This window comes from Mytilus californianus, unplaced genomic scaffold (assembly GCF_021869535.1).
Source record: "Mytilus californianus isolate M0D057914Y unplaced genomic scaffold, xbMytCali1.0.p SCAF_15, whole genome shotgun sequence".
NCBI lineage: Eukaryota > Metazoa > Mollusca > Bivalvia > Mytilida > Mytilidae > Mytilus > Mytilus californianus.
The window spans coordinates 4003647-4064594 of NW_026262637.1; the positions used below are offsets into that span (position 1 = coordinate 4003647).

Here is a 60948-nt window from a genome sequence, read left to right on the forward strand (position 1 = left end):
ATTTTGTCTACATATATTTGTGTTGCATAATAGTATTAAAATTGTAAGATTTTTATATTTTGTCGAATGAATAATGGTGTAAATCCGTATAAAAAAAATAATTTAAATTATATCTCACCGATTTGATTGGTCGAGGAAAATCGTAGAACATCATTCTTTCTGTCATTCATAATAAGATTTCTGGTAGCAACATGTATCATAGTGTTGTGTGTAAATGGATTGAGTTGGCATTCATTAAACGTTATAGTCTGGTCCATAGTGAAATTGGACATAAATCCATTACTTTGAAATTTTCTTGTAGAACACGATTTTATAACGCCTATGAAATTAGAGAATACAACATTAGAAGTCATTACATAAACTATATAGATATAGGTCTTCATCAATATTTTCGAGGGGTAATCACTTGGTATCACTGTTTTTACGCTAAGAGAAAGGAAACATTATAATAAAAAAAATGCAATTATTCCATTCTTGCAATAAATTCATTGCATTCTATCATAATGTCTAAAAACCCAGATTAGTCGATGTGATCTACATTTAATGCATTTATACTGAAATACTTAACTTAAATATTTGTACATTCTTTTAATGATTGGATGTCATTGTAAAGTCAACTCACTATCATACAGAAGGTTTGGTTTCCTTGATTGTGACATTTCTTAACTGTGGTCTCGAGTATTATGCAATAATTGTAATTTTCTTGTGTATACAATTAATATAGGAGTATTTCCAGGATGAAAGTTGATCACAATTATATTATGTATTTAATTAAATTGAAATACCTCTGGAAACGCGTCTGTACTGTTCCGTGAAGTCATTAAATAATATACTATCCACTGGATCTGGAACTGTCCCTTTTATAAATGTCTGAACTTTAAACTCTGACGAAATGGTAGAGAACTGTTGTGTAATTAACACAGTCTCGCCACTCTGATACTTGATTAAAGCTGTTCTGTTCAGCTCTCCACCTAAAATAATAACTTGGTTATCAATTCATCATTATGTATTTATTTTTCTTGCTTGTATTTTGTGTATGATATACATCAATTACTAAATGCCAAAGATCTGTTAGATCTGATAGAGTTAAAAAAACAAAATTACCGAGTTGCAAGGAAAATTCAAAACGGAAAGACCCTTAACAAATGGCAAAATCAAAAGCTCAAACACATCAAACGAATGGTAAACAATTGTCATATTCCTGACTTGGTACAGGCATTTCCTTATGTAGAAAATGGGGGATTAAATCTTGTGTTATAGCCACCTAAACCTCTCACTTTTATGACAGTCGCATAATATTCCATTATATTGACAATAATGTGTGAGCAAAACAAACAGACATAATAGGTAAAAATGTCAAAAATTGGGATACAGCAGTCAACCTAGTGTCATTATCTTAATGACTATAAAACAAACAAATTAAACAAGAAGGCATGTAGACACTCTATAGACAAAGCACATATTAAGCATAAATGAAAGACAAGAATATAAAAAATGACCATAGCACATAAACACAATGGCAAGATGTATAAATACCGAGCCACGCCAAAAGGATATTACCAAAAATGAATTAAACAGTCAAGGGTAAAAAATATACAAAGACAAATAAAACACAATATCACGTAATTAAAATGATAAAGAACATCAGTACTTAGAATCTATACTTCAAAACCATCATGTATTATTTGTGAAGTTGATACTGAATATTTATCAATAAGGTCTTAGTATCTCCTGATGAACTTTTTTTTAGAAAGAGGACGAGCAATCTTAGTCTCTTTTCTTTTGCATTATTATGAAAACATTTGACCTCTCTATCTTTTTTTTTACCCTAAACACTAGTATTCATCATTTCTCAGGTACTGATAACCCTTCCGGGGCACATAAGATCCCGACGGTTTATGGTAGGGTTCGTGTTAGTCAGTCTTTTGTTTTCTATGTAGTGTTGTGTAGACTGTTGTTAGTCTTTGCGTCGTTTGTCATATGTTTTATATGTTTTTGTCGGTCTCTCTTTTCCCTATGGTATCTTCAGTTTTTTTTTTTTTTTTTGGTCACACTGGTATTTAATTCTCTTGGGGGGAGGGGGTCTGTATAAAATTTTTAAACTGAAATAAATAACATTAGAATATTCATATGTTAGACATAGGAAATAAAAAAAACCCGCATTATCTAAAAAGGCTTCAATACTCAAAATTAGCTCAGATATCAAAACTCAAACAAGTTTCAATTGTTATACTGACTAAAACAAAAGTTTGCAATCCTAAAATTAAGGGAGATAATTCAATAGAAAATAAAGGATATGTTTGAATTACTTCCCTTTAAGTGTTGAAATTAAGGTTAGTGGGTATGTTCCGGACAATATGAGTATTTCGACCATACGCGTATGGTCATGACAATATAGGTATATACTCAAATCGTCCGGGTATTCAATACGATGGACGTTGCAAATAGTTGTCATAAATTAACAGTTTCTAAAATGAAATTGTGACTTATTTAATTATCAAATAAAATGGTAATCATTGTTTCATGATTAATGAAATAAGTGAATTTTGTTCACAATTTTAGATGAAGTAAAAGCGTTTTTTCATGTTCCTTACGAAACACCACATGTCGACATCGGAGTGGGTATGTAACTAAAAGAAATATCTAGTGAACCGTCAAACAATAAGTCAACTGTTTAACGCTCATTACACTCTCTCTCTCTCTCTTTCTCTATTTTTGTGTTTTAATTTGTTTTTACTTAACTAAAATGTCTTAAATATTTCAAATATTTTTTTAGTTATTTAATCTGTTAATGTTGGAACTAATACATAATATATTAATCCCAGGTTCATGCTCCTATATCCTTACGATTTTACATTGACATGTTGTCAGCACTTGAGATCGTTTGAATAGGAGCAAGAACACATCAATTAAGTAAAATAAAGTAGAAATTAGAATAAATCGAATCAAATAAAATAATCTTAACACTGGAGAAAGAAGAAACAAGTTCGTTCTCCAAATGCCGGTGGTTTCACTTGCGGACAAAAACAAGTCGACGGGACAAAGGTGCTTAAATTGACTCTAGCGAAGGCATGATAATAGATACTCAAATATTCAGACAACAGGAATTCACTTGAAAACTTGTGTCAATTTTGGTTCGGAGAACGAGTTGTCTGTTTCAGCGAAGTAGAATAACTATATGGTCTGAATACTCATATGGTCCGGTCCGTTAATAATCAAACGAGTAAATACTCATTTGGTCCGACCATGTGCGTATGATCGGACCATATTGGTATACGCATATGGTCATGACCATACGCGTTTGGTCCAAATACTCATATGGTCCGGAACAGGTATATATTTGTTCGGTTTTCCCCCCTTACCCTTTTCGTTGGAAATAGGTAATCCAAAATTTGTTTTTAATTGTACAAAAATAAAACATTTCATTATATTACCATCATGACTTTTGTTACTCTTACTTTTTTTTATTTTATTACAATTCTTGTTTGCATAGTGTTTAACCAAGGTTTCTTTATGCATGAAGGTAGATTTATACATCATCTTCTGTAGTAGAGAATTGATAAGAAGTAGTGGATTCGTAAACGATAATCAACGAGCGACTTTAGTCGCAAGTTGATTATCGTTTACGAATCCACTACTTCTTATCAATTCTCTAGCTTAACCCATTTCTAGTAAAAAGACTGTCTGTTTTATGTTTTGACAATGAATCAACGGAATTTCATAAAAATGATTTCGTATTTTGTCTTTTTTATTCTATAATAGCTGGAAATGATTATATCCACACGGTTCACGTCTATATTTAAGTTAACATAAGTTTGATATAACTTAAATGGGTTGTTAGCTCCCCTTTTTATTACCAGATTTAATACTTGTATATTTATATTTCATTTAATGTTTTATCATTACAAAGTATTTAAATTATATAGATTTTGGTATTTATGATTTATTCAAAAAGACATATGTAAATATACAGAATTTTTTAATCTTTTTTTGAATAGTTAAAAAAATCTAATCACCAAAATTTAGAAACCTTTCAAATTTACATATATAGTATTTAGCAATCTATGATTCTTTACCGACCGTACAAGGGCTGTATAGCCAGTCAAGGTCGTTAAAAACTTCCATTTGTTGTTGATTCTTTACAGCTGATTAAGGATTGCCTTCAATTTAACCGTATTAAGTCAAATACATGTTTTTAGCGTAGTTGCCATAATACTACAATTTTATGATGCTCCAGTAAATGATGCCTTCCGAAATAAATAAAATAATTGCTGAAGGTCTTTTTTGAAAATTATACATGTATTTTGTTTAAACTGTTTCCTTTTCATTAAGTTTAGATTATTTTAACGTTATTACATTTGACATCCATCGTAAACCAGTCAATAAACTAGTATTTTCTGTGGTACGCATTCTAAATCTCCAGCAGAATTGCTCGTGCTACAGATGTACAAAGTATAATTATGTCAATTTTTTACTATTACATTCAAGCTGGTCATAGCCGTGATCGTCTAGTCGTTGGTATCAAAAGACACAACTGTAATATTATTAGTGCCAAGTTCAAACCTTGTACCCGAATTGAAATTTTTCATTGCAATTTTTTTCTCGACAAAAATATTGTTTTAATCTTAGAGGTATTATATACTTCATATTCATTTCGCTGAAGGCGATGATTTTGTTTCTAGTTTTACAGTCAAGGAAGTAGTTTTACGGTCGTAGCTTATATATCACACTTTATTCAAATTAGAGTACGTTCAATGTTGACGTGATGTATATTTGGACCATTTATAATCAAACAAAGAAGAAAATATTGATAGTTCGATATCATTATAAGACTAAAACCTTAAGTAAGCATTTGCTATGATGAAAAGGAAAAGTCCTTGTACGTTAAAAGTGACATGTGTAATGGGCATATGGTTGTTTATTTTATCAAGGAACTGTACTAATATATACAATTCCTCTATTCTCTAGTGTTTAGAACTAGTGTGTAATAGCCAAAATCGTATAAAGACCCATCGGTTCATTATAACGATGTTGAAAATCGACCAATGTTCAAACCTGACATCGTGAATAAACTCTTTTTTAAGATATTTCCATACTGCTATATAACTATACTCAGGAACGTTCAAACGTAGAACATAATCTTCCTTAAAAAATAACGCATAAAACAATTTACATAAATTTGAAAAAAACATGAACAAATCCAGACATAGTATAAATATTTTATTAGATAACAAAAGCGAATTATCTCTGAGATAGAAATACAGTTTATTGACATGTATTGACAGTTGTGCGCTTTAAGAGTGTTATTTAAATATTGATTTATGTCAGCACTCGTGGTATAGTGGTATCATGCATAGACTGAAGACTCTACTGATTATGAAGAAAATACGCGCGAGTTCGAACCCTTCATATGCCTCTCGTTTTTGAAAGGATAAAAAATCGTAAGTTAAAAGTTTAAAGTTATAAAATAAGTTATCTTAAGTTAACGAAGTGGTCAGTGGATTCTTGAAAAATAATCTACTGTAAGAACAATAGACTGACGTCAGAGAAATGGGTTAATTATACAGGTACAATATTACAGCTTTGTGTTTCCATATACAATTGTATGAGTCAAAGTGTAATCAGAATTTATTATTGGCTGATTAATGATTTATTAGTTGAATGTTGAATTTCGTGACTTTTGATAACTTTAAAAATGTATACAATATCAAAATCAATTTCCTTACATATCAAGGCTTCATTTCTGCAATACAAAAGTATTCAGAAGAACATAACATATGTCCAAATGATTTGGTGAGAGGAAACAGTCCAGTTTTGCCTTCAGTTATAAAAATTTTATATAAATCCCCGAGAGGTTCAAATGATATGTATAATATTTGAAATAGTGAAACGTCAAACCTAAAACAAATATGTGAAAAAAAATGGTTCTTACTTAATACAAACTACAATTGGTAAATATCCATGTATACCCTTTCATGTTACCAAGAATTCAAAACTGCAGTGGTTTTAATACATAATAATACATCGACCTTCATGCACGAATGAACTTCTTTTCAAATAAAAGTGAAAGATACAAAAAAGTGCAGTTTTGGGCTTTGAGGGGCCGAAACAACAGAATATATATTCTGGAATTGTCCGTATATATCACGATTGTGGAAAAACCTTAATCCTGGATATTTGAAAAATTAGAAATAGAACTAAGTTTTTTGGTTTTATTTGGTATTCTTACGAAAACCGATAAAAGTGACATAAGAAACTTGATAATTGTGTTAACATAATTCTATACTTATAGAAGCAACTTATCATTGGAATAAACCAATATTATTGCGCTTAACAATTTTTTAAAAGAAAAATTATTTAAAGAAAAATGTGTATTTTATAAAAATAAAAGACTTAGTAGAACGGAGGGTTGTTGGAACCCCTGGACTCATTTATTGTTATAACAACAAAGATAAACAAGAGACACCATATGTTGTATGAATTAAAAATATGTAAAATATATCAAAGCAACCTTTGTCTTGCAATTATATTCTGCAATGTATCAAACTATTTTAGTAGTATTTACTTATTATTACTTTCTTAAATTAATCAACCGACGGTTGTCCATCAAACCGTTGTATATATTTTGTCATGTATTATATCATACATAAAATGTGTAACTTACTTTTATGTTCCTGTGCAAATGAAACAAATATGTAGATATTCGTTATAAAAAATAATCTGGCTCTGATCTTCTCTTACATTTTTCTATGATGTCTCAGTTTAAAAAATATTTATAAAATTTCTTTAAAAACAGATCTTGAATGAAAATAGATGGGAGACACAGAAAGAGACAACCATCAATGTAAATCAAATGATAGACAGCACCGTATGCAGAGAAAACAAAACTGCAGTCATTTGAACATTTCACAGAAAAACAATGATTGAGCAAAGAAACTATAACTTGAACTGAGAATGAACTTATATGCATACCAAAGTCAACAGTTTCTAGTCCAATGTCGGTGGCGTTGTATTGCCGTTGCAATACAAACAAACAAACACATTCTGATATGACGAATTGCAATAAATTCCGATACAATAAACCGCATACCTGTCACAATGAAACCATTTTTTGCATCTTTATCCTGTGGAAAAGCAAACATCCATCCAATGATGTCACCGATAGGTTGCATGGTTATCATGAATTCATCGACAGTTTTGTGTGTTCTTCTTCGTAAATGTGTTTCTATAAATCCAGTTGTTGCAGATACAAAAGCAAGTAATTCCAAATTGTCCAGGGCTTGTTTGTTTAACTCTCCATGTACTTTACCTCTCAGTATTAGCCTCTTCCCTATTCATGTAAAGACAAAATGTTTTATTCCATTGTTAGTCACGTAGCTTGACGTTGTATAATAATCAGAGTGCTTATAAGGATATTTCTTTTTTAATTCTCGTCATTCCTCTTGGATAAAAAATGCACCAAAAATACCATGATTTTCAAAATAAGTGGACAAATATTTGACCAATTTTAATTCTATTCAATATATTGTAAACATATTATACAAAATTATGAATAACATATTAAATGGCAGTACTTACATTAAGAGAGTTAAGAACTTTACACTGTTCATTGTGGAAACAAGTCGTTTGGGAATTTTGAAAACACTTTAGATTTTCACAAATTAGATCTGACAATAGTTTATTAATATTTGAATACGGAGATAAAAAATGTCATCTTTGATTTGCTATACTGTTATACACTTTTTCAATACACAAACCTGTTTTCAAACATCGAATTCCATTCCCGTAGAACGGCGTTATACATTCGCAACAGGCGGCTTTGTCAAAGTAGACATACTTGGCGTTCACATGACAAGTGTCAGCTTCTTCTACACATGCAGCAACACTCATAGAAACCCCAGATGTTGTGTCTGAAATATATCAAGTACACACTTTGTTCATATAAAAGTTTAGAAAGGAATGTAACTCTTAGCATGGAAATATGGATTTATCTCATAATCATTTGATGTCTAATTCAGTGAAAGTTTCAAAGGCTATATTAGACATTTTTATTTAAGTATCTGTACAGTATATGAAATTGTCGTGACATAGGGGAATGAACGAAAAAGTCACTGTATTATAGTCTCTATAATTCGATAGTCAAAAAGTACTATAAATTCATAAGAGAACTTACTTTAGAAGATATTGTCTGTTAGAATTATGATTTCCCGGACGAATAAAGGTTATACAAAATTGAATGTCGTAAATATTATTATTATTGACCACGCCATCAACTCATCGCCATTACCTCAACAAAATATATAATAAAATCCTTGTTTCTGAATTTAAGAATTTTAACACGTTAACAGATCTTGTGCTGCAAATTCCTAGACAAACTAAATATTTTCATTGGGCTATCATTCTAAACAAGAAATAAAGGCAACAGTAGTATACCGCTGTTCAATAATCATAATTCGATTAAGCATAACCACAACCTGGTAACAAACTGAGACCGAGGGAAAAACATCAACTATAAGAGGAAAACAACGGAACAACAGAAACACTGAACTACAACAAAAGCAAACGCCAAAATACATATAAACGGACTATCTTATAACAACTGCCATATTTCTGAATTGGTACAAGACATTTTAAGAAAAAATGGTGGGTTGAACCTGTTTTTATGGCTAACCAAACCTCCCGCTTATATGGCAATGTTAAAATTACAGATAAAATGACAACACTACGTGACAGGAATGCAGTACAAACAAACGAAAGAACACTCAGCTCGGAAAAATACATACCTGTAGAAAACATATTTCAAACGGGAAAGCACATCCTCATTTTTCGGAGATGTTGTTTACCGAATCCGGAAATTTAGAAACGATCCTGGTAAACTTATCGATACTTTAAATATACTTATTCTAAAAGGTTACCAATTCAACACTGTAATAATATATTAGAATATTGTCTTCTTTGGTATTAATATTGATTTTGTTATCAGAAAATTAAAATCAAACTAAATGTTATTGTTATATACATATACACATTCATGGCTCTACAATCTGTCAATACCTGTATCTTGGCATTGCACAAGGTCATGTTTTTCTCTGACTGTTTATGACGTCTTTACACTAAGTCCATTAGATGTTGGATGTGTACTGATTGATGATTTAGTCTTAGATGCATGCTTTTTTTATTAGTTGTTATTGGCTTTGAATTAGCTGTCAGTAACTGCAAGTAATCTCAGATTTATACTAAGTGTCTTTTTGTTGAAGGGATGTATAAGTACCCGTCCACGTCCACTCTATGTTTTTGTTAGATGTATTTCTATTTGTATCCAACTGATTTTTATAGTTTGTTCTTATGTTGTACTGTTACACCATTGTCCCACGTTAGGGGAGGGTTGGCGCCTTCAAATAGTTTAACCCCGCCACATTCAGTATGTGTCTATCCCAAGTCAGGAGCCTGTAGTTCAGTGATTGCCGTTTGTTGCTGTGTTACATATTTGTTTTTTGTTCATTATTTTGTACATAAATTATGTCGTTAGTTTTCTCGTTGAATTGTTTTACATTTTTTATTTCGGGGTCTGTTATAGCTGACTATGCGGTATGGGCTTTGCTCATTGTTGAAGGCCGTACGGTGACCTATAGTTGTTAATGTCTGTGTCCTTTGGTCTCTTGCGAAGAGTTGTCTCATTAGTAATCATACCACTTCTTCTTTATATAAATAAATAATATAATAGTACATTACATACTGCAGAATAACAACGGACACCGCCCATGAATTTACGACAGAACACCAGGACACCACTAACGAAATATAAACTGCGCGCCACATGTATGAAACGACGTCACAAAAAGTGATTATCTTTTGTGACGTTTATATTGTCATAGATAAATTTCTAAACATAAGATTTGTTTTAGGAACACTTTATAGTAAGGTTCTCGCCAAGGCTTTAGTGAAAACGACATAACAACATCGGTCGAGATAACTTTAACAATAACCTACAGGCTCTTAAGGACCTAGGACTATACATCTTCAACAATAGACACTCTCAAACATGGTAGATCTCTTTTATTGCTGATCATTTTCTCTGTGTACAGCTTCTCTCTATATAGTTTATCTTCAATAAATTTTGCCAAAACACAAAATAGGGTAAAAATTGTCATTCAAGAGCCATTGCTCCTGTAGGAAAACAACTGACAATTTCGTATATCATAGATTAATAAAATTAAAGATGTGAGGTATGATTGCCAATGAGACAACGATCCACCAATGTTCAAATAAAGTGGATGTAAGCAATTATAGGCAACCGTCTTTTAAGGACACCAACTCCTATAAAGCGTTGACCAACGATTTCAGCAATTCGACTTTTTTGTAGATCTTGTCTTGTGGATCATTTTTGCTATTTTAAATTTCTCTCTATCCGTTATAGTTTCAAAATAATAAGCATTCACACCAAACATTAATATATAAATTGTCATTTAAGGGCAACTACTCCTATATGGAGTCGACTGAATATTTCAGCCATGTTGACTTATTTTTATATCTTGTACGGTTAATATATTTTGAGTTTCTAGTTGTTTATTATAGCTAAGGAGGAACACTCTGTACTATTCGTGATCTTTCACGGGCCATCAATGAGATTTCTGTGCACCTTAGTTCCTAAAGACATGAAATTGAGAGCTGATTAGTCTTTTAAACCTAGCTCCTATTGTATATGGTATTTTTGGTATTTTATATTTTATGACGACCCCAATAGCGTCTCTAAAAAAGGTCTGTGACTATTTTCTAGACGTTTTGCTTATTGCTGTTTCAAGGAATTGAATAATAATTCTTATCAATATAAATGATTAGGACCTAATTAAATTTGACAAATCCCTCAAATCATAATTTTTGTACTTTCGAAATGCTATTTTATGTATAGATGCATTAACAAAAATACAGAACTCCAATGAAAATTCAAAAAGGGGGAAGTCCATAAAAACTGACAAAATCAAACGTTAAACTTGATCAAACAACGGATCGAAAGGAAACAACTGTCATATTCCTGATTTTGTACAAAAATAAAAATGTATCGTAAATTTTTAAAGAAAGGATATATGTGGTTGATGAAGATGGTGATATGTTTCATTTTTGTACGTTTTTGATTTCTGACGAATAGCGTTGCGAATTAAAAAAAAATATATACGCTTTGAAATATTGGCTTTTTAGTTCTAGTACATGTATTGAAAGGCATAACTCACTACTCACGATTTCTGCATTTGGTTTTTCCGATAACTCTACCACACTTTTTAGTCTGTCTGTTTTCCCTTTTATTCTCCTGGCAACATTTGTCGACTTCGCTTCTGTCTTCTCCGATTTTCAAATGCGTTTTTAAACAATTACAGTTAATGTAGATGGCATTTTTAACATCAACATAGGGGCTTTTACCAAGGTAAACATCATTTGATCCTCGAACATTCCCCCTCACTTCCATTACAGAATACATTCTATGAATATGTTCATCTATTAGCACTTTTACTGAAAGATACTTTCCTCCATCTAAAATCCGTTCTACTGTCAACTTATGCCAGCGGTTGTCATTCCACTTGTTGACCACTTCTGTGTCATCATAGGGTATTATAGAAGATTTTTTTTTATTATTCACACCATAAGTGAATATCAAATCACCATCTTCAATAGTTACCATAAATTGATGCTGTTTGCTATTGTAGGAATCTAAATGCACTAACAGGCCGCTGCTCCTAAAATCAAGTCGAATCATAAATTCAAAGCTAAATATATCTTCAATGCAAACATCTTGTATACTATGAAATTCGGTCTGGATTGGTAAAATGAAACAATCTGTTTGTAGAGTCAAAATAAAAATACTGTACAACTTTAAAACAAGCCCATTCATTTTTGTGGCATTTCGTTGGAAAGATCCTACGCGAAGAGACACGCACATGCATTTATTGTAATTTGCATTAACATTTATATTGTTTGTAAAGTGCGCATTTCAGGTTATCTGTTTATGAGATCAATCAAGCAGGATATGATGGTACAACATGAATAATAATTCCCTGGTGAAGATGACATTTTCTTGTAGACTTGATAATAAAGAGCATAAGTATTAATATTTCTGAAACAATACAAATATCACTTTATGATGTTTATAGTTGAATATTCAAAGTTAGATATGTTTTGTTTTAATATTTCACAAAAATTCACCAAATTGTACATTTTTATTTTTGAATTTTTACACTGATTTGACACTTCTTTGTATAATATAATTGATATAAATATTAAATGGAGATATGAGATATTTGTCAATCAAAAGTTAGCAATAACCGACCACCATATAGATGGCATTATACAGTACTGAACAATCAATCAAAAGCTAGCAATAACCGACCATTATTTAGATGGCATCATACAGTATTGAACAATAGATATGTCGCTATATAGTATGTCAAGCTTTAGATGGCATCATACAGTATTGAACAATAGACATGTCGCTATATAGCATGTCAAGCTTTAGATGGCATCATATAGTATTGAACAATAGACATGTCGCTATATAGTATGTCAAGCTTTAGATGGCATCATACAGTATTGAACAATAGACATGTCGCTATATAGCATGTCAAGCTTTAGATGGCATCATACAGTATTGAACAATAGACATGTCGCTATATAGTATGTCAAGCTTTAGATGGCATCATACAGTATTGAACAATAGACATGTCGCTATATAGCATGTCAAGCTTTAGATGGCATCATACAGTATTAAACAATAGACATGTCGCTATATAGTATGTCAAGCTTTAGATGGCATCATACAGTATTGAACAATAGACATGTCGCTATATAGTATGTCAAGCTTTAGATGGCATCATACAGTATTGAACAATAGACATGTCGCTATATAGTATGTCAAGCTCGTACTCGTCTCCAGTCAAAGCATGTTGTAAAAAAATTAAAAACCTGGGCTATTTTATAGCTGACTATAACGTATGGGTTTTGCTAATTGTTAAAAGTCGTGCTTAAACCTATCATTATTCACAGCTTTGTCCTTTGGTCTGTCTTAATAAATCTATCATTGGCAATAGTGCCCTATGTCTTTATTTTTTAGACGTCAATCCACTTGATTAATGAGAGGAAATAAACAGTTACTGAAACATAAAAGGTTCGACATATACATATATTCTCAGATTTGTTAGCTCTTGGTTCATACGGACAGAACAAATATATTTTCATTTAATAAACTAGTGGGCGCTTTGTGCGTATGTATATTAATAAATAATATCAAAGTTGGCACTTAACCCATTGTCTGACCAATGATATCGATAATGTCGATAAATTTCAAAAAGAAGTGATGTTCATATATTTTAAAAGTTAGTTCATCAAGTCATGGAGGCATTCAAGATTTCAAAGTGTGTGGCACCCAATGGTTTGTCGTTGTCTCCAAACTTTTGAAATTCATCGACTCCAAGATATTACAAAAATTAACATTTTTTTAATGACATACACGCAATGAATGAATTGCGGAAACTAATTCATATATAAGGTGGTGCACATAGAAAATGATCTAGTTAAAAGCAGGGCATGATATATGCAATCGACAATATATTTCCTGCTGAACAACCGCTAATTATATAAATAGAATTGCACAAGGAATGTATTGAAAAAATTGTTTATGCAGTAAATGTATAATGAAAATCAGGAAATATGCAAAAGCCAATGAGGTTCATAACCAATTGAAGAAGACGTAATAGGTAAATGAGTGAAAGCAACTGACCATGTTTTGTGGCGTATTAAATTATAATCCTGGTACCTTTGATAACTATTTACACCACTGGGTCGATGCCGCTGCTTGTGGACGTTTAGTCCCCGAGGGTATCACTAGCACTACTGTAACAACAGCCCATGAAAAGGCCGTGAAATGTCTGTGAAATATCACAGGGCCGTAAAAACCCCGTGACTTTTGTAAAAAAAATATATCTAAAGGCCATGAAAAATATTTGATGTTAGAAAAAGACCGTGAAATTTCAATATCCCGTAAAAAGGCCGTGATAATTTGTCCTTTCATGCTTAATAAAAAATATCACGGCCTTTTCACTGGTATCCGGATTCGTGTTTCTTTTAGAGTAATTGTAACATTTCCGCAAGGTTGAATTGGAAATTTGAAAGACGCCGAAGGTCGATTCATATTTACTTTATAGATGCAAGACGAGTGACAGCAAGTTTGAGGTAAGTTAAGTTATTAATATTTTATTTTCTTATGCATCATATCACCAAAATGTTGATGACGTTTGTGAGCATTTCCATTGAACTGATTTTCACTGAATTTGCAGAAACCGCGCAAACATGCATGTGATATATTCACTTATATTTGAGTCTGTTGCCTTGATTCCTTTAATCATTTCGGTTAATGTTTTCTAAGACTTACCGGATCCTTTAAATACGATAACGGTTTTGTTTTGTTTATGTATTTGGGGAAAAAAGGGGGTGTCCTTTTTCCCCACACTGGCCACATGAAAAAAATGACATTTATGTACAGTACACTACGTAGACATAGACAAACATAATTGGAAATGATTATAATAGCAATAAGTATCTCTGAAATGGAGTTCACTCTGATAATCAGAGGCGTAACCCCCTTTGAATGTGTTGGGAGCTATTTAAGTATTTTCTGACTTGGCCGTCGGGACACAGAGTTCAAAAGGTATTAATCAGAGGCGTAGCAGGGAAAGTATTTAATATTTGTACAGCAAAATATCCTTTCTAGAAGGGTTTGTGTCATATCATAAGAATAATTGGTATGGCAATGAGGTGCTTAAAAATAATTGGTATGGCGAATGTGCCTGCAGTAAAAGTTTGCTACGCCCCTGGCCCCCTGTAAAATAAATAGCTGTGACTCATTACGGCCACTTAGTCTTGACAAGTTTGGCTTTAGCCATACATATTATTACTTCAAAGAAACATTTAAATTTAATAGTCTGTCTTAAAAGTGTCGTTTTTTTAATAAAATCTAAAAAAAATAATATAAGTTGACAATACAGAACTTCGTTAACTAATGATGCCATATTGGATAGGGGGCAGATTTTCTGGAAAATGGTATGAAAATATGGGAAAACCTATGCATGTATCCAAGTGGCTGTTCTGTTTCAATCATGTTTTTTAGTATTTTTCATACCATTTTCACCTCCAGTATGAAAATCTGCCCCCTATTCAATATGGGGTCATTAACCGTGAAGTCCTGTATTGCATGGAATAATATTGTAGCTGTTTTAAGTACATGTATGTACATAAATGTCAAAAATTAATTTGAATATATAAATAGTTTTTTTATATACATGTATAATATATGTAATATTTCTTTATTTATTCTAGGAATGAAGAGCAAAAGTCTTTATATAAAATAGTTCAGGAATCCAGTTGGAAAGAAGAGCTTTTCAGTTAAAAGTATTTCCTGGGAATTAACAGGAACTTCTATAAATGTTTTTCTGGAATAGTTATTCAAAAGGGCAGTGAAGTGAAGGATTACATTAGACAAATATTGCTGAAGTGGTAAAATCAGACCCAAGAGATGTAAAAAATTTCTACAATACATGTTACAGCTGACTTTAGCTACTTAATCACATTGACATTTGTGTGCTTTTATGCTTTCTTTACATAATTACTACAGTTCTATTAAAATTAATATTTTTATTCTTTGTCACAGTTATAATTAAAAAAAAATAGAGCATTTTAATATGGTTTTTCAGTCTCACTTGCATTGTACTTAAATAAGTTTACACTAGGTTTTCAGGCATTTAACTTCACTGGATTGAAACAGCATTTAAATTTTTTGTTAAATTATGGCCTGAAAAATACATTTAACATTTTACAGGAGTTTTCACAATCAGTGAATGGCTGTTTATCACAGTAGTACATGAAAATTTCACGGTCTTTTCACAATGGGCACATTATTTATCACGACTTTTTCACGGTGTGCTTTTTTGTTTTTTCACAGGGTTTCTACGGTCTCTTTACCCAAGTTTTCAGTTGGCGCCTCAATTTTCACGGCCTTTTCACGACAAATAAAGGCATATACTGTACTATATCTACTTTTCAAAATGGCACATAATGCATTATTACGACTTTTTCACGGTGTACATTTTTTTTTCACAGGGTTTCTACGGTCTTTTCACCCAAGTTTTCAGGTGGCACCTCTTCACGGCCTTTTCACAAACTTTTCACAGACTTTTCACGACAGTCATTCCACGGCATTGTCACGGATAAGTTTCACGGCCCACCGTAAATTAACCGTGACAAACACTGTAAAAATCACCAGCATTTTTACGGACATTTTCACGGCCAATCTACGGGGCATTGTTCCAGTAGTGCAGCCCAGTAGTCAGCACTTCGGTGTTGACATGAATATCAATTATATGGTCATTTTTTATAAATTTCCTGTTACAAAACTTAGATTACCTTAGCCGTATTTGGTACAACTTTTTGGAATTTTGGGTCCTCAATGCTCTTCAACTTTGTACTTGTTTGGCTTTATAACTATCTTGATCTGAACGTCACTGATGGGTCTTATGTAGACGAAACGCGCGTCTGGCGTATTAAATTATAATCCTGGTACCTTTGATAACTATTTGTCTCTTTTTATCTTCGATGGCTATCTTCTCATGTTTGTTTTTAAAGTTTGCCATTTAGTGTGTTTTTTTATCAAATACTCATGTTCTCTTCTTGCATAATCTTGACAAAACATGCAAATTTTCTACAACATGTAGCCTAAAACAAGAACGATAACCTATACTGTTTATCATAAATTTGGAAAAACAAAACTACATTTGACTAAAATGGAAATAATAACAAATACCTTACTCACAGCTGTTGTATCAGGTATTACTTATCCCAACTATAAAAGCCTTTCGTAGAAATGTCGCTTATAAACTTAAATAAAAACCAATAATGCTGCATCTTTCTGTAATCATGCAAAGCAATATAAATGTATAGAAATGTTGAATTAGAGTATATTTCTCATTATTATGTTACGTTGTGTATAAGAACTGGATAAACATGTCTCATTCGGTAATTCTCCTCAATTGAAAGAGTTGATGAGACAAAACAACCAGAGTAAATTTTCAAGTAAGTTAAGAAAGCGCATTATTGGATTTTTTTCTCGCAGCAAAATGGGGTACTTTTTTCATATTTAAAATTGTCTGATAACTTAAGAAAAATCAGACCCTATCATCCCTTCGAAAAATTTTACGGCTGCCATTCAGAGTTGGGTGACCGTTATGGAATGTCATTTTTTTTTCCAATTTAACATTTCCCAACCAATTGTGAAACAGATGTTCACCTCACCAATGAAATACCTCTTATCGGGAAATAATTGGTCGAAAATTCAATTATGACGTCAAAGTTTCTTGATTTTTTTCTGAATTTCCTATTGTGACATCATGAAAAAAAGCGACCATGACTGACGACGTCACATATAAAGAACACAACTTTCTGCAAATCTTTGAAAAGGAAGATAAATGTGTGTACATGTAGATATCGTCTTAAAATCACCAGAGTAACAAATTCCACACTATATCTCGTGTATTACGATATTTCTCCACTCTCAAGTTAAATTTTAAATTTTCAAAAAGCTCTGCAAGCCTCGCGTTTTAAATTCCAAATTTAACTGTCTCGACTGGAGAAATATTGTTATACACTAGATGCAGTGGTGGAATCTGTATTTCACAGATGACGACGGATATGTACCAATTGTCGCAATAATTAGCCCGTCCGCTTTCCTTATAATCAGACTCATCATTAGGTTTGTACTTAAATTGGCAACATGACGGATGCCACATGTGGAACAGGATCTGCTTACTCCCAAGAGACTCTGAGATCACCCGCAGTTTTTAGTGGTTTTTGTGTTGCTCAGTTTTCTATCTTGTGTTTTGTATTCTGTTTGTCTTTTGGTCGTTTTTCATTTTTTGCCATGGCATTGTCATTTTGTTTTCGTCCAATGAGTTGAATATCCCTTTGGTATCTTTCGGCCTTCTTTTATTGTATTTGAAAGTAAATTTTACTGTCACGTCAGGGACTATATCCCATCAAGAACTTTGGTATTTAAGAAGGTAAAGTTTCCGACTGGGTTCATGTACCAAGTCAGGAATATGGCAGTTATTATCAAATAGTCCGTTTCTATGTATGTTGGCGCTTGTTTTTGTTGCAGTTCACTGTTTCTGTTGTTCCGTTGTTTTCCTCTTATAGTAGATGTGTTTCCCTCGGTTTTAGTTTGTAACCCGGATTTGTTTTCTCTTAATCGATTTATGACTTTTGAACTAAGTATACTATTGTTGCCATTATTCATGCTTTTCCGAGTGATTTGATCGGGATGTTTTTCTATGTATTTTCCCTTTAAAATTTAGATGAATTATACAAAAACAGACTTCCTTTCGGTAAGACGTGAAACCGAAGCTTGAAGTAAATATATGATGTAAATGTGTATTTATGTTAAAAAGTTATTACTAACCATATATTTGTTTTAGTAATGAAATGAAATAAACTCCTGAAATATTTTATTTTAATTTCCAGTATAAAATACGAAGCCCATTTTATACACATACGAAGCCTGCATGAAACCTCTTTCCAAATTATTCTATCATCAATCAAGACAGGACTTCAGAGTTCATGTGTAACCCTGTGTTTTACCACGAAAACTAAACCCAAAGAATTTCCAAAGCTTGTGTACAGGCTTTCAGAAGAAATTCTTATCCACAACTCTGTTCTGTTCGTTCCGTATAAGAAAAAAGGGTACGAAAGTAAAAACAAAATTGTATTCGAATTTTCGTACCTAGTCGTAAGAATCTACTTTGGAAATTAAAAAAAAAACTATTTCTTATTCGAGCGGCAAATCTAAATTAAAACAAACCACATCAAAACATCTGACATATTTTTTGTGTTGATGGTTGTCTGTTTAAATTGATTCATGAAATAGCATTTAATGCGACGTGATGATATTATTTTTTATCTTTCTTAACATGTACTTTATTTCATTTTCACAACATTACTGTCTAGGCGATGTTTAATGATAAGAATTATTTTGATACCATTTTTACGGGAGGTTTGGCTAGCCACAAAACCAAGTTCAACCCACCATTTTTGTCTTAAAATGTCCTGTACTAAGTCAGGAAAATGGCCATTGTTAACTTATAGTTAGTTTCTGTGTGTGTTACATTTTAATGTTGTGTTTCTGTTGTGTCGTAGTTCTCCTCTTATATTTGATGTGTTTCCCTCAGTTTTAGTTTGTAACCCGGATTTGTTTTCTTTCTAAATCGATTTATGAATTTCGAACAGCGGTATACTACTGTTGCCTTTATTTATCATTTTTCAGAAACATTCAACAATATACTTTAAATTTAAAATCAGCAAGTGTTCTATAACCAATAAATGACGAGTATCAAAGTAATACCTACAATATATAAAACTGAATTTTTGAATAAATAGACTTTGTATTTTAAAGGAAAAGAATCAAACGTTTTTAGAAAGTCATAACCCCTTTGTGATAAGGACGTTTATCCTTGACAAAGATATTTTGTGTCAAAATATTCGGCTCATGTTTTTTTCTGTTTGAGCTATCATTGTTTCATGTATTTTGTAAGTATCGGTGTTTTATCTTTTGTGTTAAGGGGACCATTTTGTTTTTAATTTCTGAACTTTATATTTGTAACCACTTTGCAATATCAATTTTGTTGACATCTAGATAAAGATTTTATCTCAGAAACATTTATTATAAAACTTCTGTCGATAAATCAAATGAATGTCATCGTAAACACTTTGACGATTGTTATTAATTATTGAAATTGTTTCTGTTTCCATATCGATGTGTAATGTATATACGGAACAGATAACTTCAACCTTAAGGTTGTTAATTGTTTAGTTAAGATTTGCTATCCGATTTCAATGGATTCCTTTATCCGCTTTAACTTCTTTGCGCAGTCTGATCGACTTAATTTCCCGTTCTTCTAAATAAGTTTTGTCATTACACCTAATAATTGTAGGTTTGGTGAATATGTTTAACGCATGTTTCCCATGGAAACTGAAATAAGGGATACCACTGATATAGATAAGTCAGTCTCATATATATGGTAAGAGTTTACGTAAACGTTCAGAAGATTTGTTACGCCATATTCAAATTCCAGAAGAGATTGCATTCTCTCAATTTCACGCACTTTATCTCTTTTAGAACAGAGACAGTTGTTAGGGATTCCGTAGGGTTTCAAATACAATCAGCCATTTTTTTTATATATCTTCAGACCAGTGAGGGTGACAGTTGTGATCGTTTTTTTTTATATTTTTTTTGATATGTGAAATGTTGATGGAGCCTTGTCCTGTCTTTTCGTAAGTTTCGTTTCATAGTTTTTCTAGGTTTTCTTCATTTCACTCTTTGTAGGCTTTTCTGGCTTTCTAGATAAGAGAAAGGGGAAAGTGGCGGTGATGGTTGTGGTGGATAATAAAAGGTTAACGAGTGTACCTACTGACTGTTATTCCAGGAACGAGTGTCATGTAGACGCAAATCAGTATCATAGTCTGCGAATGACGTCATAAAAGGTTAACTGAAGAATATTCCAGAAACACGTGTCATAAACACACAAATCGGCAACCCAGTTTGCCAATGACGTCATAAAAGGTTCACGAGCGTACCTGCTGAAGTTTACTATAACAATACGTGTTGAACATACAGAAATCAGTATCTTAGTCTGCTAATGACGTCATAAAAGATTAACGAGCGTACCTACTGACTGTTATTCCAGGAACGCGTGTCATATAGACCGGAATTCAGTATCATGATTTGCCAAGGACGTCATAAAAGGTTCACCAGCGTACCTGCTAAAGGTTATTCCAGAAACACGTGTCGTACACACGGAAATCGGTGTCATAGTCTGCCAATGGCGTCATAAAAGGTTCACGATCGCACCTGCAAAAGGTTATTCCTGATACACGCGTAATACACACGGAAATCAGTATCATAGTCTGCCAATGATGTCATAAAAAGTTCACGAGCGTACTTGCTAAAACTTATTCCAGATACACGTGTCGTTCACACGGAAATCAGTATTAGTGTCTGCCAATGACGACATAAAAAGTTAAAGAGCGTACCTGCTAAAGAACATTCTAGAAACAGGTGTCGTACACATGGAAATCAGTATCGCAGTCTACTAATGACGTCATATAAGGTTTACGAGCATACATGGTAAAGGTTATTGCAGATACACGTGTCGTTGACACTCATATTAGTATCATAAATTGCCAAGGACATCATAAAAGGTTCACGATCGCACACGCTAAATGTTATTCCAGATACATTTGTCGTACACACAGATATCAGTATCATAGTCTGCCAATGACGTCATAAAAGATTAACGAGCGTACCTACTAAACGTTATTCCAGATACACGTGTCGTACACATAGAAATCAGTACGTACTGTAGTCTGCCAATCACGTCATAAACAATTCATGCGCGTACCTACTAAAGGTTATTTAAGAAACACGTATCGTGCACACAGCAATCAGTATCATAGTCTGCAAATGACGTCATAAAATGTCACGAGCGTACCTGTTGAAGGTTATTCGGCCAGATTCACGTATCGTTCACACGAAAATCTGTATCATTGTCTGCCAATGACGTCATAAAAAGTTCACAAGCGTACCTGCTAAAGATTATTCCAGATACACGTGTCGTACACATAAAAATCAGTATCATAGTCTATCAATTACGTCAAACAAAGTTTACGAGCGTACCTGCTGCGGGTTATGCCATAAACACGTGTCGTTCACACAGAAAATTAATATCACAATCTGTAAATGACGTGATAAAAGGTTCACGAGCGTACTTCTGCAGTTTATTCCAGAAATATGTGTCGTACACATAGAAATCGGTATCGTTGTCAGCAAATGACGTCATAGAAGGTTTACGAGCGTACCTGCTGAAGGTTATACGTCATACAATTTTCGTTCACACGGTTATTAGTATCAGAGTCTAATAATGACGTCTTAAAAAATTCACGAGCGTACCTGCTAAAGGTTATTCCAGATACACGTGTCATACATGGAAAGAAGTATCATAGTCTGCCAATATGCTATTTCGTGAATCATGTCTTTCATCGGAATAGATCGTCAATTATGCACGCCTGTATGACGTCACTTACAAGATAGAAGGCACACCTGTATCCCTGCACTAAAATTCCAATCGTTTTGAGGATCGTCAATCTGCAGGGTAGTCTAGAAAGAATTTATATTCCGTAAGTACGTAATTTCAATTCCTGTATGACTTAGGGAGGGTGACTAACTAATAAGATTTTCATTTCCCGAATATTTTTATGCAGTATAGCATCAAACATTTTCATCCGTTCGTTCAACGTGTGTTTGAAGTGACGGTGCCTACATTTTGGTTATAATGACGCCATAAAAGGTTAACGAGCGTACCTGCTAACGGCTATTCCAGATACACGTGTCGTTCACACGGAAATCCGTATCATAGTCTGTCAATGATGTCAAAAAAGGTTCACGAGCGTACCTGCTAAAGATTATTCCAGATACACGTATCGTTCACACAAATATCTGTATCATTGTTTGCCAATGACATCATAAAAGATTCACGAGCGTACCTGCTAAAGATCATTCCAGAAACACGTGTCGTTTACACGGAAATCAGTACCATAGTCTGGAAATAACGTCATAAATGGTTAACGATTTGGTCATGAGCTGACCTGTTAAAGGTTATTATCCAAAAATACCTGCTGGAATTGTCAATCCATTTTTTTTTTTTTTTAATTTTTATGTTTTTTTGTGCCGTCTGATTATCGAAAACAACACATCTTCCTTACTTCTTGCCACTATCAAGGGAATATTAAAACTTCTGTTTTAGTTTCTACTAACGCAAACAGCATATAACAGACTTTAAATCACGTGTCTCAACAAGTTATTTATATATAAGAGAACCCAACATCAAAATTCAATGGCAAAAGACTATTAAGCGATACACATAATATTCTCTTTTTAAATTTAAGCGAAAAAAAAAAAGAGGAAAACTCTAACTTAGAACAGGCAAATATATATAGGGCATGTAAAATCGGTTTTATTATCATTCAATTATTCAATATTTTGTGTTCTGTTCTTTCTAACTTTGATCGACATCATTGCATTCTATTCCTTTCGTTACATTGAACCGGAAAGGTTATCCGTTATAACGTTGAAACGTAAGATTTAAACCTCAAATCCTCCAAACAGTCATCACCTCCAACAAATTTTACAAATGACAAATGAGCGATAATATCATTTGTTACTACTAGTATCTATAGTATAACATCTAACTCCGATGCTAAACATGAATGAATGGCATTTAACCAAAAAAAGACACCTAAGTGTAAATTCAAAGCGATATTTAGTTATGTTTTACAGGTGTCATTTTGCCAACCCTCCTCCCCGCTAAGGAAAAAAACCCAGTGGTCTCGTATTTTTTCATCATGAATCTGTATAAGATTGTTATACAGATCCCCGATGTGTATAATACAGTGAAATACAGTATTACATTAGGGATTTTATATCGGACAGTTGGACTACTGTACTGTCGTGATTCGGGGTGTCTAATTAGCCGTACGCTTCCGAAAATTTCTAGTAAACTATTTTATTACCTTTCGAAAACCTTTCTAATATATATATTTATATATATATATATATATATATATAATTATATGTGTAAAATTTTATAATTTATGCACAGAGCAATCTACCGAGGAAAGGGCAAATCAAGTTTCAACCGAAATTACTGTATACGTCGAACAAAGAAAGGAAGGTGAATATATACTTAAAGTTGAGGCATACTGACAAGAAGAAATAGTAATTTTCTCTGGGATTTGTCCATGGATACAGCTGCTTGTAAAACATTTAACGTTTTCCGCAAGAACTGGCATCAAAGAATAAAATAATTTAAAAGCTTAATAAAATATGAAAGCGACGTCCCAATTAACCAAATATCAAACTAAGTGTTAACAGTGGTATACTACTGTTGCCTTCATTTAACATCATCAGTACGAGCAACAGCTGATTAGCAATATCGATCGAAAATTAAATTCGCGTAGTAATTCCACTTAAGTAAAGAAAACTTCCTTATATACACAAGTATACAATAAGGTGTTACAGTCAATCATACATGAGTTCCCCCTTTTATTTAGTTTTGAACAGTCCTTTCTCCTCTGTTAACAATAATTTTGTCGTAGTTGTGTGTTGTCTGATTGTCTGTCAATTTTGCAGCATAAAAATAGTCGTTATGAATTAAAAGTTCGTCTCTTCATATTGGGTTGATTTGCTTACAATCAGGGGATAAGCTACGTTAAAAGTACATTTAGCCTCGGGGTAGGTTTCATTGTTATTGACTAAAGAAATGTGTTATGCTTCTAGGTAAAACAAGGCAGATGCACTGTCGTGATCGGATTCTTTTTTATAGATTGATTTAAGTTTTTTCATCGTCGTTTTACGACGTGTCATCATTCGTCTGCCAGGTCAAGGATTTGTAACTTTACTGTCATAACCAAGTCTTATTCAGGAAACGAATTTTGTGCAGTCGGCACTCTATTCAGAAAAAAATGTACGAAACATACAAAACTGTTTATGCAAAGTTTTTTCTGTTTATAGTTTTGATCCGGTTTTGTTGGCTCTTTAGACGACATAAAATGAAACTCATATGGAATCAAACATGGGCAGTCATTCTCCAGCTTGTTATGTGCACTATCATAGATAATCACACATCTGACGTTTTCTACGATTATTTGTACAACTATTTTTTGCACAAGAATAGCTTCCCTTTTTTTATAGCTACTGACACTATCCATAATAAAATAAATCATAAATAAAAGAAATAAAAATTTAAACAAAAAATCGTTCACTATCGTAATGGCGGGTCGGTCACGTGAGAGGTTAATGGATGCACCCATTTTTTCTATACTAGTTATAGATAGACCCATATATTGATTAGATAATGAACAGTATACTGTTTGTCATCAATCTTCTCTCATTTTATATATGATGAGGAAAGAAAGTTTCGTTTAGATATTTTATCCTAAAATGTGGTTTCAATACTCATGGTTGTATTTCAAAGTGGAAATAATACTGGCATTGGATATTCTCTAGGGAACACTTATTTGAGTGCTAGCAAGAAAAGATGATTTTTCTTTCTTCAGTATGTCAAACTATGTAAAGCTACATTCTCGCAGGACATATTGGCTAAACAGAGACAAATTCAAACTGTTTGAATGTTTATTCAAAGTGTGGGATACTCTCTATATATAAACATTGAAGAAAGTTTGAAATCACTAGTCCATGATTTGTTTACTGTTCTGGAAAATCAGTGTTACAGATGACAACGGATATGTTTCTATTCGTAACCACCATTTCATTCTCGGTTGTGACATCCCCGAACCCTATTTACCAACCTTTTTTTTTTACTTTTTATAAAAAAAAATTACGTATGCCAGTAATGAAGTAGGAACTGCTTATCCTTCCGGGGTACCTGGGGTTCATCAGGATTTTGATTGGGTTTGTGTAACTCTATCGTAAATTTTTTCAAGTTAATTACCTGTTCATTGTTTTTCCTGTGGTCATGGTGTTGTCTTTATCATTGTTTCTTGTGATCGTCTTTCCCTTAAATGTAGGAGAATTTAAATATCCAAAATGTGTTTTCTAAATTCAGGTTGTCTCCGACAATTGACTTATTTTCAACAAAATATGCAACAAATATTCAATTTAATACACAGAGTGAGGTGTACATCTTTAATGTAAATATAATCATACCAGAATGTTTGGAGACTATTGTTTCAAAATTTGTAGGACTTGATTGCAAACAACCACGTATTCTTTTTCATCAACTCCATTTCCTGTCCAACATTTACCAAAATTAAAGCAGGATTGGCACTCCTTGTACAAAATATGAATTAATTCTATGTAGAATTATTATGATAGTTTGTTTGCCTTACTGAAAATCAAAAATCACGAAGTGTAATAATGAATATTTATTGAATATATTTGTTACAGGAATACCAAAACATACAATGTATTGAAAGTTTATTTGCTTATCTCGAACGAGTTGCTTTTCTTCTTTGTGTTTTTGAAACGTTTATTGAGTTATTTCAGATGAGTTGCTTTTCTTCTCTTTCTTTTTGGAACATTTACCAATCTTTCCAAGTTGTCTTCCAAATATTTCTCTTATCTGTTGACTTATGAGCAAATACGCAAAAAAATTGATCGAACATCCAATTTGTGAACTAACTGGTCTAATGTTGGCGAAGATATACCACCAAGTTTCCGAATTGGCAAAATCCCCGCTGTATGCATACTTGATGAAGAAAAGAAGGTTTAAAAGTTCTGATGCAATAAAAACAATGCATATGATAGCAACTGTAGTAGCTGATTTGAGGTATTTCTCTTTAGTTGACGACGAATCGCTCCAAGGAAGATTTTTCCTTAGACATGTTAATTTACAGCATATGTATGTGGTACAAGCGGTAACAACACACATAAAAACTATGAATATTGCATGAAATCCCTTTCTGAAATGAATATGGACATTGTCCACCGTGTAGGAAAATGAATAGCAACACGTGTCACTTAATCGGCGCGAGTTCTTAGTCATGGCAACTATTTCCGGAATCTGGAGGAGATGCGATATATAAAATATGACCAACGTTGTCCCCATAGAACACTTCAAGGTCATTATATGTTTTCCTTTCATCGGAAACATAATAACGATCACTTTTTGAGCACACAGCGCAACAGTAAGCGACGCTGACATCATGTGAAAGGAGCTTGCAAGGGCATTCAAGATTAAGATCATGTCGCACATCGTATATGGAAGGTTCCAATGCAAAACGTTGTACTGACCACGCTCCATATCATCTAGGTATGAATGTATTCCAATTGCATCTGGAATTACTGTCAAGAGATTGGAGAGAGAATCTGATACTGCTAGTGCTGACAACAATATAGTAACGGGTGATCGGTTCTTCTTTTGAAAAAAAAGAAAGCAAACAAACGTATTAACCAATGCTATTTCAGTTGTCAACATAAGCTGAATATAATGCCAAACAGGTTCCGCCATGAAGATCCATTTCTTCTTGCATTCTAAATTGATATCAAACGAACAACTACCAGGTTTCCATGCGTCATTAACGTCGAATGAACTGAAGTACGTGTTTGGTATCTGAAGACATTCTAGGTTAGGCAGGCGTAACACGTTTGTATCAATGATATCCAAAGCACTAAATTCGAGGTTTTCCCTATCATTGCGAGGTTTAGTTTGCACGAAATTTTTCTCCTCGTTAAATCGAAGATATCGCTTACAATCAAGTTTGTCATATTGTAAAACTTTGGTAAAATCTGATAAAGAAAAATTGTTCCCTTTCCGTTCAATGACTGATAACAGTGACTCTGTGCAGTATTTGTCTACATAATACACGTTTAATTCTGAGAAATAAGGAATGGGTTTTGTATCTACGAACCGAACCGAGAGTCCATGAGTATTGTTGGACATGTGGCAGAATTCGCTTTCATTTCGACAACTGTCCTTTTGTAAGATGCTTTCAATATCAGACGATGATATTTCTATAAATCTTCAAACCTTCTGTTTTTCCTGAAGATGAGCCATGCATCCTGCTGCGAGTCGTAGAAAGAAAAACGAAAAATGTTCTGAATCAATGAACCGGAACAAATTGAAATCTTTGAATTGTGTTATTCGGTAATATTTGCCATCTAAATTGAGTCCTGTTTTCACTCTGTGGCAATCTAATACATTAGAATCATACGTTAGAAAAGTCCTTGTAACTACCAAGAAAACAAAATAACGAACACCAAATATCCTTGTGAGTGGACACAAATCATCTGCAATTAGAAATAGATGTGCTGTTTCCTATCTGCACCACGTATAATGTGTTCCATTTGACATTTTTCATTGGTCCCACTGTGAATATAAATATTGGGAAGTAGTCGTTAGTTTTATGGTTTTAAAATGCTGACATTTTTTTTACATGGGCTGATTGTAAAATATCAGATTAGAAATATAGATAAAAAAATTGTCCTTTATTGTTTTATATTTCTACGATTTACCGGGTATATGTTAGTTAATGAATAAACTCATCATAAAATTAAGGATTACAATGTTGTACGCCAGATGCACGTTTCGTGTACAGAAGACTCATTAGTGACGCTCGAATATAAAAAAAAGTTTAAAAAACAATATTAGTGAAATGGCAGATTTCAATATTTATAATTGAGATTTCGTTTTTGTTTAGTCCCAAAATTATTTGTTTTTGGGTTAAAATGTTTTTTTTATCATCTGTTTCTTTTCTTTTCTTTTCTTTCCTAACCTTCGTATCAGCTTCCAGGTATTAAGAACTATTATTGAGTTGCCCAGGGGACGAAGACTATCTTGTGTAAAATTTATTTAACAATCCTACTAAAAATTTTCTCTGCACTTCGCCACTGTCTCATTTCGTGCACAGACCATTTAAATAGTATTAAATAAACAAAAGCAAAATGCAAATCATACAAACAGCATTTATCACATTTGCTATGACGACTTTAACAACAAAAGTACTGTACCTACTGTCAATTACGTCACTGATCTGTCAAGACAAAGTATTCCGCACCACAACAGCAGTTTTCCAGACAAGTTTTGGTCGACTATAAGTCAAGAACCAATTGAGTCAGAGATATTTACCCCCTCAATAAACGTCAGTATAAGGAGAGGAAAAGCAATACAACATAATAAATTAGTACTGATTTACATATGAAGCCTTCTCTTAGTCAACTCATATGTACCTGAGCCAAACCCAGGTCCTACAAAGTACCCATGCGGTCTTGTGCCAAAGCAGTCACATAGCGACAAACAGCAGTCTGTTGTGACTCATGCGATGAGTGGTACTACATTAAATGTGAGGGTATTGAACAGCATATGTATGAAATCCTAAGTAATAGCAACATCCCTTGGGAATGCCTTAAATGTGGCATGGCAAACTTTTCTACCACATTTTTTAACAGCACCATTGAAACATCTAATAGCTTCGCAGACCAGAGCACGAATGAAAATGACTTAGAACACATTGGAACACCCACTCATACATATTCACCAATACACAAACAAAAATTGAAACCATTAAAGCAGAAAAAGAAACAGAGTACAGTTCCACCACTTCGAGTACTCAATATCAATTTTCAATCAATAAAAACATAAAGTAAAAACTTGATAATAGACTCATGCAAACCTAATGTGATCATTGGTTCTGAAACCTGGCTCATTTCACCATCCAAATACACCATCTACACTAAACACAGGAAAGATGGCTATGGAGGTGTGCTACTCGAAATCACTAACACATTCACTACATTACAGGTGCCTGAACTAGACACAGATTGCAAATTAATCAGGGCAAAATCAACTCCAACAGGAAATAAAACCAGTTATCTTGGAGTTTAGTATAGGCCACCATCAGACAATGGGGAATCATTTGAACATCTTAGTACCTCACTAAATAGGATATGCAATTCATTCAGTGCAAATTTCATGTTCAGTAGTGATTTCAATTTAGACAATATTGACTGGTCAAATTCATCGGTAGTACCTATCAAATCAGATCCTTTTCTTCATCAACACCTATTAGACATACTACAAGATCACAATCTCACACAGGTAGTAGAACAAGAAATGACCACACACTCGATCTACTGTGCATGTCAAATCCATCCCTAGTAAACAGAGTCGAAACATTACCACCACTAGGAGACAATAATATAATTTTCAGTGAAATTAACATTTCTCTTTCGTAAGCAAAACAGTCACCACACACAAGAAAGCAGATTGGGAAAAAAATGGTAAAAATTTGAAACTTACACACATATTGAAGAACACCAGTAAGAACTAGATATACCCAATATGTAGAATTATTTCAAAACAAAAACAACATAAAGTATCCAAAATGCATATACCAACTAAGCTGATAGGTAACAAAAAAAATCAGAGTTTCAACAAAGAACCTAAAAACCTTTTTCATACATAAAAGACCAAAACAATGAAAACACTGGTATTGCATCTCTTAAAAATGAAGTTTTACTATATACAGATCCCTTTAAAAAAGCAAATATTTTAAACGAACAATTTAAATCAGCATTTACATTTGTGGCTAATACATGTACATGCAGTAATCCCTTAAAAGGGTCCATCAACACATCCAATAGTGGGCAACATAGACAACAACAGAGAAGGCATCTATAAGTTAATTCAAAATATAAATTATTTCTGTTTCCATATCGATTTGTTATGTACGGAACAGATGACTTCAAAATTATCGTTATCAACTCTTTATTTATGATTTGTTTTCAGATTTGAATTCTTCTTTTTTAACTTCTTTGCGCAGTCGAAGCGACTTTAACTTCCCGTTCCGCTAAATATGTTTTAGCGGAACGGGACATCGGACTCGGACTTCTTTTAAACTGAGTTTTACTTTGCGTATTGCTATGTGTTTCTTTTTTGTACATTGACTACATGTATAGGGGGAGGGTTGAGATCTCACAAAACATGTTTAACCCCGCCGCATTTTTGCACTTGTCCCAAGTCAGGAGCCTCTGGCCTTTGTTTGTCTTGTATGTTTTTTTTATTTTAGTTCATTTATATGTTTTGGAGTTTAGTGTGACGTCCATTTTCACTGAACTAGCACACAATTTTATTTAGGGTCCAGCTGAAGACCACATCCGGGTGCTGGATTTTCTCGCTGCATTGAAGACCCATTGGTGGCCTTCGGCTGTTGTCTGCTCCTTGGTCGGGTTGTTGTCTGTTGTTATATACTTATGTTTTTTGCGCTATACATCTCCTGTTTTAAATGCCTATTGTTTTAAATATTGCGTAACGTTATCATAAACAACCAATTCTTTTTCAATCAGCATTGATTATCTCGCAAAATATAACACAGGTTAATGAAAACTTCATTGATAATAATTTTTAGAGCATTTTCACTGAACTAGTACACAATTTTATTTAGGGGCCAGCTGAGAACCACCTCCGGATGCGGGATTTTCTCGCTGCATTGAAGACCCATTGGTGGCCTTCGGCTGTTGTCTGCTCCTTGGTCGGGTTGTTGTCTTTTTGACATATTCCCCATTTCCATTCTCAATTTTATTTGTCATAACACTAAATAGTTGAAGGTTTGGTGAATACATTAAACGCATGTTTCCCATCGAACTTTAAATAAGGAATACCACAGATATAGATAAGGCACCCTCATATCTCAAAAGAGATTTTGCATTTTTTTAGACACATCAAAATGTTCCAAACAGTGACGCACCTGAATCGGTTTATTTCGAAATCGATAAGATTAAATGCAAGATAGGAAATGTTAGAGTTTAGGTTAACGTTCAGAAGTTTGGCTACGCGTCATTCAAAATCCAGAAGAGGGGATTTTCTTTCAGTTCCACTCATTTTTTATCTCTTTCAGAACAATCAGCCATTTGTTTTCTATCTTCAGATCATAAAAGGCGACAATTGTGATTTTTCGTTTCGTTTAATAGTTTTCCTAGGTTTTCTTCATTTCACTCTTTGTAGGCTTTTCTGGCTTTCTAGATAAGTGAAAGGGGAAAGTGGTGGTGATGGTTGTGGTGGATAATAAAAGGTTAACGAGCGTACCTACTGACTGTTATTCCGGGAACGCGTGTCGTATAGACCGGAAATAAGTATCATAATTTGCCAAGGACGTCATAAAAGGTTCACGAGCGTATCTGCTAAGATTATTCCTGAAACACGCGTCATACACACGGAAATCGGTATCATAATCTGCCAATGACGTCATAAAAGGTTCACGATCGCACCGGCTAAAGGTTATTCCTGAAAAACGCGTCATACACAAGGAAATCAGTATCATAGTCTGCCAATGATGTCATAAAAAGTTCACGAGCGTACCTGCTAACATTTATTCCTGATACACGTGTCATTCACACGGAAATCAGTATTATTGTCTGCCAATGACGTCATAAAAGGTTAAAGAGCGTACCTACTAAAGAACATTCTACAAACACGTGTCGTACACATGGAAATCAGTATCACAGTCTGCCAATGACGTCATAAAAGATTAACGAGCGTATCTACTAAACGTTATTCCAGATACACGTGTCGTACACATAGAAATCAGTACTGTAGTCTGCCAATCACGTCATAAACAGTACATGAGCGTACCTACTAAAGGTGATTCAAGAGACACGTATCGTGCAAACAGCAATGAGTATCGTAGTCTGCAAATGACGTCATAAAAGGTCACGAGCGTACCTGTTGAAGGTTATTCCAGATACACGTGTCGTTCACACGAAAATCCGTATCATTGTCTGCCAATGACGTCATAAAAGTTCACAAGCGTACCTACTAAAGATTATTCCAGATAGACGTGTCTTACACACAGCAATCAGTATCATAGTCTGCCAATGATGTTATAAAAGGTTCACGAGCGTTCTTCTGCAGTTTATTCCAGAAATACGTGTCGCACACATAGAAATCAGAATCGTTGTCAGCAAATGACGTCATAGAAGGTTTACGAGCGTACCTGCTGAAGGTTATACGTCATACACTTTTCGTTCACAGGGTTATTAGTATCATAGTCTGCCAATGACGTCTTAAAAAATTCACGAGCGTATCTGCTAAAGGTTATTCCAGATACACGTGTCATACGCATGGAAATAAGTATCATATAGATATAAGAAGATGTGGTATGAGGGCCAATGAGACAACTCTCCTTCCAAGTCAAAATTGATAAAAGTAAATCATAGTCTACCAATATGCTATTTCTTGAATCATGTCTTTTATCGGAATAGATCGTCAATTATGCACGCCTGTATGACGTCACTTACAAGATAGAAGGCACACCTGTATCCCTGCACTAAAATTCCAATCATTTTAAGGATCGTCCATCTTCAGGGTAGTCTAGAAGGAATTATGTTCCGTAAGTACGTAATTTCAATTCCTGTATGACTGAGGGAGGGTGACCAACTAATTAAATTTTCATTTCCCGAATATTTTTATGCAGTATAGCATCAAACATTTTCATCCGTTCGTTCAACGTGTGTTTGAAGTGACGGTGCCTACATTTTGGTTATAAAGACGCCATAAAAAGATAACGAGCGTACCTGCTAAAGGTTATTCCAGATACACGTGTCGTTCACACGGAAATCCGTATCATAATCTGCCAATGATGTCAAGAAAGGTTCATGAACGTACCTGCTAAAGGTTATTCCAGATACACGTGTCGTTCACACAAAAATCTGTATCATTGTTTGCCAATGACGTCATAAAATGTTCACGAGCGTACTCGCTAAAGATCATTCCAGAAACACGTGTCGTTCACACGGAAATCAGTATCATAGTCTGGAAATGACGTCATACATGGTTAACGATCTGGTCATGAGCTGACCTGTTAAAGGTTATTAGCCACAAATACCTGTTGGAATTTTCAATCCATTTTTTTTTTTTATTTTTATGTTTTTTTGTGCCGTCTAATTATCGAAAACAACACATCTTCCTTACTTTTTGCCACTATTGAGGGAATATTAAAACTTTTGTTTTAGTTTCTACTACACAAACAGCATATAACAGACTTTAAATAACGTGTCTCAACAAGTCATTTTATATATAAGAGAACCCAACATCAAAATTCAATGGCGAAAATAAATCGCTCGCTCGCGAAAATTAGTTGGTTTACAGTATATATGTGTGTGTGTGTGTGTGTAAAATTTTATAATTTATGCACAGAGCAATCTACCGAGGGAAGGTCAAATCAAGTTTCAACCGAAATCACTGTATACCTCAAATAAAGAAAGGAAGGTGAATATATACTTAAAGCACAAAGGACTACATATATGGACCTTTAAGTTGAGGCATACAGACAAGAAGAAATAGTAAGTTTCGCTGGGATTTGTCTATGGATACAACATTTAACGTTTTCCGCAAGAACTGGCATCAAAGAATAAAATAATTCAAAAGCTTAATAAAATATGAAAGCGACGTCACAAATAACCAAATATCAAACTAAGTGTTAACAGCGGTATACTACTGTTGCCTTTATTTAACATCATCAGTACGAGCAACAGCTGATCTGCAATATCGATTGAAAATGAAATTCGCGTAGTAATTCCAGTGTTACAGATGACAACGGGTATTTGTCTATTCGTAGCCACCATTTTATTCTTGGTTGTGACATCCCCGAACCCTTCTTACCAATATTTTTTTTTACATTTTATAAAAAATAATGACGTTCGCCACTAGTGAAGTAGGAATTGCTTATCCTTCCGCGGTACCTGAGGTTCATCATGATTTTGATTGGGTTTGTGTAATTCTATCTAAAGTTTCTTAAGTTAGTTATCTTTTCATCGTTTTTCTTGTGACCATGGTGTTGTCTTTTTCATTGTTTCTTGTCATCGTCTTTCCCTTAAATGTAGGAGAATTAAAATATCCAAAATGGGTTTTCTCAATTCAGATAGTCTCCGACAATTGACTTATTTTCAACAAAATCTGCAAAAATTATTCAATTTAGTACACAGAGTGATGTGCACATCCTTAATAGTAATATAGTCATACCAGAATGTTTGGAGGCTATTGTTTCAAAATTTGTAGGACTTGATTGCAAAAAACCACGTATTCTTTTTCGTCGATTCCATTTCCTGTCCAACATTTACCAAGCTTACAGCAAGATTGATTTGCACTCCTTGTACAAAATATGAGTTAATTCTATGTAGAATTATTATGATATTTTGTTTGCATTGCTGAAAATCAAAAATCACAAAGTGTAATAATGAATATTTATTGAATATATTTGTTACAGGATTACCAAAACATACAATGTATTGAACGTTTATTTGCTTATCTCGAACGAGTTGCTTTTCTACTTTATGTTTTTGAAACGTTTATTGAGTTATTTCAGATGAGTTGCTTTTCTTCTCTGTCTTTTTTGAACATCTACCAATTCTTCCAAGTTGTTTTCTAAATATTCTGTTGACTTATGAGCAAATGCGCAAAACAATTGATCGAACATCCAATCTGTGAACTAATTGGTCTAATGTTGGCGAAGATATACCACCAAATTTCCGAATAGGCAAAATCCCCGCTGTATGCATACTTGATGAAGAAAAAAAGGTTTAAAAGTTCTGATGCAATAAAAACAATGCATATGATAGCAACTGTAGTAGCTGATTTGAGGTATTTCGCCTTCGTTGACGACGAATCGCTCCAATACTTAATATACCTGGAGTTGATAATCAAGTTAGCTCGATCTGTGACAGACCAGACCCAAGTCTTCCTTTTTAGGACTGGTTCAACTCTGTTTCCTTTTGTCCGGTCCTCAGGTAAGATTTGATCATGAGCAAACATATAGACAGGTCTGTTTTTGACCGGTCCTATGAAAAGGTATGCCTATGACAGAAAGCCCGTATATCATTTACCATGATTGTAAATAACATTGTTTTTAAATACTTGTAAAAAGGCATATTTTGTTGAGAACTGGGTTTGAAGTTAGATCCATCCCGAGATAACTTCAGTAGACGACCTTCACAGGTATTTGTCAATTTTGGATGTTTTTTTTTTGTATAACATCTAAAAAAAAATTATTATAATTTCACTCTTTACAAGAACGTTTTCAGTGCGAATTTATAAACAACAACGTCTTTTCGGTCACGTGTCAAGCATCGAATAGTTAGTCTATGTATAACTGCTAATTGATTAAATCAGGGATTTCGTTACAAAAACTACGCAAATCATTTACTAACGTCTTTCATAGATACTAAAACTTTGGTAGGAAGTAAGGATGTAATTGTTGGAACCTTATTATATATTGGGTCCAACATCCTGCCGATACCGACAATTATGCATTGCACAAAGTCCTGACTTATCTCGCTTTGTGTATGATTTCATTACACTAAACCTGTTAGGTGTGAACTGATTAATAGTTAAGACTCGGAAGATATGATTTATTCATTAGTTGTAATTGGCTTTGGACTAGCCTTCTGTCAGTAATTGCGACTCTTCTTAGATCGGTACTTTTTTTCTTTTTTTCTTTTTGTTAATTATTTTTGTGCTTCGTGTCAATCTGTTGAGTGAAGCCCTTCCCCATTTTGTATACAGTTTGTTCATTTGTTGTGCTATAACACCACTGTCCACAGTAAGGTGGCGGGTTGAGTAGTGCTCGCAAACATTTTTACTCTTCCTCATTCTGTATGTTCCTGTCACAAGTAAGGTGTCTGTTATAATGTGGATATCGTTGATTGCTGTCTGTCATATTTGTTTGTTTGTTTTTTTTTTAATTATAAATCAGGCTGTTGTATTTCTTGTCTGAATTGTTTTACATTAAGTTATGTCGGGGCCTGCAGTTGCTTTCATCCACGTCGTCTGGTGTCTGGTGGATAGTTAGAGTATGTAGTTTCACAATAACCCTGAAGCCCAGTTTTCAATTAACAAAGCGTCAGTATGCACATTGAATAACTAATACATTTTTTACTTTAAAACACCCTTACAGTTCTAACAAGACTGAATCGTAAATGACATTTTTCCTAATAACATACTGCATAAACTGCCTTAGAGCATATTAATACTGTTGGGTCTCAGTGCTGTTTTATGTTAAATAATCATCATGGTATCAAAATCGATTTCTTCCAATGACTATAGTAAGTATATAATGTATATGTCGATGAAGGGAGCGTAGGACATCAATTTTTTTTTCGTGAAATTCCGGATTCATAATTATAACCGCTTAACCTTAAATGTCCATTTGCAGTGTGTAAATAAATTAATAATTCTGAAAACTAAAACAAACTCAATGATCAAGACGATACTGTTTTAAAGCTGATTCCTATTGGTGCATTTTTGAGAGTTCCCAATTGGTGGCAGTTGTGGTACCTGTGCTTTTTTGAAGATCCAGGAAATGCTACTAGCGTCACTTGTTCCTCAAGCGCATATTTAGTGTAAACATACTTATTTTTACGCTCTGATGATAACAATCATCTGTACACTCTCATCTTTTCACTATTTGGTGAAAGTAATAATAAGATTGAAAGGAATGATACCGTATATATGTGAAAGCAAAGAGCTCAATTTGTTGGCAATTTTTTATCATACCGACGTGCGATATACGAAAAAGATCGATGAAAGATTCGTAAGACATATAATATGGCGAAAAATATGTTACAGTTAATAGACAAATGAAACAACTCTGAAATTTCAAAATGAGTCAATTCATTTGTAAGGACTTTAAATAGACCGTAATACCTTGATGACGCATTTTGCCAAATTTTTGGTGAGATTTAGGCATGGCATATGCAGCTTTTATAACACACACATACACACATATGTATGGTGCAAATTCTCTAAAATTGTAATGAATGAAGTTTTAATTACCATGTGTTATATTTTGTAAGATAATCATGGCTGATTAAAAAATTAACGTTGTTTATGATAACGTTATGCAATACTTAAAAAAATCGCCGTTTAAAACAGGAGATGTAATAGCGCAAAGAACAAAACTGATCTGATGATAGTAAAATAAATATAAGGATATAAACGTTTTCCCTATTCACTTTCACGAGTTTAAACTTCGTTTTAATTTAGCAGTTAATTGTTTTTCTTTCTCTATAATCGGTCTTTGTTGTGTCGTTGTTCCATATGAACATTGTTATATTGGGAGTACCGTGGGAATACAGTACAATCTGAGTGATGTGTTCAGGCACGGATTAGATTTGTGCACCTAACGGATTTTGTCGTGTTGATTGGTTATAGATTTGATGTCTATACAATTTTATTTTCTCATTTATATGTGGTCCTGTTTGTCCTATTTCATTTCGTGGCAACCACTGGAATTTACAAAAAATAAAATGTTAGAAGCACAAGTTAAGCTGTTTTTTATTTACAAAATATATATCTGTTTTTAAATGTGAATTCGTGTCCTTCTTAACTGAAAATACGTATATTGTGTTATGTTGGTTAGGTAAAGGGGAATGAGTTTGAACGTAAATTGTACAAATTTAACATTAAAATTAACGCTCGTGTGTATATAGGAAACGAATGCTTTATTTTGTTTTTTTTTTATTGTGATATAAAATAGTTTGCCAAAGCGCGTTTTTTGTATACGCTAGTCAGAGCTTCATACAATAAATATGCGTATGCTCAAAGCTTTTACATCCCTCTAAAACAAAACAAAAACAAGACTTTGTAGATTCTGTGGATATGCGACCTGCAAACCTTTAGTGTGTAAAATGATAAAAATACCAGTTTTATGATAGAAAAAAATAGGATAAAGAAACCAAGGGTACAAACTCATGTAGTAAAAATGACAACCACATGTTGTCATATCTGGGCACTTGATAGCTGACTATGCGGTATGGTTATTGCTCATTTTAAGGCCGTATGGTGACCTATAGTTGTGTCATTGGCAATCATACATCCTCTCATTATTTTATATATCAACCAGTAAATAGAAAACAACATGTATAATTTCACCAGGATATCTGAAAAGTCATTTGTCCAAAAAAAACCAAAATAACTGCTACTATGGACATTATTTACAAGAAAAAAAAATCAACAAATCCCAAGTATTCATTTTGTTGATTTTCATAATCAATTCATTATAGCTTAATTCTTTAAAAATCAAAGATATAAAGTCAATTTTGTGATCATTTTATCTAGAGCTAAAATAAATTAAATAAAGTTAAAGCAAAAGTTTTCTTCTTGGTACTATATATCTGTTCTATTAATCAACCATCCTCAACTAGATAAAGACCAAACAGACATAATACAGCAGCCAATAATCCATATCAAAACTGATCTCCTCTGGAGAGCACCATTTTCAGGTTCCTTCTTTGTTGCATGTGTTTTCGCAGTGACGTTCTCTGTCAAATGAAAGTACGATACTAAAAAAACAAGTTTAAACTAACATGAGCAACACGACGGGTGCTACATGTGGAGCAGGATCTACTTATACTTCTGGAGCACTTGAGATCACCGGGAGTTTTGGTGGGGTTCGTGTTGCTCAGTCTTTAGTTTTCTATGTTGTGTTTTGTGTACTATTGTTTTTCTGTTGGTCTTTTTCTTTTTTAGCCATGGCGTTGTCAGTTTATTTTTGACTTATGAGTTTGAATGTCCCTTCGGTATCTGTCACCTCTCTCTAGCAACTACATCATTGTTAAACATTACAATTTTACAGAGGTAAACATCAGATGTGTTATATTTTACATGATCGTAATTGATTAGGGAGAGACAAATTAAAGTAAGAAATAGAAACTACTGAGGGAATAGAATGAACTTCAAAAGTACCGAGACCGGTCCTCAGCTTGTCATACAACACTCTCTCAAAACAAGAGCGCAGTTTGTCTTACAATAACCAGTTAACAAAATAAAATTTAAGAATCATATGCGGTTTAGTTTATTTGCAAGAACATTCTTGATTGATGATATCTGTGAATTGAATATGTTTCACACGGAAGCAATATAATACGAACTTCGTATACTGCGTATAAAAAATCAAAAGATCTATTAGAATACATGCAATCAAGGTCTTTTTCCTCTTTCAACAGTTTAAACCCATCTATCTACCCTTTATACCAACATTCCCCATTTTAAGTATAAGTGAAGTAACTATATATATTTCGACTTGATGTCTGAATGTAATCCAAATGTTTACTACATCGTATATTTCCAGAATAAATTTCATATCATATTATTATTACCTGCAGTTGGAGATCTCGTGTTCATTGTCACCATGGTCACAGTGTCTTCCGTAAAGGTTGAAAAGGAAAATGACTCATTTGTGCCTTCACGTTTTCCTTCTACATCCACTGCAATAAGTAAATAAAAATAAATTATGCAAAATTTAAAGTAACCGTAGTTAATGCTAAAATAGGAGAAACAATTATGGCAGTCAGCAACAAACGGCAACCACTGGAATAGATACTTCTGACAGGCATATGGAGGGTGTTCCGTGGTTAAACGTGTTTTGGCTTGTCAATGCTGCCTTTAACCTAAAATAGTTGTGACACTGCAAAATAGAAGAACAAATCCTAAAAATCTTTTGGAAAGGGTTTGACTCATCAAACCGGTACTAAGTACGATACAACCAACAAATAAAAAAAAACCTACCGATCGAAGACTGCTTGCAGTTACTGAAAGCTAGACAAAGTTCAAGCCCGAATTTTATCAAATACATTAACAGTATTTTCCCAGACTGTTAACCATGTTTATCCGGTGATTGTACGAGTGATTAATATTTTGTGTTGGTGTGGAGGTCACACTATTTACTAAATTGTTTCTGACTGCGTAGTGTTTGTACGTGTGTTTTTACACTATATCCCTGATTGTGTCTGTATGTTGTTTTTTGCGTGGTTTAACAACATGATAAGCACGATGCTGCCTATATGGTGTGTATACTTTAGCCACTGTTTACGGCGTTTGACTTTGTTGAGACCGCATGATCTCCTCGATTGGTTCTGTGTAATTTGTGTGACTGTGCGTACTAAACTATTTATTTGATGATGTATTTCTGTGTGTGATTCAAGCTGCCTGGGTTACCATTCTCTTTTACTTTATTGCATATACCACTTGTTTTGTATTTCGAACTTGTGTTTGTACATCTGGATATTACGCATTTTTTAAATGGTAGCCGTTTTGTGTTCCCACTTGTTGTTACAATGACTCTTTGTATTTCATCCATTTTGTCACCAATGAAATCGGAGCTTCAGAGATACTGTAAAACTACCTACTCTAGGGGCGGAGTGAATCAAATGTGGATACCAAAAAAATAACATCTCTCTTCCCTTTATACCAGTATCCCCCATGCTAAACTTCAAGACAGATTGAAATAATTAGTCCAACTTTGTTTCATAAAAAGAATGTCCAACGTTGATACAAATATCTTGTTTAAGGAAGATATAAATCATCTGTAAAAAACATTACTCTGATTGTAAAAAGGAATTCTCCGAAACTGAAATCATCCAGATGCCTGATTTCTTTTATTGACAACATATTTGTTATGTTTGGAAGACGTTTTTTTCAAAAGACAATCGGCATCCATTTGGAAACGAAATTGTGCCCCTCTTCTTGTCGACTTGTTCCTTTATTCATATGAGGCAGACTTCATACAGGAGCTTCTTAGAAAGAATAACAAATAGCAAGCATTATCCTTAAACTTCACATTTCGCTATAAAGATGATGACTTCTCACTCAATAATTCGAAATTTAGTGACTATGTTGTATCCCATTGAACTTGAAATAAAAGAAAGCACAGATAAAGTTCAGTCTTCCTCATACCTTGACTTATATCCAGAAATTTACGGAACGGTTGAGAGATTAACAAAACAGATGATTTCAATTTTCCCAGTGTGAACTTTTCATTTCTGTGTTGCAACATACCAGCAATGCCTGCATATGAAGTATGCTTCCGCAAATTTGCAGATTTAACATTGTTGTGCTGATATTTATATATATATATATATATATATATACAGTCACCCTGCTTTAACGGTCATCTCGTTTCAGCGGTCACCTGCATCTATAGGTCACTTTCAGACTCTCTTAAACTTTTACTCTATATAATGTAACTCTTTTCATCGGTCTCCTGTCTAACGTGGTCTGCAGTTATCTAATTTTCGCACGAAATCGTCATTTCAACTTTTAACAACGTCATTTTTATGTTTTTTTACAACCATATTATAATCATGACGAAAAAACATATGTTCAGTATTGAGGTCAGAATGAGAATAATAGCCAGTTTAAGATGGTGCAATAAGAGGTGAAATTGTGAATTTCTCGTGTTCCACTTCTTTCAGTTTCCATTTAAACCCGCGACCGTATCATCGACTATTTACTATTTTGAATGTTTTTCTTCAAATTTAGAGCGCCGGAATTGTCATTTTAAACTCGTCTTGCACACGAACGATAACTCATCAGATTGAAAACACTTAAACAATTTGCCCCAGTCCCGGCCATGTGCGATGTCGGAATTGTTTCGGAACCACCCTCTTGAGCGATCACTTTTGATACTTTCTATGAGTGACAGCTTAATACAGGATTGACTATATATCGATTGTTTTTATTGACAACATTTTGGTAACGTTTGGAGGACATATTTTGGAACAAACTATCGGCATTCCTATTAAAACCAACTGTGCTCCTCTTTTTGACGACTTGTGCCTTGATATATATATAAAGTAGACTTCATGCAGGAGATTCTCATCAAGAATAAAAAGAAACTAGCATTATCCTTTAACTTCACGTTCCGCTTTATAGATGATGTCCTTTTATTGAATAATTCAAAGTTTAGTGACTATGTTGAACGTATCTATCCCATCGAACTAGAAATTAAGGATATCACAGATACAGTTAAATCTGCCTCAAATCTTGCCTACACCAAGATATCGTTTAAAGAAATTGGATACCCTACATGTATCATGCTTTTCAATAACATATGGTCAAATCGCTGAAAGACCCCCTAAATTATTGAAAAATATCATTCTGCATTGACAATAATATCTTGGTGTAAATTAGATACACCAAATCGGACTAACGCAATCATAGGTGTATATAATACCTACATGTAGAAGAAACAGACAATGACGGTCAGGTGAGAACAAAACTGTACGACAAAAGGGATGATTTCAGCTTCACAATTGGGAATTTCCATTTCTATGTAGTAATATTCCAGCAGCGCCTACATATGGACTATATATCCATGATACGATATTCCAGAGACTTATAACCAAAATTTCTACTTACTTTGAGCAACACGATGGGTGCCATATGTGGAAAAGGATCTGCTTGCCCTTCCTGAACAACTGAGATCAGCCCAGGTTAACATTTTGGGCGGTATTCGTGTTGCTCAGTTTTTTTTTTAGTTTTTATGTAGTGTTGACTGTTGTTTGTCTTTTCGTCGTTTTTCGTTTTTTTGCCATGGGGTTGTCAGTTTCTCTTCGACTTCTGAGTTTTGAATGTCCCTTTCGTAGCTTCCGCCTCTTTTTGTAGGTGAAGATATGTTTGCGCCAATAATAATCGATTGGTATCTGTTTAATTTGTGTTTTTGAGCGTTGTTGCAATAGTCTTTGCTGCATAGTGTCTACTTCCTGTCCTTATGTCGATATGTGTACGCATGGTTACACTGATATCAACTAGATAATGCGTGCTTCTCTGTCTGTTTGTACGCATACTGCACAACAACTGAACAATGAAAATGTGGCCCTTTTTTAGTACTACTAGATTGGTATCTCTGGTGGACACCTCCCAGAGGATACCATCCACTTAATAGCTTCGGTTCTGGCAATATACAAATAAGACATTTTTGTCTATACATTTCCAGTACACACATTTACAATTATACTCTCACCTTATCATGCAAATTCAACTTCAGCCGGATTTAACTGTTCTTTTTAGGACCTTTTAGATTTTTTCTCTCAAACGTTACTTTTTTGTATTCAGCGTACCTGACGATTTTTCTAGAAATACGTGTCGTGCACACGGGCATAAGTATCATAAGTGTTTTTATTGCCCCACTTTGTACCGCTTCTGGAGGACTAAAAGTACCCGCAGGAAGTATACGCATCCTAACCAGTGCTTTGAAATTTGCATGAATTGAATATCTAGTATAAAATCATATAATTATACTAAAACTAAGATTGCATCTATTTCAGGCGAAGAGAGCATTATTGATTTTTTTTGTGTTATGCTCTGATACGTTTACATTTGTTTGCGTGTTAAAGTTCCCCATTGTTGTCCTTGTATATTTTTAACATTTACTGTTTATCCATTTTTTATTATATATTTATGACGTGGATCGGTACTTATACATCCCGCCATTGTGCTATGGTCAATTTTGAGTTCTTGTTTTTCATTTTTGCTTATGTACTTTAATTTGTCTATATGCCATTTTGTGTTTCTTTGTTGGAACAGTTATTTGTTTTTATAGTGATTAAAATAATATTACAATGTTGACTGCTGTACCCCAATTTTTTACATTTTAACCTATTATATCTGTTAGTTTTGCTCACACATTGTTGTCAATATAATGGAATTATATGCGACTGTCATATAAGTGAGAGGCTAAGCTAGCTATAAAACCTAGTTTTATTCACAATGTTCTACATAAGAAAATGCCTGTACCAAGTCAGGAATATGACAGTTGTTTTCTATTCGTTAGATGTGTTTGAGCTTTTGATTTTGCCAATTTATAAAGAACTTTCCGTTTTGAATTTCCCTTGGAGTTCGGTATCTTTGTTATTTTACCTTTTTGCCTTCAAATGGATTTTACTTATAGTATTTCAAAATGCAGTAAAATATTTGCTTTTGCAGAGGAAAAAATACTTTTTAAATATTTCAACTAATCTCAACAAACATGTCCATATCCTCAAAATTATCTTCTTTTACAGTCATATTTAACTTTTTTGATCCTGATGATTCTATAATGATAATAATTGTATTTTTTACAAATGATTTACTTTGATTAAGATTTCATATTCCTATAACAAATATTATCCCATTACGCCCACAAAATCGCGGGCAAGTTGGCAGCAGCACACCTAAATTCGAATGTAGTAAGGATTACCATAAAGATTAAGTATATATTATGTTGAACTTACGCTTTTTGTAACGATATCAACAGCAGGAACGATTACACGATAATCAACTTGAAGCATAAAAATTTTTCGTATATAGAGAGAAAAAGCGTCTCTATAATGCCACATCTTTTTTTTTATATGGATACATTATCAGATGTAGATGTTGTTAAAATATTAACAATGAGTCACAATATAAAGCCATATTGGCAAGTGAGCACAGCGTTCGAACCAAAAAGAATATAATATCGTCGGACAAAGCCTTATAACGCCAACGATATCTCCGTGTCAAACTTGATATCGTCGGTCAAAGCTTTATTACGTCAAGGATATCTCCGTGTGACACTTGATATTGTCAGCCACAGCTTTATTACGTCAATGATATCTCCGTGTCACACTTGATGTCGTCGGCCAAAGCTTCACGTCAATGATATCTCCGTGTCAGACTTGGTATCGTCGGACAAAGCTTTATAACGCCAACGATATCTCAGTGTCAGACTTGATATCGTCAGCCAAATCTTTATAACGTCAATGATGTTTCCGTGTCATACTTGATATCGTCGACCAAAGCTTTATAAAGTCAATGATATATCCGTGTAACACTCGATATCGTCGGCCAAAGCTTTATAACGTCAATGATATCTCCATGTCACACTTGATATCGTCGGCCAAAACTTTATAACGTCAATGAAATCTTCGTGTAACACTCAATATCTTTGGATAAAGCTTGATAACGTCAATGAAATCTCCTTGTCAGACTTCGTTTGTTTTTCGTCTTTTACGGCGGTCATAAAACCGATATACGTCACTTTTTGAAATACAGTGCAGAATGATATAGAAAATGGAAATATAATAACGAAAAATATAAGTAAGAGTCACAAAAATAAGGCATTTTACGAGTGAGAGCAGCCAAGGGGCATGTTCAATTTCTTTATATTATATAAAACTTACCAAATGTTAATCTAATAATCAATTTGTGTTTTCTAGAAGCTTGTCGTGATAACGTCGGGACAAATGATATTGTTCCATGAATACATTATGGCATCGTTAGAGATTCCGGATTCAATGTGTTGGTCCGAACAAATCTCTAAAGACGTTTAAAGGTCATAAAACGGGATATTCTGAAGGAATGTTTTAGACTTAGTGAAACAAATGAAAGCAAACGAGATTTTACATACCAATATCAAAAAATAAACGAGATTTAACATACCATTATCAAAAATTAAACGAGATTTAACATACTAATATAAAAAAAAACGAGATTAAACATACCAAAATCACCTGAGAATTCTTCATCTTCGGTGCTGTTTAACTCTTTTGAACCGGAGTACACTACACATATAATATTAAAGAATATTAGATTTTAAAGTAAAGGGTTATATACCGTGTTTTTACCGATCGTCAAGGAATTACAATAATGTGAACATCAGAGAGAGTATGTGCCTGTCCCAAGTCAAGAGCCTGTGCATGTTGTTAAGTGGTTGTCGTTTGTTGCTGTATATCATATTTGTTTTTGTTCGTTGTTTTGTACATAAATCAGGACATTTCTCGTTTGAATTGTATTACATTTGTCATTTCGGGTTTTATTTTTACAGCTGACTATACGGTATGGGTTTTGCTCATATGTTGAGGACAGTGTGGTGACCTTAAGTTGTTAACGTCTTTGTCATTTTGTCTCTGGTGGAGAGTTGTCTTATTGGCGTTCATACCACATCTTCTTATTTTTACACCCATTTCACCCGAGTTTTCTTCTCCCTCAAGGACATTTAAATCTTTTGATTAAGGGTACCCTAAACAGATAATAATACATGATATCAAATTTGCAATAAAGTGCTATATACAGAGATTACATATATCCCTATCCATTTTATTCCATTTACTGCAATCTTTATTGTTAAAAATGTTAGACGTTAACGCATTTAAACATACTCATCTTTTGAGTTTTGCCAAGATCCAATACCGAATTTTTTTAATTAAATTCAAATAGCAAAAATGTCAACAACTACACGTGTATATTCCGTTTAAAAACACATTATATTTCGAATAAAAAATAATTTTTGAACGGTCAATGCAAAGTTGTTGGATAGCAAGGAAGGTTAATGTAGTGCTATTAAGATTAATATGCAATGATGACCATTATAACTGTATCAACACATTAGGTTTGGGTTGTTTTTTGTGCAGACTTAAAATAATAATACTTAGTAAATATTAATACTTGAATACGACGTGATGACTAACTATAATACAAAAAGGCAGTAAAATATCGAGATGTTCGATTTGAATTTGAAAAAAAGGTTTTAAAAAAACATAACATGATTGGTGCCGAAAGCACAAACGAAATAAGGCCGCATGTTAACCTTTAAATATGACTCTATTTGGGCGTAAAAATATGATTTGAACTGCTGTGGTCAATGGTTGTAATACCCATTGCTAGAGCAGAAAAAATACAGTATTACATGAACATAACACAAATTACGAATTTAATTTCTTGCACAGTGATTCTAGAAACCCCAATAACGGAATATATTTAACGTTGAAGGTTAATTCAACAAATTAACACGAAAAAATACTCCAAAAACTGGTCAGGTAAATATGTTAATCGGTACAAAATACAATTTCTCAAAAATACAATGAAATGCATGCCTGATCACTGAAGACTGTTGAATACACAATCAAAACATCAACGTATCTAATCATAGTAACCTCTCAAACACATATCATGTATACTAAGCTACAAACGCGACTCTGAATGAAAGTCAAAATATCATACACGATGCTGTTCTGACATTGAATATTATCACAGACAGTATTGTAATACGAAATTAGAAGATGTCGAATTTAACTTCAGACACATGTGCGCATTTCCAAAAAGAGAGGCGAAAGATACCAAAGGGACATTCAAACTCTTAAGTCGAAAATAAACTGACAACGCCATGGCTAAAAAAGAAAAGACCAATAGACAAACAATAGTACACAAAACACAACATAGATAAACTAAAGACTGAGCAACACGAACCCCACCAAAATCTGGGGGTGAAAATTAATTTCTGATCAGGTTGGGCTCGAAACCGAATATAGTAAATCTGAAAGTAGGCAAAGTTGAAGAGAATAAACCAAAAACAACACCATTAAGGATACAAAAAACAGTTAAAGAAAAGGATGTACTTAGGCTTTAACATATTTTCAACTGAAAATTTCAAAAAGAAAATATTACCATGCTAGTACAAAAGCACCGAATTAGTGATACTTGGTGACTCTATGGTAGAAATATTAAGTAACAAGATAACGAATTTAGAATGTGTATCCATTAGATACTTCCCGAACAAAATTCATATCACGCTATCATTACCTGGCGGCATCGTCTTTATTGTCACAGTGTCTTCTACATTGGGAGAAAACAATGAAAAAGACTCAAACTTTGTGCCTTTATTTCCTCTTTGTACGTCCACTGAAAAAAAAGATATGAATACTGCACAATTAACCGCATTTAATAATAAAATCATAAAGAAATTATGCTTATGGCAGTTAGCAACAAGGGACAACCACTGGATAACAGACTTTTGACTTGCGACAATCACATGAAGGATATGGCGTGGTTAACATGTTTTCGATCGCTCAATCGTGTCCTAAACCTTTAAGGAAGAGGCGAAGGATACCAAGGGGATATGCAACTTATAACTCAAAAACATTCTGACAATACCATTGCAAAAAACGAAACATGATCAAAATGACAAACAACAGTATACAAAAAACCAACATAGAAAACTAAACGGGGTTGATCACAGGTGCTCCGGAAGATAAATCAGATCCTGCTTCACATGTGACACCTTTCGTGTTGCTCATGTAAGTACAAACCCGGTGATAAGTCTAATTCGGTAGGTCGATTTCGCTGATAAGAGGACGGTATTTTGGTTACGACAATTGGAACCTATGCGTCGTCATCTGTGAAACAGATATTCCATTACGGACAACCAATCGTGATAGCGTCCGTAAAATTTCGAAGGGATGATTTCAACTTCACCACTCGGAACTCTTAGTTTAATAGCTTCCTTGCGAGCAGCAAACCTCTATCAAGCAAATCATGATAAGAAATGCGAACCCCAGAATATCGTATCAACTATAACAGTTGTATAGAAGAATAAATTGTAAATATCAGTTGGAAATTGTTTGATTCACCAAAACCATTACTAACCATAATACAATGAGAAACAAACTACCGATCAAAGAGAACACGTAGTTGATGAAAACTAGACAAAGTTTAAACCCCAATTTTAACTAATACATTTACTATGTTTTTTTCAGACTTATTACCATGTCTGTCTGTTGATTATGTATGGGTGTGGCGGCCATATTATTTACTTATTTATTTCTGACTGTGTGGTGTTTGTGTTTTTTACTACTTTTGGATCGGTACCGCTGGTGGACAGTTCCCCGAGAATACTTTCCGCCAAATAGCCAGTCCTAAGGTTGTTGCAATATTTCTTATAATACTTTTTTTGTCCTCATATTTCTAGTACACACATTTTATCATTACCACATTCTCATGCAAAGTAACCTCAGCTAGATTTGACTGTTCTCGTTTGCCACTTTCAGTTGTTGTCTCTCAAACGTTACTCTTTTTTCCAAACTTGTTGTTATTAGCGTACCTAAAGGAATTGATGATCTGATGTTGTGATGTTTGAATGTAATTCTTATCTTGAATACATCATATGTATTTTTCTATTAAGAATAATTTGTTATCGTACCTGTTTTTTGAGATGTCTTGTTCATTGCCCCAGTCATTTCAAAAGAAGACGGATTGTTTTCTGTGATTTGATTTTGAACTTCTTCTGAGGAAAAAGAAAATTTTAATAAAAATGTAAAGCTATAAGCATGAAAAAAGTAAAGTTTAACATTTTTTGATTTCATGAAGTATGCCAGAATAATTTGAAAGAGGTTCTGATAACTCTTAGATTAATTTAAATTAAATTAGATTATAAATATAAACATGTACATGAGGAAGAACAACATATACAGGATATTTTGACATATAATAAAAATATAAAAATACTGATTTTTTTTGGCATAAAATATTATGACACACACATACATAAAAAGGAAATATCTTAAAACGAACAAATTGTATAAAAGTATAAATGAAACCTTCATAAAATGTGTTAATCGCCCTGTGGATAGATGAAACGTAAGTTTTATTCAAAATATACATACTCAAAATATGCTAAAAAGAAAGAGGATAAAAATGCAAAAGTACAACAAAAGTTTAAATCGGAATACGTTTAGGTCGTGATATCAAAATCTTTGAACCGAAGAAAATAACACGTCGTTCATTGCTGAAGACACATTGGTGTATATGTGTGGTTACATTGCCTTTAATGGACCGTCTTCTTTGAATTGACCGCCTTCAACACGTTGAAGTTTATGTCACTTGTACTACGCATGGCTTATTGCAAACGTATATATACATTAAAATTTAATAATTTTTGAATTATTAACAAACTTAATTCTATAAATATAAATAAGAAGATGTGGTATGAGTGCAAATAAGACAACTCTCCATCCAAGTCACAATGTGTTAAAAGTAAACAATTATAGGTAAAAGTACGGCCTTCGAACATTTTTACATAGTGCACATTTTTTTTTTTATGTTAGGATAAAACTATTTACACATGATAAATTTATTGACTGTAGGTGTAGGTCGAGACAACTGTTTTTGAACGACTCTAGAGAATCGCTCATCACATTGACCAGATAAAGGCTGTTCCAGGTTTTTACCGTACGTACGTTGAAAAATTATTATTGACGTATTTGTTTTTCTGCATTTTGTATGAGAGTACACGTGTGTGCATGTTCCGGGATTATCTGAGCGGTTGCATTGGTCTGTCTATTTTGTGATTGCAATGAGTTGATATGATATTTTATAAAACATGACAAGGCATGCGTCTGTTCTTCTGTGTGCAAGGTCTCTTTATTTTAGGTGATTTATCATGTCACTAATACTTGATGTGTTTCTGTGTACTCTTTCTATTTTGTTTATATCATCAGTAAAGTAATAGTCCCAGACTGAACAGGCATATTATAGTGATGGTCTGACTAAAAATGTAAATGCCAGTTCCGTTACGGAGTTTGGAATTGATTTTAAGATTCCTTCTGAGAAAAGCTAGTGTACTTTTAGCCTTATTACAGATGTTGTTTATGAGACTGTACCATTTTATGTCTGACTGAATTGTCAAGCCTAGGTATTTTTCCTTGTCAACATGTAATATGACCGTAGTAGAACATTTGTCATTTTGTGTTACAACTTATCATAACTTTCCTTGAAATACAATTTGAACTCCTTTTCTGTTAAATGAGGTAACCAGACATATTTTATGGTGGTTTAAGGTGTCATATTTGTGTTGAATAAGGAATTTATGTTAAGGTCATGCGGATGGTAATTGTAACTGTAAAGTTTTTATAAAATTGAGAATGGAAATGGGGTATGTGTCAAAGAGACAACAACCCGACCAAAGAGCATAAAACAGCCGAATACCACCAATGGGTCTTCAACACAGCGTGAAAATCCCACACCTGGAGGCGGGCTTGAGGTTGCCCCTAAACATAAATGTGTACTAGTTCAGTGAAAATGGATGTCATACTAAACTCCAAAACATATAAATGAACTAAAATTAAAAACCATTATAACCTTTTTAGATATAGCTGTACATGATGCAACACTACTGATATTTTTTTTAATCTGATTTGTTGCTAAGCATTAATAACACGATGATATGCTTGGTTACCAGTTCATTAAAAGTACCCTAAAATGGTTATTAATTGGCGGATATAAAAAAAAAATAAATAAGAAAAGTCCGTTGATGATCTGTACCGTAATAGAATCATATCGATGTTTCCCTTGAAAGGAAAGAAAACATTTAGAGTAAAACATTCCTTAAATCTGGTGTTGTCTTTTATATTTTTTTCATAATTTATCAAGGAAAAATTATGATTTCTTTAAAGTTAGTATAATAATGCAGCTATATGAATGACAAAGTCAGCTATAAAAATTAACAGTTACTTTTTAAAATGTCAGTTGGTAACATATGGTGTTTGTGCTTTCTTTTTCCTATAAAAGAGATATTGAACAGTAAGAAGCATGGTCGCTTTAAAATATGAGCTTAATTTATTTCAGATTGGTATAACATTTCGTAGAATATTTTCGGCAATGTGTATGACTCAATATCCCTAATGGACCTGGGGATGAGGATCTCAACTTTATAAATAGGGAAAAGATAAGACCGCCATACACTTATTGTTGATACTTTGATTTAAAAAATTGATATACTTGAGCTGGAAAGCTGGTGTATCGAGCTTATGTGATATGAAAATAAATATGTAGATTTGAGCTTAAAAAATAAACCGTGGAAATAGTTTTGTTTTTATAAAGTGATCAGATTTATGGAGGAAATGTTCTGAAAGTTACATTATTCATTACTTTTCACTGTTAGGGATTTTACGGGAAAATGAATTGCAATTGCCCACCTGAAAAAAAAAAACATACATGAATAAATGTCTCAGTTTCGGTAAGAGCTACCATACATTTGCAGAGAAACTGATACCATTATCGCCTAACTGAATTTAATTGCCCATATTGACCCTAACATGAAAAGGCAGAATATCTATCAATACTGATAAGTCTGCACGTACCGTTACGGAATGTGCAACCATTTTTTGTGGTATATTAAATTCGTTGCAAGATTACAAACGGGTAAATTATGCTATAGACTTCACCACCAAAATGTGTGTACCTGATGTTTAGGTGTAATCCGAATAATCAAAACAAGACATATTTCATAATAACAGTAACCATTATTTTATCATACCTTTTCCTGACAATGTCATGTTCAAATTTATAGTTTCATTCATTTGCTGAGAAACCAATGAAAAAGAATATTTTTCTTTGCTTTCATTTCTTCTCATAACCTTCCGTGTCGTCTCTACCAAGAAAATATTTTTGACACAAACACAAACACACACATGAGGTAAGAGGAATGTCGTCTAATATAAAAGGCGAACTGTATATACTATGATTTAACCATCCCGAGTTTATTCAGAATAAACATATTTAAAAAAATGTTTAAGAATGAACATAGATGTTAACTCATCGATGCACTGAAATAGTTATACCTCCATTTTCTGGGCGTTGTCTGTTTAATTAAATTTTGTTGTAGCCCCAGTTTACAAGATGGTGACTTACCGGTACCAACACTCTTTACTTGGTGGTGACTAACTGGTGTTTGACTGCATGATGTGTATCTCTATGGTGTGTCTATGCGTAGTACCAACACTCTTTACTTGGTGATGACTTACTGGTGTTTGACGGCATGATGTGTATCTCTATTCTAACACTCTTTACCTGTTGGTGACTTACTGGTGTTTAACTGCATGTTGTGTATCTCTATGGTGTGTCTATGCGTGGTACCAACACTCTTTACTTGGTGGTGACTTACTGGTATTTGATTGCATGTTGTGTATCTCTATGGTGTGTCTATGCGTGGTACCAACACTATTTACTTGGTGGTGACTTACTGGTGTTTGACGGCAAGATGTGTATCTCTATGGTGTGTCTATGCGTGGTATCAACACTCTTTACACTTGGTGGTGACTTACTGGTGTTCAACTGCATGGTGTGTATCTCTATGGTGTGTCTATGCGTGGTTCAAACACTCTTTACTTGGTGGTGACTTACTGGTGTTTGACGACATAATATGTATCTCTAAGGTGTATCTTTGCGTAATACCAACACTCTTTACTTGGTGGTAATTTACTGGTGTTTAACTGCACGATGTGTATCTCTATGGTGTGTCTATGCGTGGTACCAACACTCTTTACTTGGTGCTGACGTACTGGTGTTTGACGGCATGATGTGTATCACCATGGTGTGTCTATGCGTGGTACCAATACTCTTTACTTGGTGGTGACTTACTGGTAGTTGACTGCATGATGTGTATCTCTATGGTGTGTCTATGCGTGGTACCAACACTCTTTACTTGGTGGTGACTTACTGGTATTTGATTGCATGATGCGTATCTCTATGGTGTGTCTATGCGTGGTACCAACACTCTTTACTTGGTGGTGACTTACTGGTGTTTGACGGCATGATGTGTATCTCTATGGTGTGTCTATGAATAGTACCAACACTCTTTACTTGGTGGTGACTTACTGGTGTTTGACTGCATGTTGTGTATCTCTATTGTGTGTCCATGCGTGGTACCAACACTCTTTACTTGATGGTGACTTACTGGTATTTGACTGCATGTTGTGTATCTCTAAGGTGTGTGCATGAATAGTAACAACACTCTTTACTGAATGATGCATGGTGTGTTTTTTTTGTGATGTGTGTATGCGTAGTAACAGCATTCTTTACTGATTTCTACATTGTGTTTATCCCTATGGCGTTATTATGCATGGTAAAAAGTAAAATCACAAAAATACTGAACTCCGAGGAAAATTAAAAAAGGAAATTCCCCAATCAAATGGCAAAATCAAAAGCTCAAACACATCAAACGAATGGATAACAAACAACTGTCATATTCCTGACTTGGTACAGGCATTTTCTTATGTAGAAAATGGTGGATTTAACCTGGTTTTATAGCTAGCTAAACCTCTCACTTGTATGACAGTCACATAAAATTCCATTATATTAACACCACTCGTACTACAGCGGGGCGTAACAATATGATTTGAATTGCTGTAGTCAATGGTTGTAATTCCCATTGCTAAAGCAGAAAAAATACAACATTACATAAACATAACACAAATTACGAATTTAATTTCGTGCACAGTGATTCTAAAAAGCCCAATAACGGAATATATTTAACATTAAATTTTAATTCAACAGATTAACACGAAACAATACTCCAAAAACTAGTCAGGTAAATATGTTAATCGGTAAAAAATACAATTTCTCAAAAATACAATGAAACAGCATGCCTGATCACTGATGACTGTTGAATACCCAATCAAAACATCAACGTATCTAATAATAGTAACCTCTCAAAACACATATTATGTATACTTAGCTACAAACGCGACTCTGAATGAAAGTCAAAATATAATTCACGGTGCTGTTCTGACATTCAATAATATCACAGACAGAATTGTAATACGAAATTAGAAGATGTCGAATTTAATTTCAGGCACATGTGCGCATTTCGAAATGAGAGGCGAAAGATACCAAAGGGACATTCAATTTCTTAAGTCGAATAAAACTGACAACGCCATGGCTAAAAAAGAAAAAGACCAGCATACAAACAATGGTACACAAAACACAAAATAGAAAAACTAAAGAATGAGCAACACGAACCCCACACGAAACTGGGGATAAAAATTGGTTTCTGATCAGGTTGGGCTCGAAACCGAATATAGTTAATCTAGAAGTAGACAAAGTTGAAGAGCAATAAACCAAAAACAACACCATAAAGGACACAAAAAACAGCTAAAGAAAAGGATGTACTTAGGATTTAACATATTTTTCAACTGAAATTTCAAAAAGAAAATATTACCATGTTAGTACAAAAGCACCGAGTTAGTGATACTCGATGACTCTATGGTAGAAATATTAAGTGACAGAATAACGAATTTAGAATGTGTTTACATTAAATACTTTCCGAACAAACTTCATATAATGCTATCTTTACCTGGCGACTTCGTGTTTATTGTCACAGTGTCTTCTACATTAGGAGAAAACAATGAAAAAGATTCATTCTTTGTGCCTTCATTTCCTGTTTGTACGTCCACTGAAACAAAAAAAGATATGAATACTGCAAAATTAACCGAAGGTAATGCTAAAATGATAAAGAAATTACGATTATGGCAGTTAGCAACAATGGACAACCACTGAATAACAGACTTTTGACTTGCGACAATCACATGAAGGATATGGCGTGGTTAACATGTTTTCGATCGTTCAATCGTGTCTTAAACCTATAAAGGAGAGGCAAAGGATACCAAGGGGATATGCAACTTATATCTCAAAAACATTCTGACAATACCATGGCAAAAAACTTAACACGACCAAAAAGACAAACAACAGTATACAAAAACCAACATAGAAAACTAAACGGGGTGATCACAGGTGCTCCGGAAGAGTAATCAGATCCTGCTCCACATGTGACACCTTTCGTGTTGCTCATGTAAGTACAAACCCGGTGATAAGTCTAATTTGGCAGGTCGCATTTGCGTATAAGAGGACGGTATTGTGGTTAAGACAATTGAAACATATGCGTCGTCATCTGTGAAACAGATATTCCATTACGGTCAACCAATTCTTGATGGCGTCCGTAAAATTTCGAAGAGATAATTTCAACTTCACCACTCGGAACTCTTGGTTTGATAGCTTCATTGTTAGAAGCAAACCTCTATCAAGCAAATCATGATAAGAAATGTAAACTCCGGAAAATCGTATCATTTATTACAGTTGTATAGACGAATTAATTGTAAACATAAGTTGGAAATTATTTGACTCACCTAACCGTTACTAACCATAATACAATTAGAAACAAACTACCGATCAAAGAGAACACGTAGTTGATGAAAGCTGGAATAAGTCCAAACCCCAATTTTCACTAATACATTGACTATGTTTTTTTTTTTTCAAGACTGATTACCATGTCTGTCTGGTGATTATGTATGGGTGTGTCGGCCATAGTATTTACTAATTTGTTTCTGACTGTGTGGTGTTTGTGTTTTTTACTACTTTTGGATCGGTACCGCTGTCGGACAGTTCCCCGAGGATACCATCCGCCAAATAGCCAGTCCTCCGGTTGTTGCAATATTTCTTATAATACTTTTTTCCTCATATTTCCAGTACACAAATTTTATCACTACCACATTCTCATGCAAATTTAACCTTAGCCAAATTTGGCTGTTCTCTTTTGGCCTTTTCAGTTTTTGTCTTTCATACGTTACTCTTTTTAGCAAACTTTTTGTAATTAGCTTACCTAAAGGAATTGATGATCTGATGTTTTGATGTTTGAATGATAATTCTTAAATACATCATATGTTTTTTTTTTCTATTGAGAATAATTTGTTATCGTACCTGTATTTTGTGATGTCTTGTTCATTGCCACAGTCATTTCAAAAGAAGAAGAATTGTTTTCTGTGATTTGAGTTTGAAGTTCTTCTGAGGAAAAAGAAAAATGTAAAGCTATAAGCATGAAACAAGTAAAGTTTAACATTTTTTGTTATTCATGAAGTATGCCAGAATAATTTGAAAGAGGTTCTCATAGCTCTTAGATTAATTTAAATTGAATTAAATTATAAACATAATACATGTACATGAGGAAGAGCAACATATACAGGATATTTTGTCATACAATATAGATATAAAAATACTGATTTGTTTGGCATAAAATATAATGACACACACATACATAAAAAAGAAGGATCTAAAAACGAACAAATTGTATAAAAGTATAAATGAAACCTTCATAAAATGTGTTAATCGCCCTGTGGATAGATAAAACGTAAGTCTTATTCAGAATATACATACTCAAAATATGCTAAAAAGAACAGTACAACAAAATTTCAAAGCATAATACGTTCAGGTCGTAATATCAAAATCTTTAAATTAAAGAAAATAACCCGTCGTTCATTGGTGATTACACATTGGTGTATACATGTACGTGTTGCTATACTGCCTTTAATTGACCTTCTACTTTGTATTGACCGGCTTCAACACGTTGAAGATTATGCTACTTGTACTACGCATGGCTTAGTGCAAACATAATATATTTACACAGAGCACATTTTTATTCCGTTTTTTGCATTACAATAAAACGATTTACACATGATAAATTTAATGACGGTATGTTTAGGTTGAGACAGCTGATTTGAACGACTCTACAGAGTTGCTCATCACAATTCTCAGAGGAAGATTGTTCCAGTTTTTAAACGTTTGTGGGAGCATGATAGTTGACGTATTTGTTTTCTGCAGCATGAAATTTGGTATGAGAGTGTGTTCATGTTCTGGGACTGTATGAGCGGTTGTATTAGTCTGTCTTTTTTGTGATTGCAATGAGTTGATATGAAATGTCATAAAAACATGACAAGGCGTGCGTCTGTTTGTCTGTGTGCAAGGTGTTTCTGTGTCGGTTATTGACAAATCTAACAACTATTCTTTGTACTTTTTCAAGTTTGTATATATCCTCAGTAAAATAAGGGTCAAGGATTGTACAGGCATTTTATAGTGATGGTCTGACTAAAGATTTATATGCCTGTTGCTTTACGGAGGTGGAATTGATGTTAAGATTCCTTCTAAGAAAACTTAGTGTGCTGTTAGTTTTATTACAGATGTTTATGTGACTGTGTCATTTTAGGTCTGACTGAATTGTCACGCCTAGGTATTTTTCCTTGTCAACATGTTCAAGAATGTGTAATGAGCGTATACGAATGGATTTATGTTTCGGCAGATGGAAAGAACATTTAACTTGTCAGGATGAAAAGCCATTATCCAAGTGTGTTCCCAAATACCTAGTGTATCGTTTTGAATGGTTTCGCAATCACTGTTAGATTTTATTACCAGATAAGTAATTGTGTTGTTTATAAATAGGCATATGCTGGAATTTAAGCCAACGTTTATGTCATTGATGTAAAACAAAAATAGTTTGTTTTGCATTTTCAATATTTTAGTGACATCATCTATGAATTCCAAAAACTGAGTTTCACTTGATCTATTTTTCGAAAACCGTGTCGCAGGGACTACAGGATGTTATGGATGTCTGCTCGCTCATGATCGAACTAACTGCAACATGTTCCATAATTTTGGAACATTTGCATGTTAAGGAAATAGGTCTATAATTCTTTGAATTATATATGGATCCTTTGTTGCAAAAAGGGAGACAGGTGCATTTCGTTAGTCAGTGGGGACTCCGCCAGTGTCTAATGATTTCTGGCATATAACATGTATAAGGCATAGATTAGGTAATATTTCATGTGCTATCCCCTAAGGAGGCGTGGTTAAAGTTCATCGGGTCCACTTGCCTTTAACAGATTTAAATTTAAAGTAGTTTGGAGATACCTTGGATGGTTATATTTATGTTTTGAATGATAGGGTAAACTGTTTTCTGTTGTATGTACTGACTGTTTTCAAATTCAATAGCAATGATTATGGTTCTGATAAAACTGATTGAATCTGCCTGTTGAGAGCATTGTATTTCTGTTCTGTGCATGTGTCTATTACAAGTTTCCCCTTAGTCAGTTTTGTGTTGGTTTTAATATAAGACCAAATATTTTTCATTTTAGAAAAGCTGTTTTCCTCAGGTTTTGGTTGAACAATATTTTCTGTGTAATGCCAGTATGATTGTTTGAGTTGTTTTTTGTTCCTGATGTTTAATTTGCTTGTATTTGTTTCTCGGGTTGTCATTTCCAGACTTGTTTTTATCTTGTTTTACAGTCTGTATCTCGTTTTCATCAATCTTCTTGTTTCAGCTGTACAGGAATTAGTGATGTAAATTTAGTAGTCACAATCTACAGGATATTGTCAATTTTGTATTTGTTAATGCATACCAAACAATATGAAACGTTTTAAGTATGTGGTCTTTGAATGTGTGAAGTGTATACTGGTTGTATCTAGGAGTTTGACTCATGTGTCTGTGTTTGATTTGTATGCGCAGTTGAATAAACAAATCCACATATGATCAACTTTGCAAGATAGCATTGGAATCTTAGATCTTTCACTCCTAGATCATACAGTGAAAAGATTTCTAAACTGACCATTTGAGGCAGAAATTGCGAACTTTTATAGATAAATTGGCATAAAGTTAGATATCGACTGGAGACAGAGGCAGGAATGGATAATTTATATAATCTGGCATGTTGGAATTATTGACTACTAAACTTTACATTTATAGTATTTTAAAATGTTGTCAATTTGTTATCAGAATAATTTCATATAATTATGTTTTAGGCATTCTATGTCAGAAAACATGCACATACGGTAAGCTGACAATAATTAAAGTCTTGTTTTCAAATTCTTTAAAAATTAAAACAGGGGTGGGGGTATTAAATGTGCTGTGAAAGAAAAGTTAGAGCATATGCAGTGATTTCTTTTAGACTTTGATTCCGATAAATAAGTATTGTTGTGAGAAAAAGTGTTTTAAAGATTTTTCTATTTGAATAAATGTAAGTATAGATTGCACTTTTTAAATACAGCTGTTTCACAAACCACGCCCCTTTTGGGGAGATATATAATATTCATAGAAATTTTGTTTTGTTTACGTAATGGTTCCCAGATAGTATTTCTATGCCTCATAGTGAAAATGTCAAAGTCTAGCCGTAAAAGGAGTTCCTATGGGAAATTGCATTGTCTATATTCACAGAAGTGCAACCTATAGGACTAGAATTGATACTCGATACGTATAGATCCTGCCAATGTGTTATTGTTCTCTGGTCATTTTTTGTATTCTTGTTTTAAAATATTTCTTATGGAATTTGTCTATATGCCATTTTGTCTTTGTTGAGATAGTTGTTTGTTTTATAGTGATTAAGATGATAACACAATGTTGACTGCTGTACCCCTATTTTGACATTTCTATATATCATATATAAAAATAAGAAGATTATGTCTGTTTGTTTTGTTCACACATTGTTATCAATATTATGGAATTTTATGCGACTGTCATACAAGTGAGAGGTTTAGCTAGCTATAGAATCCACCATTTTCTACATAAGTAAATGCCTGTACCAAGATAGGAATATGACAGTGTTGTTTTCCATTCGTTTAATGTGTTTGAGCATTTGATTTTGCCATTTGATAAAAGACTTTCTTTTTAGAATTTTCCTTGGAGTTCGTATTTTGTTTTTATTTTACTTTTTAGATAGACGGATCATAAAGTCAGGATGTATTAAGGACATTCCTTATTCACAGTGAAGGATATTGCCTAAAATGATAGCTTCAAGACATTTATTTGCATGGAAACATTTAAGAAAGAAAAATTTCTCGCTTATATCTTCTCCAATTCAGAAAAGTTTAAAAAATATGTGATGGCGAATATCCGATATATTGGTTTTAAGGTCGTATTAATTTGAAAAGGAATTAAAAAAAGAGGTGCATGATACAAAAAGAGGAATCAAAACTAATGAGTCGAACAGACATAAAAAATATCATAGAAAACAAAAAGGTTCTAATATATAAATGGTACAAAGAATAATGTTTCGGATGAGGTGATGAATGTAATTTCATGTGGATGTGATGAATACTAATCGACTTAAGTCTAAAAGGTACAATGTCATTAATAAACATATCGTGAAGATCTGGGGACAGATAATGACAATGGTCAAGGTTGTTTTTTTGC

General features: G+C 33.6%; 1 protein-coding gene across 1 annotated transcript; it reads right to left on the bottom strand.

Annotated features, from left to right (window-relative positions):
- Positions 1–38683: 38683 nt before the first annotated feature.
- On the bottom strand, positions 38684–56775 carry LOC127725230 (uncharacterized). The gene is made up of 7 exons (XM_052232089.1): positions 56694–56775; positions 55294–55392; positions 49363–49446; positions 47967–48065; positions 45890–45949; positions 39749–39856; positions 38684–38911 (listed from the first exon to the last, which is right to left on the bottom strand). The coding sequence occupies exons 1-7, from the start codon at positions 56728–56730 to the stop codon at positions 38787–38789; spliced, it is 612 nt and encodes a 203-aa protein (XP_052088049.1). The 5' UTR covers positions 56731–56775; the 3' UTR covers positions 38684–38786.
- Positions 56776–60948: the final 4173 nt, after the last annotated feature.

Bases quoted from the DNA above. Each gene is read 5' to 3' on its own strand.
- LOC127725230 (XM_052232089.1), bottom strand. From the start codon at position 56,730: ATGACTGTGGCAATGAACAAGACATCACAAAATACAG. The intron at 55,393-56,693 runs GTACGATAACAA...TTTTTGTTTCAG, and splicing joins CAAGACATCACAAAATACAG to TGGACGTACAAACAGGAAAT. The intron at 39,857-45,889 runs GTATGTTTAATC...TACTTATTGCAG, and splicing joins AGAATTCTCAGGTGATTTTG to TGGATGTAGAAGGAAAACGT.